The sequence below is a fragment of the Lactuca serriola genome, chromosome 8 (assembly GCF_051521515.1).
Source record: "Lactuca serriola cultivar US96UC23 chromosome 8, Lser_US96UC23_V15, whole genome shotgun sequence".
Lineage (NCBI taxonomy): Eukaryota > Viridiplantae > Streptophyta > Magnoliopsida > Asterales > Asteraceae > Lactuca > Lactuca serriola.
The window spans coordinates 272,882,849-272,954,937 of record NC_136415.1 but is presented as its reverse complement, the minus strand read 5'-3'; the positions used below and the strand labels follow the sequence as shown (position 1 = coordinate 272,954,937).

The 72,089-nt window shown below is 38.0% G+C and overlaps 2 protein-coding genes across 7 annotated transcripts; both read left to right on the top strand.

Moving 5' to 3' along the window:
* The first annotated feature begins 27,616 nt into the window (after nucleotides 1–27,616).
* Nucleotides 27,617–30,449, top strand: LOC145070829 (ELMO/CED-12 family protein). The gene is made up of 8 exons (XM_079017785.1): nucleotides 27,617–27,877; nucleotides 28,317–28,426; nucleotides 28,555–28,623; nucleotides 28,867–29,037; nucleotides 29,143–29,266; nucleotides 29,432–29,479; nucleotides 29,739–29,833; nucleotides 30,253–30,449. Exons 1-8 carry the CDS (start codon nucleotides 27,730–27,732, stop codon nucleotides 30,349–30,351), a joined length of 864 nt encoding a protein of 287 aa, XP_078873911.1. The 5' UTR covers nucleotides 27,617–27,729; the 3' UTR covers nucleotides 30,352–30,449.
* A 5,478-nt stretch (nucleotides 30,450–35,927) lies between these two features.
* LOC145068520 (uncharacterized) lies at nucleotides 35,928–46,282 on the top strand. 6 transcript variants are annotated; one of them, XM_079015495.1, is made up of 9 exons: nucleotides 35,928–36,292; nucleotides 36,380–36,510; nucleotides 37,289–37,388; nucleotides 37,476–37,544; nucleotides 38,323–38,525; nucleotides 38,614–38,717; nucleotides 38,829–38,893; nucleotides 39,955–42,263; nucleotides 46,132–46,282. In XM_079015495.1, exons 8-9 carry the CDS (start codon nucleotides 41,174–41,176, stop codon nucleotides 46,164–46,166), a joined length of 1,125 nt encoding a protein of 374 aa, XP_078871621.1. In that variant the 5' UTR covers nucleotides 35,928–36,292; nucleotides 36,380–36,510; nucleotides 37,289–37,388; nucleotides 37,476–37,544; nucleotides 38,323–38,525; nucleotides 38,614–38,717; nucleotides 38,829–38,893; nucleotides 39,955–41,173; the 3' UTR covers nucleotides 46,167–46,282. The 6 variants fall into 6 exon arrangements, with proteins under 6 accessions (XP_078871621.1, XP_078871619.1, XP_078871622.1 ...); XM_079015493.1 differs by having other exon boundaries at nucleotides 38,614–38,893; XM_079015496.1 differs by having other exon boundaries at nucleotides 36,375–36,510; nucleotides 38,614–38,893.
* Nucleotides 46,283–72,089: the final 25,807 nt, after the last annotated feature.

Here is a 72,089-nt window from a genome sequence, read left to right as displayed (position 1 = left end):
TACCCGAAGGAAACCAACGCCGATACCAGCCAAAGATACGAGGCAGACAGAGGGAGTCAGTACATGGAACCCGAGAAGTGTCTTTTCCTCGTGTTTGTCACGCTAATACACCCATAAAATAATACAATTTAGTGAGTTAGTGGCTACACTGCTCACGCTATGTGTTAGGTAAACCGTCGTTTCCCGTTGCCAGTCACACGATTAGAGCAGATCCCCGCACCTCTATTGAGAGTATTTAGCCATAAGTCTTCATGAGCCTCTCTTTCCGCGGTGTTCGTTCTGAACTGTTCTCAAATCTTTCCAAGCTGGAGAGTGAAACCTTCCCAGTATAAAGGTAACGTAGTAGGAACGACTCGCATCTTATGGCCTTTTTCCGAAACTCATACTCCTACCTTGTACACCAGGACTACATCATAGGGATGTAGGTCAACACTCAGACAACCAGTACCCGAGGCACGGGAAAAATTTATGCCTAATGCAGTCAGGACGGATATATCCAGGGTTAGCCATCGTCTCTCATTATCATGTATTACTTACGTGTAGGAAAACCATGCCTCCGAAGAAACGCAACCAATCCGCAAGCAAGAAACCTCCTCTCTTATTCGATGAAGCTACGTTCCAAGCTGCGGTCTCGGCAGCCGTAGCAGCTGTCATGGCTCACCTGAATGCTAACAACGCCGATGTTAGCAAGGGCCCTGTTGGGAATTCCGATCCTAGCAATGGATAGCAACAACCAACACCTGCATACCCAGCCACCCAAGAACCTCAACCGAATCCACTAAAGAGAAAACTCAAGATCGAGGAGGGAGGTACCTCGGCTCAAGGACCTTCCAAAGGGCAACGAGCTGAGGCAGTCAATACCCCTATCAATCCTTCCCTCCTGACTTCAAGAAGACCATACCTAGGAAACCTTCCCCATTGCAGCAAGTGCAGTTACCACCATCATGGTAGCTGTCGGGAACTCTATTGTGCAAAGTGCCACATGAAGGGGCATATTGCTCGCGTATGCAGAACCCTAGTGGAGCGTATTGCATCAATCACCAATGTGAAGACCGACCCAGTTTGTCGTCTATGTGGTGAGATTGGACACTTCAAAAGGGATTGCCCAACTGAAGGAAACAACAAAGACACAGGAGGAGCCTAACTCTACTTCTTAGGGAGAAGCATCCAGGAACCCGGAAGAATTTTAAGTACGTCTCTCAAATTAAGATAACTAATCGAGAACATAAAAAGGCTAATTCTAAGTGTAATTATTTCCTATTAAAGCGAAAGTCGCAGCATTGTTATAAAATTTAAAAATTCATCAGGTAAAACTATAATGACTAAATATATGTGTTACGGCCATGTATAATTGAGACGGATAGACCTAGAGTGAGTGAAGGCCGCCTCATTTCCTGTTCCTCGTTTGGTTGTGGATTTAGGGCGGAGTCGCTCAGTCAACAGTCCTCCCCACCTTAATTATATATGATTAGTATATGTTTGGCGATTATAGAAATGCCTCGTGAGAATCCGTTCATGAAAAGGTACTCTACTACATTCAGGACCCTCTATAGTTCCACGTTGACTCTATCAGTCCAAGTATCCGCGGCAGTGATACACGAGACGAAACTTGAGACGCCTAGAACTTGTGTGCCTGTTCGGCACATGACTCTATCGATCCTCATTCTATGAAATGTCGAAGTGTGCAAACTTCAACGACTCTATCAATCATGGTTCGACTTTGTGCAACCATGTGTAAATCCCTAGTGTTGTGTAAAAAGAACTTTCTCCGTAGCCATCTCGGCAAATAAAGGTTCTTCCGAACCTAAACATAATAAAGATAATGAACCCTAATGCGATCTGCCAGTCGTCCCTCTTACCTCGAACCTTCTGAAGTACCCAGGAGAAGGGTACCGTGCGCCGTTAACTAACCTTCTTAGACAGAAAGAAACCGAAGCAAAGACACTGCAGGTATTCCAGAAGACGATGACCAACCGAAGCATACTCCGTAGATTCCCCAGAAAGACCCTTCGCACCTCGCAAATCAGGTTCGTGAACCCAGAGGATAGGACTCCTGGGACTAACCACTATAACCAGGTATATGCATAAAGGTGGTATATAATTGAGATCAAAAAGATTTAATATCTGTGCTTCCTCCCTACTCCCTGTTCCTTGTTGGGTTGTGGGTCTGGGGTGGAGTCGCACAACTGAACATCCTGCCTCAATTATATAACGCTTGCATACACCAAGTATTAGTGGTTAAGCCAAGTATGAGCTCTACCACGAACCTCTTAGTAAAACCCTTCATTATATTCCATAAAGTAGGAGTTGGAGTCAAGAGAACCACTGCGGGTTGAGCTACTATAATGACCACAAATCCGAAATTTCTTGTCATACCGGTTAAGCCCACATGGTAGCTAACACCCTCGGTTAGTAAAGAGATTAAAGTTCCGAGTGATGGGAACCTATATTCACTAGATTTGACCTAGATCGAGAAAACTCAGAACCTTCGGAAGAGTAGTTGCAGTAGATGCTCGCACTACTCAGGCACTTCGTCCACCTGTTACCGACGAGTAGTGCCTAGGACCTCCACCCTCTTGCAGGGAGGAAATCATCGTCGCCTTGTAGACGATAGACTTCATTCTCCGAAGTGAACACTAGAATACCGAGAACCCCAGGATAACCTTCGTAGCCAAGAATACTTGATCAAAGTGCGAAAGTAGTTGCATTAAGCCTCATGACCCAGGTCCCGAAGAGATTATAGACTTGACACCAGCCTTGGTGTTAGTCGAGGGGTTATGCAGGAGCATGCGCTTTCCGCACTAGAATAAGCCAAAGTCTTAGAGATTCATTGGACTATTAGGTGTTCCACGAATACTATCTCACGCAGAAATAGTAGAACCACCTCCCGAGATAGTCCAACACTCGTCTAGTGAAACCCTATCTCCCCGACCCTGAGGGTTTCCGTTAGGAATATCTCAAGATTCATTTGTGCAGGTTCATTTTGCACAAGATTGAGATAGCCACTCTACAAAAAAAAGATACCATAGACACACAACCCATCCGATGATCTAGAAAGTCTCTAAAAACCAAATGATAGGAAATGCGAAATCAAGGACAACCCGAGCTTCCTAGGAACCAACCTGAAGGAATACATTTCCAGTATGAGAGAGAACGTTAGGAACTTCGGAATGGCGATCACGCCAGTGATGATCTTGCCATAGAAGTACACTATGTTCTAAGTACTGAAAAGCTCTACCCTTCCGAGAGCTTAGGACCATCTGAGAATCCTCACAGATATTTGGTCCAACCCTCGTCAGACCACTACTACTTTCGGATATTCCACAAGCTTCACACCAGATCGATCCATTTCTTAGACTTGATATGTGTTTACCCGACGTCACTCTTCGTATCCCACTCATCTTGATAGTAAACGTTGAGAACCCTAACCTCGTAGATACTCCAGTCGGAACTCGCTAGCTACACGAGACGGAATCCGCATCCCGTAGGTGAAGGTTGTTGGAATGACAAACACATACTAGAGTTCACTTGGGAATGCGAGGACAAACCGAATAGGAAGTACCCTCCAGCCTCTATCCTTCATACCTACTTCCTTGCCTACACCTGAATTTCGGGACGAAATTCCCTCTAACGGGGGGATGATGTGACAACCCAAAGACTTCCGTTAGTTTTAACGTCGCAGTTAACGTCAAAAAAATTAACGTCGAAATTTGTTACGTCAAAAATTAGCCAAATTTATCCCAAAAATATTTTTGACCGGAATTAAACCCGTTGGAATATTTTAAATAATATTCGTTAAGCGAACAAAAATTAAGGCGGTATAATTTTAAAAATATGTCGTGATTAAGGAAGTGGTGAAAAACTCGTTCGCGGTTGGTGTCAGGAGAACCCCAGCCAGGCCATAAGCCCCATCCTATATAAGGGAGGAGTGGGATTCACTCCCACCTTTTTACCACCTTAGACACTCTCTCTCTCTCTCTCTCTCTCTCTACTTTCTCTCTCTACAAACGGGTTTTGGTCAAGAATCGCCCATCCAAGCTCCAAATCGGTAAGTAAACTTTCCTAGTTTGTTATCTAACTTACCTAGCTTGCAAATTCGAGACTTAGTCATCCGGAAAACCCAAGAACATGAGTTTACGGCCCATGAACACCTTCATTGACCGTAAACACTAATAAAAGGGTTTTTATGCTCAAAAACCCTTCCAAACCACTTCTCCTGCTTAGCAATGGCTTAGATGCTTACCCGAAAGGACTTAGAACACCAAAATCGGACCAAATGGGGAGTAAACATGATTTTACGGTCTAAGAATGTTCTTGGACCATAAACCCATGTGCATGGACCATAAACACTTGTTTAAGTGTCAAACTACCCCTCAAACACCTCCAAGGGCTTCCATGAACTTCCTAGGGTGCATAGAACCTTATTTGCCTTCATTTTATGCACCAAAGTATGCAATATCATGTCACATATGAGTTTACGGCACAAGAAGGTTCTTGGACCGTAAACACACATCCTTAGACCATAAACACCCCCAAAGGGTGTTAAAGTGCCCTAAACACCTTCTGATGCCTCTAAAAGCCACTAGAACTTTGTATACATGAGTTAGAACCAGCAAACAACCAAAGTAATGGGCCAACATGAGTTTACTACCGTAAACTCATGTGTTTACGGCCGTAAACTCTTCAAGGAGTAAACTCTGGACCGTAAACTCCATTTTGTGCCCATTTTGAGTCCCAGTCACTTCCTTAGCCCTTGATTCAACTCTAGCATGACTCCATGAGTGAGTTAAGACCTTTAAGCATCCCATGACACTACTACCATGATTTTATGGCCGTAAACTCATGGGGGAAAGGGTCTTGAAACCGTAAACACCCATAAGGGCCTTTATTTGAGGAGTAAACTCCAAAGTGAGCTCATACACACCTTCTATGCAACCCTTGACACTTCTAGCACTTGTAGCAAAGTGTTTTGATGTCATATGACATCCTTACTTGCTTAATTAGTTATTAAATGACTAATTGGATACTTAAATGTATCATTACATGTTAAATAGGATTCGTGTGTGTGGTCAAGTCCTCACTTGACACTTAACATCCTATACCGGCACCTTCGTCGGATCCACTTACATCAGGTGAGTTCATACCCCTGAATGAACCTTTTAAATGTTTTTACATGTTTTATAGGGGGTAATACAAGTGAAACATGCCAGTTGTCATATCAATCACATGTGATTGATAACCCGCATGCACAAGGATTTACCACACTGTAAACTGAAACATGCCAGTTGTCATATCAATCACACTATACGTTTATACATCACGATTCGGTTATTCCACATTGTACGTTTATACATCACGATTCGGTTATTCCACACTGTACGTTTATACATCACGATTCGGTTACTCCATACTCCATACTGTTCGGTTATACCTCACGATTCGCTTATACATCACGATTCGGTTATACTTCACGATACGTTTCCACTTGTTACACACTCAGAAGTAGTTAGATGTATGCCCATGCTTGTATAGATGCATATAAATAATGATTGAAGGACTTAGGAAGGCTTGTCCGCCCTATTTCCTTTTCTTCGTTGAGATATGGTCTGGTGGGATCGGATGGCCGTCCGAAGGTCGTTTGATTTATTAGTTATATATTATGTATACAAGCATAGACATATATGTTCACACTAGTCAGTCCAGTTATGAGTCTCTACCACTAGTTCAGCACTTATATTGGAAACCCACTACCCACTATTTGGGATGCATCTTCGGGACACGGCCTTCTCCATCGTCTAGTTGGTAACCAGAGTCTCCTGTAAGGAGAGCGGACATTGTGTGTATAGATCTATACGGGATTGACACCCCCGCACCCAGACTGCTAGCTACAGCCCACGGCCTACCAAGCCAAGGGGTGACAAATGTCATATTTTATATTGACGCTTGTAGGGCGTCAGGTACTCTAGTGTCGGTTAGTATGGTTACGAGTATCCCAGGTTACCTTATAATTCATGGCCTTAAGGTAACAATATTTCACACTGTATTTTACACTGTACTTTACACTGTATGTTGAAAACCCACTCTCAGAGTCACGTTGTTTTTAGACCTTGCTAGATGTATCTTTCATTTGATACTGTCTGGGGTCTGTATTCCTTGTTTTAGACCTTAATAGTTGTGTCTTTCATTTGATACCGTCTGGGGTCTGTAGTCTCTGTTTTTAGACCATGCTAGTCGTACCTTTCATTTGGTACCGTCTGGGGTCTGTGTCTCTCTTTGTTAGACTGAGCCAGGCGTGTCGTTTGTTCGATACTCTCCTGGAGTCTATGATTCCTTTGCCTTAGTCAGCAGTCTTCACTGCTGAGGCATATGTTATTTTCCCTAATTTCTCTTGCTTTCTTTAATAATCAAATTTTGTATTTTGATAATGATAGCGATTAAGGGAAACTACTTTTTACCACATAACTCCGTCCAGTCTTGGTAGAAGACTGCTTTTATTAAAGAAAATATAAGATTTTCTGGAAAGGACACTAATTTAATGGATACTCTAAAATTACCACTTTTATTAAAGTTATTTGAATACAATGACACTAAATACCTATAAACTCACCAGCATTTGTAAAAATGCTGATACTCGCTTTTCAAATAACTTTTATTCTCAGGTCAGCATTAGGCAGGTACATTTCGGGAGCATTTGATGAAGATAGTTTAATGCCAAGCTACTCACATATTATTACTTGTATTAGTTTGATGTATTATAATGTAAACCATTTAAAACTATTACTATTAATGCAATGGTTATTTTACTTTGATTACTATAATGCATGTGTTGTGATACTTGACATGACGTCATCCACCCCAGAACGTTTCCGCCGTTCCGGTTTTAGGGTGTGACACAGTGAGAGAGTGTTGTGAGACTACGGGGAGCCGTAGCAATCACTAGTCAGTAAGAGGGTGTTGTAAGACTGTAGGGAGCTATAGCACTTACTAGTCAGTAAGAGAGTGTTGTGAGACTGCGAGGATCCGTAGAATTCGTGAGTCAGTGAGAGAGTGTTGTAAGGCTGCGGGGAGTCGTAGCATTCACTAGTCAATGTGTGACATAGAGGGGGTTCTTAGGTTTGGGTATCCTTGCCAAATGTGTCTTTGGGAACCTGGTGGACGGACCAGGGGCGAGAATGGGGTCTCAATGATGGTCGCGAACCGTTATATCTCAATTTAGGGAGGGGTTGTCGTTAATCGGAAGGATTGGAGAACAATGCACGCGTAGATTCATGGATCTCGGGAAAAGAGTTGAGAATCAAATTGGATACGAGTGGTTCCAGTTTTGTTGCAGTACCATGTGACAACCCGAAATTTCCATTCTAAAAAAACCATATCAAGCCAATAGAAGTTAGAACAATTACGGTGGAATTCCAGACTTCGGGTATAAGTTTGGCAGCTTTTCAGGATTTACACTTAAGGAGATATCAGGAGAGTGGATGCACTAGGGTTTTGTGCAACACTATTATTCCAATACTCTAGGATATTAGAGTTCATTCCGGGAATAAAAATATTTTCTGCCAAAAACCCCAGGACTATATATAGAAATCTGAACCAAAATAATTATTTAGTTACATTTCCAATTAGAGAAAAGCCAAAATTTTCTCTCACGGATCTTCGGGTTTTTATCCCAAATTGTGAGTACTTCGATCTAGTTGTATTATATAGCTTAGATTATGTTTTATAACCTCAAAATCGAATCAAAACCCCATGATTTGGGAGTTTACTGCCCAAGAACACTTGGGGAGTAAACTCCATTTTAAGGACCAAAAGTGTCCCAATGTCCCTCAAAGCCTTGGAACTCAAACTAGAAGCCACCATTGCATGTTTAGGACACCAAATCAATTAGAAACAATGTCTAGAAGTGAGTTCACGGCCAAGGAAGTTCTTGGGCCGTGAACTCCATGTTTAGGTGCCAAAATGCCCTAAAAACACCCCCTTAAGCCAAGAGACTAATTTGGGCATGTACCTAAATGAGTTTAGGACTAGAAAACACACTTAGAACACCAAGAGTAAGGTGTTCACGGCCCAAAAGGTTCTATGGCCGTGAACTCCATAAAATGGTGCCAAATGGTGCCATAAACTCTTCTAAAGCCAAGTACAAAAGCCTAGTTTAGTTCCTAGTTAATTTAGGGACTTGAAAACACCATAAACATCCTCCCAATGGAGATTACAGCCGTAATCTCCAAGGGAATATGGTCCCAGGGCCGTAAACTCCTAAAAGGAGTTATATTATGCCCTAAAGTCTTCCATAGACCAAGCCATTAAGTAGAAATGCTTATTAGGGACTTATAGAGCATCAAACATCAAATGGTAACCTAAGTATGAGCTTACGGCCTTAAAATCATGAGTTTACGACCGTAAACTCATTTGGTAGTGTCATTAGGGTCGTAAACTCCCTTATGGAGTTTTCCTTGAGCCCTACACACAATAGCTTCCCCTACAAACACTTAGATGCAATCCTAGAGGCTAATAACACTTGATAAAGGTGTTTAGCATGTCCTAGGGTGTCTTGACTTGTTTATTAGTTGTTTATAGACTAATTTTTTACATATATGTGAAATTATATGTTAACTAGGATCATAGAGTGTGTTAAAGACTTCACTTGACACCTAGCGGTCCTACCTCTTCAGTTCATCTGTATCACCCACAACAGGTGAGTTCATACCCCTTAATCAATGTTTTAACTATTTTTAAATGTTTTATGGGGGGATACAAGTAGAATCATGCTACTTATTATATCAATCGCATGTGATTAATAAGCAGCATTCAAATGATTTACTACTCATTAGCCGTTTTACCAAACAGTTTCCTTCAAATGATTTTCATAAACACTTTATATGTTTAAAACTCCTTATTACACTGTACATTTTACTCTGTATGTTTTATTTCAAACTTATTTACAATTGTGTTTCAAACAAATGTTTCTTTATACTAAACTGTTTTATCAAACCCATGCCTTCAAACCGTTTTATAGATTGACATCAAGTCGATCTTTTCTTAAATGATAATTATATTTAAAGGTTTTACAAAACTTATTTTATGCTTTTATATTATAAATTGCATGCCTTTATATGTATGGTTATATAAGAAATGTTTAAAAGACTTAGGAAGGCTATCCACCCTATTTCCTTTTCGCGCTTGAGATGTGGTCTGGTGGGATATCGGGTACCGTCCGAAGGTCGTTTAAATATTAGTTATATATCATGCGTACATATATAGTCATAAAGGTCTTTCCAGTTCATCCAATGCCCTTGGGTAGCAAGGGTATACATCCATGTTCATACGTACCAGTTATATTACTAGTAAGCTACCATATGGGTAGTTTAGGAAGATACTAGAACTATTACTAGAACTCGATATCATACAATGAGTCAGTTCATTCATGAGTCAATACTTGCTAGATAGAGAGAACATACATTACAACTAGTACACATTACATTACTATACAATTACATGATTACATTTACATAGAGATTCTGTTATAAGCATGCCTATATATGTATAATTATATAAGTAATGTTTAAAAGACTTAGGAAGGCTATCCACCTTGTTTCCTTTTCCTTGATTTGGATGTGGTCTGATAGGATATCGGGTACCCGTCCGAAGGTCATTTAAATATTAGTTATATATCATGTATACATATATGGACATAATAGTTCCTTTCAGTCAGTTCAGTACCTTTGGGTAGCAAAGGCATACGTTCATATACATTACATTACTATGAGTACATATACAATTATACTAGAGGAAGAACATATACAACTATACTAGAAAGAGAACATATACAACGATACTAGAACCAGTAACAATACATTACATATACATAAATACGTTGACAAAATTGTGATCCTGTATCGGAGCATGACTTAAATGTCATGGCCCGAGTTGTAGCCAGAGTCTCTTGGAGGGAGAGCGTGAGTTTGCATATAGATCTATACTGGATTGACTATCCTACACCTTGCTGTTAGCTACAGCCGGACCTGCAGGTCTGCGGGTGCCAAACGTCGTTTCTTTTTACGACCATACGTATGTCGTTGTTACCAGTCAATAGTATGGTGCAATTAATCACATGATACCTTAATATAAATCCGGTTTAAGGTAGTTAGTATAGTAGTAGTTCATATAATACAACACTACAGTACTACATTAATTTTCCCTTTACATATATTTAGTGATCTTTTCACTTAAACATTAAATGTAAAAACTATATTTTGTTAATGATAGTTACACTTGGAAAATTACACACTTTTCCAAGAAACAAACATTCATAGCAGTTAGGTCTTGGTAGAAGACTACATTCAGAGCAGTTAGGTATTGGTAGAAGACTACATTTAGAACAGTTAGGTCTTGGTAGAAGACACCCTTATATAATAGTAGGAATCATAGGGATTCCTAGGGTTTTTCAAACATTTACAGTTGTTTTACAAACATTTTCATAATTACATTTCACATACATTTTCAATGCTTACAGTTCATATACAAACAATTTCTTACATACAAATTAAGACACTAAAATACTTATGATCTCACCAGCTTCAAAGCTGATACTCGCTTTCAAAATTACTTGTATCCTCAGGTCATCAATAGACAGGTACAGATGCAAGGTATAAAGAAGATGGAGGTCGTTCAAGACTCATCTTTCATTTTGATTTATGCCTTAGTGTTTATCAAAATTTGACAGAACACACTTGTATAATAATTATATTATTAATGCAATGGATGATGTTGTTGCTTGTTTACTACTTTTCATTGTTATGATACTGTACATGACGTCCTCCGCCCCAGAACGTTTCCGCCGTTCTTGGTTTTGGGGTGTGACATACCAAACTCTTGAGATTGAATTTGGCTCTATCTGTGTAGAGGATAGACCAGTTGGGATTCCTGATTTTAAAATGGGTTACATTCCAAGTGGTTATTATTTCCATCTGATGTTTTAGACCTGGGTGGTGGGTTCATTTGGCTTGAGAAGGAACACGACACACATGGGATCAGCAAGCGATGGACGATGGAGGTCGAAGATGATATGAGTGAGCAGATCGGTTGCAATATTCGCTTGGGGTAAAGAGAAGTTAGTGATTACGTGTACAGTGTGATTGGTTGAGATAGCTTGGTTGTATTAAACGACAGTGGAGTCTTATTTTTGGATGTGCTTGGGTAGAATTGGCAGTCCAACTGTTGGGTCGAGAGTCAATCTTGCATTCAGATCTGGTGTTCAGCATTGGAAGGTAGCTGAAGTTATATTTCGGATATCAGGGGATAGTTTTGGTTGGGCATGGTCATTCAGTTCAAGGAAGGAGCTGAATCGTCTTGGGATTGGTAGCGGGATGGTCCAGTCTAGCGAGAGGCCAGGCCTAGTGTAAGACTTCTGTCCCATGTGGATCGACAGTTTTTCATTCAGTGTTTGAGGGCAAAGCAAGCGGCCGATTCAGACACTCAAGGACATGCTACGCGCATGTGTTATGGACTTCGGTGGGAGTTAGGATTCCTACCTGCCCTTGGCTGAGTTTTCATACAACAACAGTGTAACATCCGGAATACCAGGTATGACAAATTAAGTATTTATTTTGAGATATGAGGAGTGGCTCGACGAGTTGGCACCTCAACTCGTCGAGTAGGATCGCGACTTGGTGACGTGGAAAATGAATGGACTCGATGAGTCGGAGAGCCGACTCGAAGAGTCAGCGTTGGAGGCAGAAACCCTAATTTTCCTGGGCTTGGGCCTATTTAAAGGCACTTATGGCCTCCTTGGCCCCTTCCCATCAGTGTCTTCGTCCCTTGACAGAAACCCTAGATTCATTTGTGAGTTATAGAGGAAAGAGGCTAATTTAAGGTCATTTTTTTGAAGAAGAGGATCAAAGGTGTTGCAAGAATATCATAGGAGAGTTGGGGGATCAGTTTCATCTTCATTTAAAGCTTCAGATCGGGTATAAGCTCTTGCCTTCCTTGTGTTTGGTTAGATTTTTCCTTTGGTTGTTAAGTTAGGGCTTATATCACCATTTTGATGGGGTTTTGGGTGCATCCAAACCCTTTCTCGAGTTATTCTTTAGATATGGACATTGTGAGGTCCAGAGAACCAGAAAGTTGCTAGCCATGTATGGGTAACCTTGGGGTTTTAAAGCTATAAAGCTTTGAGAGGGCCAAAATGGTATATAGAGCAATATACACCATGCATGAACCCTAAGTTCAGACCTTTACGTAACTTTTGGGTGCTAGAAGGCCAGATATATGAGTTAGAGTTCCAGATCTGACTTCAGAAGGCCATATGAGTGATGCAATGGAGACGACTCGCCGAGTCTATGAAATGACTCGACGAGTCGGATCGGAATTACCCCGCGATTCGTGACCCAGTGATGACCCGTCGAGTTGGGAGGTTAACTCGACGAGTCGTGTGAGCCCTTAGAGGGATTCAGAGGATATGCTTGAACTCGCTGAGTCACACAAGTGCACTCGGCGAGTCTGGTCAGTATTGGACTGTTGACTGGCGTTGACTTTAGTTGACCTTAGGGTTTGGTCAAACTGATTAAGAGAGGTTAGGGAAGGGTGGAATGGTCTTCTACCCATTTTCTAGGAATGAGAATGTAAGGAGTGTATTAATTAGAAATTTTATCCTTGTAATAGACGGAGGCTAGATCGAGGAGTTCGGGCATCAGATTTTTACTAGCTATCTTACAAGGTGAGTCTTCTCACTATACTTACCTTGAGTGGTAACTTATATGTGACTAGAGAGTCTTATGTGTATGTGTTGTGTATTGAGATATCCTGCTATTTGATTTGTGATATGCTTACTATGTATTATATGGAGATGCCTAGTCGAGGGACCAGAGGGTCCATCAGCGTTGTGGGGTCGGAGGGTCCCACAGAGACACATTGACTGGAGGGTCTTATTGAGTATAGCCTCGAGTGGTTGTTGTGTTGTGTGTGCTATTTTGGAGAACCTACTAAGCTTTATGCTTACCTTGTTATGTGTTACGTGTTTCAGGTAGCTCCGAGGATCGCGGCAAGGCACCAGCATGATTGTACACACTGGCGGGAGATTGTTTTTATGATTCTAGGATTGTGTTTACTTATTGACATTTGAGACATATGTGATTTGGTGAATTATGAAATGAGTTTTAATTGTGTTAAAAATGAAAATTTTGTTTGGAAATTTACGTTGTTACAAGTTGGTATCAGACCCTTGGTTTGAGGGATTCGGATGCACCCTCGGATGTGTTTGGACTCAGACTGAGGATTTGAGAAGGATTTTTAAAAGAGATAATTTTTTTCTAAAAACGAGGAGTTTAAGAAAGATGAGTCGGAGCAGTGTGTACAATCAGCCAGAGCCGAGCGGTGATTTCCCAAAATACCCTCATTTTGTGTTATGAGATATTATAGGCTAGGTAATTCATATATTAGGACTAGGGTGACCTGATTTGTGATGCCTTAGCCTAGGGTATTATGATATCAGTAATTTGTTTTGAGTATGAGTACTTAGCAGGAGCGAGCTAATGAGAGGGCTACTGTCAGTGTAGCTTGTGAGGTATAGAGTACTTGCTATTGGGATCCGAGGAGGAGGACTTGGGGTGAACACTGATGCGGTGTGGAAGGTAGTATTGGGCCCGTACTACTGGAAACACCGAATCAGTGAGCAGCCTAAGTAAGAATCCATAGGATGCTAAGGAACAATTAGCGGCGGGCGGTCGAGTGTGAGTATGCTCGAGCGATTCTCTGGTGAGTTTGTGTTGTGTTTCAGAGACATCATGGTGGGAACGTGCCACAACCCTGGAGGTAGTGGGAGTAATGATGAGGAGATACGGAGGATGATCCACAAGGAGGTGGTTGCAGCTATCCGAGTAGAGATTCCAGAGATGTTTGGGTCTATCAAGACCACCTTGATTCAGACGTTTGATGAGGGATACGCTGCTATCACCGAGGCTTCTGCTGTCGTGGCCACTGCAGCCGTCGCCGCTGCTAGGCCTCAGGGAGGTGACGCGTTGTTGTTTTGGGAGTTCAGCAACACGAAGCCACCAGAGGACCAAGGATTGGGTCCTTACCCTCGGTGGGAGTGATGACTTAAGAGTAGTGGGGTATAGTGATGCCAGCTTCCAGACTGATAGGGATAATTTCCGCTCTCAGTCAGGCTAGGTCTTTACCTTAAATGGAAGAGCAATTACTTGGAAAAGTTCCAAGCAGGAGACAGTGGCTGATTCCACTTGCAAATCAGAGTACATAGCAGCAAGCGAGGCAGCAAAGGTGGCGATATGGCTGAAGAACTTCATTGGAGACCTTGGAATAGTACCAGCTATAAAGGAGCCTATGGAGATTTTCTGTGATAGTGAAAGTGCAGTTGCCTTAGCCAAGGAACCAAGGGATCACGGGAGATCCAGACACATCGACAGAAAATACCATTTCATTAGACATCGAATAGAAGAAGGACTCCTCGTGGCAAAGAGGGTATCATTGGATGAGAACCCAGCAGATCCCCTCACGAAGGGACTAAGTAGGGTTAAGCATCTTTAGCATGCGAGGCGCATTGGGCTAAAGGATGATATGAGTTTTAGAAATTAGATAGCTTTTGAAATGTGTAAAGTTTAATTGACATTTGATGATTAAATAAAAAATTTTATTTATTTATAAGTAAAGTGTTACTATCTTCTTTCAATCGTTTACTATCATTTCAATTTTGCATGTTTTGACTTCCAGAATAATTATTTTGTGTTATATCATATTATCCAAACCATCCACAGTCAATCATACTTTGGAAGTAGGTAATGAGGCAAGACTGTCATGAATGGTTCTGTAGTTTGTATGGGACAAAGGGACTGCAGTGTTCATGAGTACTCCTGGAATAGTGATTCGAGTATTGGATTCAACCCACGCTCACTTGTATCACTTCATGGAATTTATCTCGAGTGATCGTGAGACGGTAATATCATATAAGTTTTCAAACCTAGAGATATGAGTTGGTTATACATTGATTATACGAAAATGCATTGGTAACTAGATGTTATAAAACATGCTTTTGTGTATGATTTAACAAGTAGTTAGTACAACTATATGAGTCGAAGTTTATCTGCTCCTTCTAGTCCTTGGAGGATTAGAAGCAATATATGGGCCCCTCGATGATTTAGTTTTGACCTCTGTACCGAGCCCGGTCAGAGCCAAATTTGATGTGTGCAGTTTAGTTCTATCTCAAACAAATCGGAAATCAGGAAACAAACTGCTGGACAGTAAGTATGACATTGTTCCATGTATTTGTCCGGCTGATATCTTGAGAGCAGAGGATTATATGATCACTTATCTTAAATGGCAGGTCATCTTAGTTCCGCGAGACTTTGAAAGAGCAACGATTGTTGATCGGTTCCTGAATTCATACTTGTAGTTATAGTTATTATACTTATCCAAGTGGGAGACTGTTGGATAAGGTGTCTAAGTCCATAACTATTTCTGGTATGTACTTGACCAGGTTGGCATTGTCCATTTGGGTTACATGGCATCATGACAATTGGATAGACAAAATGAGAAGAATGACACTTATGATTTGTTAATATATTATAAGTTATAATATATTAATATGAAATCATATTATTTAATTAGTATTGATCAAGATTTAATTTTGTGATAAAAAAAGAGACTAATTAAATATATAGGGATTAATTTTGCAAATCATTCATTCTTATATAGTGGGCTAATGATCCATGGTTTATTGAGTTGGGCTAAAACACATAAGGTGCTCCATGAAGGTTAAAACCCATGGATCATGGAGGACATGAAAAGCCTTGTCAATTAGGGTTTACATGGTGTAACCCTACTTGTGACACACTATATAAAGACCCCATAGGCTAGCAAAATCGGCACATAGAAAAGAATAAGGAGGGCTAGCCGATTTTGAGTAATAGTGTGCTTCTCTCAAGTTATTCCAAGATTTGTGGTGTTGTGTGAAACATTTGAGGCATCACATTTGGGGTGCTAAGCTCACAAAGTTCTTAAGGAATTCAAGCAAAAACAAAGGTATGTTATTCTACTAGCTTTTATGTTCAAGTTCCCCATGTCATGCTAGTTAGGATAAGAACCATGGAAAAAAATCAAATTACACAGATCCAAGGTTTCTAGGGTTGCATGTACATCATTGGAGTGTTAGAATGCTCAAAACCCTTCATATGGAACTCTACTCATTTCTGCTATCTCTAGTACTCGGGCTCTGAGTCTTACTCAGTTTGGTATTACTCTTTATAGGCAATTCTCCATTCTTGAATTTTCCATACTAAAACGTTTCAGCACCTTTTCCAAGTACGTATTTTGACTACGTCCAATTAGTCTTTTACTCCTATATCTCAAAATCCTTATCCCTAGAATATAAGCAGCCTCTCCCAGATCCTTCATAGTGAAACACTTTCCAAGCCAAGACTTAACCTCTTGCAAAGTTAAAATATTGTTTACTATAATAAGTATGTCATCAACATACAATACCAGGAAGGTTATTATACTCCCACTAGCTTTTACATGTACACAAGATTCATCTTCATTCTACAGAAGCCAAACTCTTTGACCTTCACGTCAAAGAAAAGATTCCATCTACGAGAAGCTTGTTTCAATCTAATGATTAATATCTCAAGCTTACACACTTTATTTGGATAGTTTGCATCTACAAAACCCTTCGGTTGACTCATGTAAACATCCTTAGCCAACTTCCCAATAAGGAAAGCGGTTTTGACATCCATCTGTCAAATTTGATAGTCATGAAACGCGGGTATGGCGAGCATTATCCTAATAAATTTAATATTAGCTAATGGTGAGAAGGTCTCATCATATTCAACCCCTGGGGTTTGAATAAAGATCTTCGCAACCATTCGAGCCTTGAAAGTGTGTACCTTTCCATCCATGTTGGTCTTCTTCTTGAAGATCCATTGGCACCCAACTATCTTATGACCTGGTACATTATCAACCAAATCCCAAACTTGGTTGTCATACATCGACTTAATCTCGTTTTCCATTGCCTCTTCCCATTTGGCGGCCTCAGGGCCTGCCATTGCTTACTTGTAGTTAGTCAGCTCATACAAATTTACCAGTGTATTATCACTGATAAACGTATCACCTGCTATAGTAATATGGAAACTATATAACTCATGTTGCATTCTAAATTTGGTGGAACACCTAAGAGGTAATGATTCGTCAACTGGTTCAGTTGGAATTTCTTCCTCTGCTTGAACCCTAGCGTCTTCATATGTTCCTTTATCGTTTGATTCCTAAATTTCTTCAAGATCAATTGTACTCCCACTGCCCTCTTTGCATATGAGCTCTCTCTCTCTCTCGTGAAAGACTCCTCTTCTGCTACAAAGATCACATTATCACTAGGTCTATAGAAAAAATATGCAAAAGACTTTTATGGATAGCTTATGAAAATACATCTCTGAATTCGAGGTTCAAGCTTGTCGTGAATCTCTCGTCTGACGAAATATTCACAACCCCAAACCTTGATATGTGCTAACGACAAAACCTTCCCTGTCCACATCTCTTGAGGTGTTTTGGCAACCTTCTTAGTTGGGACAAGATTAAGAATATTGGTGGCAATCTCTATGGCATACCCCTAGAAGGAGATTGGAAGAGAAGCTCGAATCATCATGGAACGAACCATGTCTAACAGGGTTCGATTGCGCCTCTCAAACACACCATTAAGTTTTGGTGTCCTAGGAGCTGTCAATTGTGAAACTATTCCACACTCCTTGAGGTAGTCGTGGAACTCGATACTATGATACTCACCACCTCTATCAGATCTAAGCATCTTTATCTTCCTTCCCAATTGATTCTCAACTTCATGTTTAAACTCTTAGAACTTTTCAAAGGTTTTTGACTTATGCTTGATTAAGTAGATATAGTCATATCTGCTATAATCATCAGTAAAATTCATATAGAATCGATTAGCATCCCATGTGGTGGATCCGAAGGGCCCACACACATATGTGTGTATAAGATCCAACAAACCTTCACCTCTTTCATAAGAACCAATGAAAGGTGATTTGGTCATCTTACCCAAAAGACAAGATTCGCATTCATCATCTGACCTTAGGTCAAATCAATCCAACACTCCATCCTTTTGGAGTTGGGCGATGCATTTCTTCTTAATGTGTCCAAGACGACAATTTCACATGCACGCTTTGTCTATACCATTAGACGAATCAATATGAAATACAATATTTCCTAAATTGTCTACACACATCACAGTTTCATACACACCATCACAAGGTAAAGCTTCAAAATAAAAAATACCATTTTTATAAGCATAAATAGAGCCATTCTCATCATTAAAATAATATCTAAAACCTTATTTAAATAATGCATGGAAAGAAATAATGTTTCATGTCATTTCTGACGAGTAGCAACAATTCAGTAAATCTAAACTAACTCCATCACTAAGCACAAGACTATAAACTCCAATCTTGGTGACAGGTGAAGATCATCTATTCCCCATGATCAAGTTTATTCTTCAGTGCTCCACATCCTCACTTCTTCTTAGCCCCTACAAATCAGAACAAATGTGAAATCCACATCCTGTATCAAGGACCCAAGAAAGAGAACAATATGAGTTTTTAGATAAGATAGTGTATATACCTGCAAAAGTCGGCTTCACCTTGCCATCTTTGATGTCTTGCAGATACTTTGGGCAGCATCATTTCTAATGCCCTTTGTTGTTGCAGTAGAAGCAAGTGACCATTTTGGGATCAGAGACAAGGGGAGCATCAGAACTGGACTTTCCTTTGGGTCCACTACTTGACGACCCAACTTGAGACTTTCCCTTCCAGTTTTTCTTAGGAGGACCTTTCCTCTTTTTCCTTTTCCCTAAACGATAGCCAGAACGGGAGCACTAGCAGTAGTGGAGGCAACACTTTTTCCCTTCATCACTATTTCAGTTGTTCACAGGAGGTTGTGCAATTGAGATAAAGTAGCTTCATTGTTGTTCAAATGCTAAGTCAATATGAACTGATGATCATAACAACTTTGCAAGGAGTTCAACACTATGCCGATTTCCAACTCTTCATCAAAATTCACATTAATCTTGATAAGCATGTCTACGTATCGTTGCATTCTTTGAATGTGGCTGCTAATAGATTCTCCCTCTTTCATCTTGCTAGCTATGAGGGACTTTACCACCTCGTAATTTTCCTGACGAGCTCGCTTATGGTACTTTTTCATAAGGTCCTTGTTCATCTCGTACGGCCAATAATCCTCATAATATCTCTCCAATTTAGGAGTCATTGTGGCCATCATGATGAAAGAAACTTTTGTCGCCTCATTATAGTGCTTTTTGTAGGCGACCATTTCTTTAGGGGTGGCCTTTTTTTCGTCGATCTCATCTAATGGTCTCTCAAGGATATACTCCTTGTCCTCGAAACGAAGGGCCATTTTTATGTTGCACATCTAGTCATTGTAGTTGGTGCCATCCAATTGCTCCTTGGAGCAGATGTTCGGCAAGGAAAAGTTATGGGAAGAGGAGGAAGAGGAACCAGAAGCATCATTTGGAGTAGACATCTGTAAATAAAGATAGTTTTTAGTTAGATAAGAATAATCCTCAATATAACACCCAAAATGAAATATCAAGGCTAGGATCCAACTAAATAATTCACAACTTAGAAAAGGGATGTCGTAATCTAATTGTAATTATATAAAGGTAGGTAAGTGACGACTTACCAATTCCACAATCAAAAAACGAAATTTGAGGAAAATTAAGTTAAGTTAAATTCCTACATCATTTGAGACTCATTGAAACAATTCAATGACATGTTTAATCTCAGATTATGTTCTTCTATTTGTGACTGAGATACCGAGGATCACAAACAAGATGTGAATAACCATGCAAATTAGTTTGGCACTCTCGATATCATTTAGCATCTCATTTTAATGTGTCGGTTAGCCACACGTGCTCCATTAATCAACGATAATTTTCAAGATGCCTATTATCACTCTTTATAGTCACTATTAGTGTGCCAGTTAACCACATGCATTCCACTAACTACGATAAAGTATAATGTGTAATTTCATGAGTTAGCATACAAATTCACATTTTCCTAAAGTAACTAAGATTGGGATTTAAGTTAAATGTTTAGTTACTTTTAATCGCATTATACTTATTAATGAGAATTAATTGTCCTATCAAACCTGTTCGCTAACGACCCTCCACCAATCAAGGAAACGGTAAGTGAGAGTGGACACCCATTCAACTACCATTTTATAGGCAGTTTCCTTATCCCCTCCCCCTCTTAAAGATCGGCTTCGTGATTGAGTCGTACTAGCGGTTCGACTGACTTAGTCTTTTACATATATTAATAATTAGACAAAACTGCAAGATTGGTCCCTATGGTATTCAAAAAACTTTGGATAGGGTCCACAAAGTTTCCAACTTGCATGGAAGTTCCAAAATCAATATTTTTTCGAGTTTTTGGTTCCTGATACACTTGAAAAGTCGATTTTACCCTTTTCATTTCCTTTTTCAATTTTTTTATTTATTTTGGTATTTAAATAATTAAAACTAGAAAATAAAAAAATAAAAAATAAAAAATAAAATCTCACCCAACCCCCTATCTCTCCTCTCTCTCTCTCTCATCTTTAGGAACACAAAAACACATAGTCAAGATCATAAAAATTTTCATAAACACATACACACACATCACATTTTCTGATTTTATTCTCCAAAATAGACAGATATATGCATATTGATACACATGAAAATACAAACGTACACAAACACTCAAGTATAAACCTTCAACAGTGGAAAGTAAAACCAGCCACCATCACCACCGTCTTCCATTATTACCACCGACTGCCATCACTGTCTGCCACCCACCACTACCTTCAACCAACTCCGTCTTCACCTATATTACTTCTGCCACTTTCATCTCCACACAAACACTCTTTCCAAAAACGATTATATTACACAGATCTATTACACATTTCAACATCTCAATGCATCTTCTTCAAATAAAACAACACAAAACCATCAGCTTTGATATTTCATCTTCGTTCACCATCAAACCCATTTTGAAAATCAAAATAAAAACATTAAGAACACTTGGAAATATCAAACCCTAAACCGTTAGTTACCCTAATGATTGCTTCTGAAAACGCTAAATTCATTTATCTTCGATCTCAAAATCGAACCACAAACCCTCTCTTACCCGATTAATCGCTTCTGAAACCCCTAGGGCTCTCTGTTGACAATCAGGGTAATAATGGTCGGAGAACAAAAGCCTCTTGCCACAATCGTGATCCCCGAGGTGATTTGCGTTCAATCCCAAGGCCTCTAATAATAATCAGAAAAGTATCCCTCCTAATTTCATCACTTGATTTGATTACTCGATTTGAATGTCTCTGCAAACCTCCAAAAATTTCATCACTTGATTTTGTGGGATGTTTTTGGTGATTGGATGAATATGGGATGGATTTGGTGGATTCCAACATCTACGAGGCCCTTCACACCAGTTTTTGTTTGGTCAAAAACTTTAAGCTTCTATGGACGATATAGCTTGAGACTATCGAAGTAATGGTGGCAGCCATTTTTATTAAGATGATTTTGTACATCTATGTGTGTATGTGAGAGAGAGAGAGAGAGAGAGAGAGGGGGAGGCAGGGAGGGGTTGTGAGGTTTATTTTATTTTCTATTTTTCTGTAATTATTTAAATACTAAAACAAATAAAAAATGTAAAAAGAATTAATAAGGGCAAAGTAGTCCTTTCAATTTTTTTAGGAACAAAAACCCAGAAAACCCTTGATTTTGGACCTTCCATGCAAGTTGGAAACTTTTTGTACCCTATCCAAAGTTTTTTGAATACTACAGGGACCAATTTTGCAGTTTTGTCTAATAATTAAACATTTAATTCTACATATAGTATAAGGTGTAACTTTTAAAACTTCTTCAAAAAATACTAGTTTATATTTTAAATTTCGAAAATTAAACAATTAATTTAAATTTAAAAACAAACCATGTAATATTTGATATTAATTATTAAATTCGATTAATATCCAAATTAATTATTTATACACTTAAAAATCAATCATATTAATCAACAAAATAATTAATCAAGTAAAAGATTTATCCCCTAACTTCTAGGATGTTATTTTATCATGATATATTCAGTAAAATCGGATTTGGAAAATAAATATAGCAAATAATTATCACATATAACCCGATTAGGCAGATAAGCATCAAAAAAATGGATGTGGATTGAGCTCATATCGTGAGCATCTATGCTCACGTCGTGAGCTGCGATAAATCGGAAAAACTAGTTTCTATTCTTTTGATCGATTCATCACTATGCAAATACATGAAAGATAGTCGTAGGCTTTGATACCACTGATGGAAAACTTAGGTTACAAAAATTCTATGCACTAAGCCGAAAAACATTTAACAATTAAATTATTATGGCACATGCAACCTGTGAAGGATCTATGTCTTTCAAGTGTGAACTATCATCCTATAAAACTTTTATATATGAAACCTAATTCATAAGTATGAAAAGTTACCTTGATGATTGTTGTAGAAAACAATCATGAATTCCTTCTTCAAAGCTTTTGGTAGCAAGCACCACAAACATCGTGCCTCTGATGGTTCACACCCAACACAAGCAAGAAGGATATTGAGGATATATGGGGAGGAGATCAGGATTTCGGCCTAACTCTTATAAGTATGAATGGCCAAAAATCATAGTCCTAGGGGCCTTTATATAATGCAGTCAGGAAACCCTAGATAAGCCCAAACCCAATATAATAATATTATCTTGAACTGGGTAATTATCCAGCTTCCAAATTAAACACCAAGGATAATTCTAGAAACCCTAAAGGCTCCTTAAAACCGTCCATAGCCTCAAGGAGGGTTCTAGAATGCCTCTTGCTCCACTATTGAGCAATTGCACTTAAGTCCATACACTTTCAATTAATTTTTTTAATCACCAAATTAATTCCAATTAATTTCTGATTAAATATTAATTAAATATTACTATTTCTAATTAATATATTATTTCCATAACATATTACAAATTATTTATTTCAATTAATTAGGCAAATAATAAATCATTTTATCTCTCCAAAAATATCTTGTCCATTGCTAGGTTTGAGGGCAACCCAAAAGGACTATGCTACTATCAATTCAAGTTCATACCAATTATAGTTATGGGCTTAGACACCTAATCCAACAGGATTTTAGTATGATCCCAAGGTCGATTCCTCTTTGTTTGGATACTCCGTCCGTGAAGAGCATCCATTTCCCCATCTTTTCTTCTTCTAGGAGTTGTCTTGTCTATATATCCACTTCAGATTATAGATCATCACTAAAGTTAGCCAGAAATTCTCTAATGCTTGTCACTTTATCTCGGATCTTGGTTCATACTTTATATCGAAAATGTTGAGCTTTACCAACCACTTGGCCATTCTTCCTGACATCTCTGGCTTTCTCATAACATTCTTAATTAGGTAATTAGTTTTTATTTGTATGGTATGAGTTTTGAAATAGTGTCTTAACTTAGTAGAAGTCGTTACTAGTGCTAGTATTAGTTTTTCGAGATGAGAATACCTAGTTTCAGCATCCAGTAGACTTTTACTTACATAATATATGGGATGTTAGTCCCCTTCAAGATCCTTGTCCAGGAGTGTACTTACAACGTTCGAGGATACTGAAAGGTAAAGGAGTGGCTCTCCATCTAATGGTTTCACTAGTAGGGGTGTTGTACTTAAATACTTTTTGAGTTCTTGGAAGTCTTTTTCATGCTCCTCGTTCCATTCAAACTTCTTATTTGTCTTCAAGATGTCATAGAAAGGTTTATACCTCTTTGAGGATATTTAAATGAACCTGTTAAGAGGCGTTACTATTCCAGTTAGTGTTTGGATATTTTTGGTTATTGTTAGGGATATTAGATCGATTATGTCTTTAATCTGTTCAGAGTTGGCTTCTATCCCTCTTTTGGTGACCATATATCTAATAAACTTTCCTTCCTTCATACCAAAGTGTCATTTGGAAGGGTTCAACTTCATGTTGTATTCTTCTAAAATGTTGAAGGCTCCTTGAAGATCCTTGAGGTGATCTTTAGTTTTCTTATATTTGACCACCATGTCATCAATGTATACTTCCATGGTGTTCCCCAATTTATCCTTGAACATTCAATTCACTAGCCTCTGGTATGTTGCTTTTACATTTTTAATACCAAAAGGCATGACAATACAACAATATATACCTGTAATAGTTATGAAGGCAGTATCATCTTGGTCGGATGGTTCCATCTGTATTTTTTGGAATCCTTCTAAAGCATCCATGAATGTTAGTAGGTCATGTCCTGATTTGGCATCTATCATCGAGTTTATGTGCGATAAAGGGGAAGGGTCCTTAGGGCATGCCTTATATTCACGGCTTAATAACTTACCAAATTTCATTGAGACATTTCATAAAACACCTTGTGTACATCTTTTTATCATAACTTCCTTTTATAAACACCATCATTGGAGACCCTATCTGATGCAGTGGTGGAACCATCACCAACCACCATGAAATACACCATACACACAAAACATATTTAACTTGAAAATGCACAAACACATAATATCTAATGTTGATTTGGTGGTGTTTCGGTCAGAGATAAGAGAGAAAGAGATAGCAACAAGTTAGAGAAGAGGAGGTGGCAACGCATAACAAATATGGTACAAATCCAAAAAAAATCATTGGTGAAGGAACGGATCAGAAAGAAATATGATGTTGATCCAACGAAGGAATAATGAAACAGAAAGAAAAACCTTTGTAAAATAACTACATCACCAACAGAAACCAATTCATCTATTCGGAAAAGTTATGAGCTAATGGTAGAACTGAAATAGAAATTGAAAGAGCAAATATTCGCCCGTGAACACTTTATTTTCTTGGATTGCTAAATTTGGGTCAATCCAATACGATAAAGAGTAAAACAAAAGAAAGATTCGTTTTAACAGTCTAAAATAGATAAATATAAGAAAAAAATAGTTATTTTATTTAATATATTTAGTTATCTATACAAACAAGATATACAAATTCATAATAGATTTGATCTAGATTAAATGAAATCCATGATTCATTATATTACTTATTAAATACATGTATATTTTCATTCAAATTATATTCTATCTTAATTGAATTCAAAATGTTTAATTTTTACATCATATCAGACCAAATGTGGTGTGAATGAAGATAGAGGCGGTCTCTAGTGGTCATCTGAAGAAATAAGTAAATCTGGAGGTGGTCGGACATCTGGAGGAGACAAAGAGCTTCATGCTCCATCAGATATGTTATCATGGTGAAGTGGATCAGAGATTTTTTTCTCGTGATTCATTTCTTATTGAGCATACCAAAAGCCCATTCAACATCCTTCATTGTTGATCCTTATGCGAACTTGAACAATTTTCTTTTTTTCGTCTTGTGGATATGTGTATGATTTGACAAATGTAACATACTCCGGATATATTCCATCTCCAAGGTAATAACCAAACTTGTATTCATTGTCATTCACAACATATGAAAAATCGGATGTTTTACCCTGCAAAATGTCATTGAATATCGACGATGCACCTAGTACATTTACGTAATTGTTTAACCTTGACATGCTAAATAAATCATGCCAAAACCATAGATTGTTTGACAATACTGCTTCTAGTATTATAGTCGGCCCTCCATGATCACCCTTGTGAATTGACATCGTCATGCATTTTGACAGTTTTCCCACTCCAAATATGTACAATAAATGCTACCGAACATTCTCCGAAAACCGTGTGTACTTTCATATGCAGAGTACAACTGTTCAACATTACTTCTCATAAGCTTTCGCAAATATATTTTATTTTATAACTCTATAACATACTCACAAAAGTTGTATACACATTATCGGACAGTTCTTTCAGACATCTTCAAATAATCATCCTGTGCATCGGTGACGTTGTAGTATGCCAAAATTTTAATTTTCGTAGCACACTTTTGTATAGGAATAAAACCTAGTTTACTCTACCATTATATCTATATTGAAGTTATTCGTAATTAGCTTATAAATCAATTATTATACGCATGAACAAATGTTTATTGATATGGAAACGACTTTTAAATTGAACATTGTTATATATGCAATCATCGACAAAGTAATCACGTACTAAAAGTGTGTGTAGCCTCATGATTCATGTTGGTTGAATTTCTAGTCCTCTTGATGGTGTTTGGACGTTCGTATTCTTGACCCATCAACGCAATTATCACTTCCATCAATGAGTGGAAATACGTCATCAGATGAAGATGACGAATTATTCATCATTTTTGGATGATTGGCGAACGAATAATTTTATATAGGGAGATAGAATGAGTGTTTTCATGTGTATAATTTGAATCGCATATATAGAGAGATAAGGGGTAGTTATTTATTTATTTATTTTGAAAAATTGCCAAAAATGTCATATTACCGTTTTTATTTCTCTCTCCCTTGTAATGAAGCATAGCAACACTCATGATGCATGGGGCGGTGTTGGTTAACTTCTTATGTGTGTCACCTTACGCATGAAAATGCTGTACACTCCATATAGCCTAACCAAATCTATTAGGAGCCAAACTATTTAATATCAAATATAGTTAGATAACATGTTTTCTCAATTATTATACGATATTGATATGACTTATAGATTTGTATATCAATAATAGCGGGTAGTTCAGTAGTCGGTTGGTACAATATTTAGGCTACATTTGGCATACTAGCTGAAAAGCTAGTTGTTAAATAAAAAGTTAGTTGTTAAATAAAAAGCCAGTTGCTGCTGAAAAACTAGCTGATAAAAAATAATGTTTTGTAAAACTAACTGAAAGATATAATATGACATAAAATGACATTTAAAAATATGTGTTTTTATAATTAATTAAGGGGTATATTTGAAAAAGTTTAAAAAAACTCCTAAAAAGCTAGCCTAAGGCTATCTTTTGTATACTAGCTGAAAATCTAGTTGTTAAATGAAAATATAGTTGATAGCTGAAAAGCTAGCTGATTAAAAATATCATTTGGTAAAGTTGCTAAAAAAATATAAAAGGATATAAAAGGATATTTAAAAGAATGTGTTTCTGTAATTAATTAAGAGGTATATCTGCAAAATATAAAATAAATAAATAAATAAAATAAAAAATAAAAAATAAAAAAAACTCTGAAAAAGCTAGTCTAAGTAGCTTTTTAAAATGCTAGCTAATAAACTACATTTTCTCTTGTCAAACATGACAACTTAAAATACTCGAAAAAATAAGTTAGCTTTATAGCTTATCAGTTAGTTGTGACGCATCAAACACAGCCTAAGTAGCTTTTTAAAAAACTAACTTATAAATTAATTTTTTACTTACCAAACATAACATCTTTAAATAATTTGATAAATAAACTGGTTACCGAACACAACCTTATTTTGAATAAAAAAACATGGTAACTTTTACCATGTTCTCGCTCACAAATAGGCATATATGACATTCAACAAACAATACTATTTTAATTGGGTGGAATTGCGTAGGCTTTACAAGGAGAGGTACTAACCTTGTCAACATCAGTAAATTCGAGGGGTATAAACGGCTTGGCCGGAAACAACACGATTAACCCAATTCACCACACCGAGTTTGCGAAGAGCCACGGAGCACGAAGACGGACCCCTCTCCATCTCTCTCTTTCTCCCTTCTGTCCGTCGCCCTTCGTTCATGGATGAATGTTGGTGACCCTGAGCCTGTTAAATCTATCAAATTGGGAGCAGAAGGAAATGAATCGAAGATTTGGAGGAGGAAGCTGCATTGCTATCCGTACAGGTCATTCGATTTCTTCTAGATTCCACCACGCTTCTGCTGCTTCTTTTTCGGGTACTTTTCGATTTTCAAACGCAACCATTCCTTTATTGTTATCATTTTCTCGGTTCTAGACAATTGTGGAATGTAGACTATGCTTGTACGCTTTAAAAATCGATTTTTTTTGTGTGATCTACGTGTTTGTTTTGCTTTTAAGTTGTTGAAATGCTGAAAGTAAAATTAGTTTCTTTGGTTAACAGGATTCGTGAGGTTATATATATTCGATCGCATATTAGCTTGTAGTTCCTTTTGGAGATGATGTTCATTAAGTTGTTTCTTTTTATGGAATCTTATCATTTACATTACATAATTCAACAATAAACATCAATTGGTGAAACCCTTAAGCATAGTGTTTGGATGTGTTTATGCTGTTTGAAGTTGTAATAATCAAACAATCAATTGTTTTGAGTGTTCAATTTCATTAACTAAATGTTCACTGTATATGTTGTTATAGATCCTGCAATTTGCGGAGCTTCTACGTGGATAAGGAAGGGCCTTCCTTGTGTGTGTTTTAATAAAAAAGCAAGTTATGCAAGAATCTTCATGAACGTGACTCCTCTTCAGGCAAGTTTTCAGTTAATATGATTAAATAATAAAGTGAAGTGAGTAAAACTGTAAAAGTATCGATATTTTATTCAATGATAACAATAATAATATGTTCTTGTTTAAACCCTATTTGATCGATCTTGCAGGAAGAGAGACTAAAAAGGCTAAAAAACAGAGCAAAGGTTTATTACGATGCTACGAGGCAAGAACATCAGGTAGTTTAATTTTAATTACAAGAATGAATCTTTCAGTAGATTTACCTTTTAATTATTAATGAAGTTTGAATAAGAGTAAATGACCATTTTAACCCTTAGTGTAAGTGGAAAAGAAACAACACGCTCACACACGTATATGTATGTTGGAGGAATGAAATGACAGAAAGTTTTGATATGAGATGGAGAATTAATTAGAGAGTTAAAAAAATTAAAATGATAACATTTATTTTTGTAAGAGAACAGGAGGCTCTGAGGGCATTATGGTCATCTGCATTCCCAGGACAAGAATTACATGGGCTGATATCAGATGAATGGAAAAAAATGGGATGGCAGGGAAAAGATCCATCAACAGATTTCAGGGGAGCTGGATTCATCTCCTTGGAGAATTTGCTATTTTTTGCAAAGACATTCTCTGTAAGATTTTTTTTACATTAATTCAAACTCTATTATTCTATAACTTATTTTTTTAGTGCTTTATTTTAGTTGAGACAATTAATTATATTCTTAAAAAAAATGCAGATATCTTTTCAGCATCTGTTGAGAAAACAAGGCGCTAGGGGAGTTGCATGGGAATATCCGTTTGCAGCCGCTGGTGTAAATATTACATTTATGCTCATGAAAATGCTTGATCTACATACTACTAGTAAGCATTTATTTATTTATTTATTTATTTTGGAATATATTTCATTTCTAGGGTTATTTTTCGTAATATGGGAATTTACTGTCTTTTAAGGTTGTACAAAGAAGTACAACTTTTGTCCCATGTATTGATGATTTTGGCTAACCAATTAGCGCGTTAATGTTTCAGCAAAACCCAGGACACATGTGAGTGCTGTTTTTGTACATATTTTGTCAGGTAAAAAAGACTCATCTACCCTAAAAAAATTTCAAAAGGGCGAAATACACACTTTCACCATTCTAACTTATTTTCCGTAGTGAAAAATGTTTTTTCTTATATGGTAAAAAAAGTAAAATGGTTTAGATACTAAAAAAATGTAGTTACGTGGCTAAAATGGTGAAAATATGATATATGTTTTTCAGTATTTTGCCCGTTTTAAAATAAATAATGTGATTTCATGTACTAACTAGGTATAGGATTTTTGATGAATTTTCAGAAAACGAGTGGGCTTTTGATCTCCTTTATTGTATTGCATTTGTTGTTATGGACAAAAAATGGATGGAGAAAAATGCAACCTACATGGAGTTTAATGTAAGCTATCTATAAATTTTTGTCCACAGATGTTATCTCTATTAGGGGTATTTTAGGTATTTGACTAGTAAGTAATATTATCTACGAAACTTTAGGGTGTGTGTTTTTTTTTTTTTTAATTTATGCTTATGATTGGATCAAATGATCAGTTGGGGCAACAGAATTGATTATCAAATGGGAAAGTAAAATTACTTATTTACCCTTTTGTTTTTATCTATTTAATTAAATAATCAGAAGAGTAAATTACATAATTTTGCAATTTTGGTTCCAAAAATATAATCATTTGTTTGTAACAGGGACTAAAAACGTTATAACCACGTCAAATAAGCAAGAGAAAACTTTTTGGGATTTATTACAAATTTAATAACTTTGTACTGATTATCTAAATAAATAATTATTTATTATTTATTTATTTATAGGAGGTATTGAAATCAACTCGGGCACAATTGGAGAAAGAGCTACTTTTGGATGATGTTCTAAGGATTGAAGATATGCCATCTTTTCGTCTTCTTCATTAACTATTAAAAATAACAGTGGCCAATAGCCATGTAATTAATTATATAACCATGTTCGATGATTGATCACATGTGTTGATTCCTGGTATCCATTTTTTTAATATCAGGATCATATTAAAATTTTAAAAACAAGAAACACACACACACACAGTTTTAGTTTTGGAGTTGGGACTGGTTTCAGGTCTTCGGTCTGGAATTGAGACCGGTCCAACCCTGGCGGTCTAATGTGGATGTCTAGCGTGAAATGTGAGGCCGTTACAAATTGCATCTATTGTAGTTTAAGGCCCTTTCCTTCTATCTGTCCAAATATTATAAAATTTGAAAAACAAGTAATTTTCAAATTGTTTAGGATTCCGTTTGGTTTTGGAATAATCTTTACTTTTTTTTTCAGAATTTTTCTAATAAAAATAAAGTTACAAAACATTTTCGGTTTGATATATTTTCCAAAAGCTCTCAAAAAAATGAATATTTCAATTTTCAAAATTGCATATATTTTGAAAATATAATAATAGTTGTTTCTCATATTTTTTTCATTCTAAAAAGGATCATGTACACACAAAGTTACACACCTTCATACACCATTAATCTTGCTTTTTAGATTATTATTATTATCATATAATTATAATGTCTTCATTTATTTATACCTATTTCTTGTGTATCCATACCCTCTAATCATTGTTTTTAATGATTAGTTTATGATTGCATAGGATCTTTTAACCTTTTACTTATAATTATTAGTATGTAATGATTAATATTTTTTTAATTTTTAAATCTAATTACTAAAATATTTTTTATATTTTAAACTATTATACATAAAATAAATTTTATATTTTATTTAGTTTATTTACCAATAATACATAATTTATATTGATTTGGTATTATAAAATTTAGTTCAAAATTTATAATAAAGAATTAAAATAAATGTTAAAAATATATCACATGATATCGTATTTATAAACTCATAAATATTAATAATAATCTTGATTTATGTGATTTATTTTATGTTTGTGTATTAAAAATCTCCCAATATGAATGTATATATGAATTAAAAGAAATATAATGTTAGAAGGTTTATCAATATTGATAGGCTGTAATGTTAAAATATGAGGATATGAAATTGACTATGTTATAAACGCTAGCTGTTATGTATGAATAGAGAGAAAAGGAGTGATACAGAAGTCGATGAGCTATCGGTGGTTTTTCCGGCATCGTTCTCGTTCCTTCTTATTTACGGCGTTTGTCGGTGGCTGTTGGTAGCAGACGATAGCCGCCACTCCCTCTCTTCACTTATCCTCCAATCCCTCTTTTCTCTTATCCTTAAACTGGTGTGTGGTGCACGCCGATGATGGCGGGGAAAACCAGCAACAGCCGACGTTGTTGTTTGTCGTGTGCGGCGAACGTCGGTTGTGAAGTCCGATGGGTGATTTAGAGTGGTGCACCAACAGATCTGGTAGTGATTCACGATATTCAGAGTGGTGAAGTCTGATGGTCGATCTGAATGTCGACTGGTGGCCGCCGGCCGTTGGTAGCCGGATATACCTCTTATTTTGTCTCTTTCTCAATATTAACGGCGATAACCGGATTGTTAACGGCGTTGGTTAGTGGCGGGTGAAGGTTTCCGACGTTAGTTTATTGTTTAAAAACTTATTTTGTATATTGTTAACTGATTATTATTTTGAATTAAATGACGGTTTATGTCTAAATTAAGCGACACACACTTTTCAATATATTATGTACGGAGAGAATTTGATGACATGTATATTTTCAGTAGCTTGGAAGTAGCAACTTACATTTATTGGTCAAAAATAATAAAAGGCTACGGTTAATAAATAATTAGAATATTTCTTACCAGAAAAATAATAATGAGGGGTAGGTTTAAAAATTAAGGGGTATAAATAACAGTGTTGAATCACAACTTATCTTACTTTTTAGGTCATCATTATCATATAATTAATTATCATTTGTCTTACTTTTAAGTCATCATTGTTATATAATTATCATTTAACTAATTTTTATCATTACTTCCTTATAACATTTGGTAAAAATGTAAAGGTTTATTATTTAATAATTACATTTTTACTACTATTTTATTAATATTAATAATTTTAAATTTATTTTTTATTAAGATAAAAAAACAACAATAATAATGTTTTTACAATACAATAATATAAATAGTATTATAAAAAAAATTCAAATAAATTTTCATTAACCTAATATCATTGATAGTAGAAAAAAAAATACAAGTAATATTATAAGAGAAAGTAAATTTTGAACAAATCTTCATCATTTTTTCTTTTATTTTAAATATTACATAACAAAATTTTGAGACAAAAATAAGCAACAACTAATCAACTATAGTCATAAAAGATATTTTCATAGGTTTGAGTCGCTTATAAAATTATATACGTGACTTATATATAGCTTGTCATTCGGGTGCAGACGCGACTTATACATGGATTTTCCTTCAACAATGAACTATGTTCCATCGGTGCTTCCCCGTTCAAGTCAAACTGGTACAACCATTATTGGCCTATTGATTTCTCATTCGTGCCAATGAAGAATAAACTATGCCTAGTCGGTTCATCGCTTGAGTCAAAGAATGATGAAATATGCCTAGGCGGTTCCTGATCCAAGTCTGAACAAATGTATCAGTGAGGAGATTGACTTTGATGGTGATCACACTTCCTTTTGGGCATCCAAAGTTATTTTTCTTAACCAAAAGTTCATTTATCACAATTTTTAATGGATCGGTTATCTCTTCCATCCTCCACATGTCTTACTCTTTTTATATTTTATGTAAATAATTAACTTTCACAACTATAATGGAATTTATATCAGGCTACGTACATGAGAATTGGTCCAACATTTATCAACACTATAAAAAGGTTAACCTCGTTTTTAGGATCCATGGAAATTTTATTTGCATATGTATATAAAGCATTTATCAAAACAAACCAAAAAAATTGAAGAAAGATGATTATGATATATATATATATATATATATATATATATATATATATATATATATATATATATATATGAAGATTGAACTAAAATAATAGTTTTGTTCTCTTGGGAGATCCATTTAAACCACCGTCCTCCCTACCCCTCTTATTGCCCCAAAATTCCAACGGCAATATATATATATATATATATATATATATATATATATATATATATATATATGAAGATTGAACTAAAATAATAGCTCTTGGGAGATCCATTTAAACCACCGTCCTCCCTACCCCTCTTATTGCCCCAGAATTCCAACGGCAATACAAGAACGGAAATATGAAGATGAACTGACGGAGTGGTTGAAGGCGATACACAGGCGACAAGTGGTTGAAATTGATGGTTGATTGAGATGAAAGAGATATTAGGTGTAGGAACATGGAATATAGAAATAGAGATGATATCATAGCAGCGTCGATGAAACGAGAGACATATTTCAAGCAACAAATTGGTAATTCCTATTCAGAAATGGGTGTAATCGGCAGAAGTATATAAATATGTTGCAGACATTTGAATTTTAATTAATGGTTAATAACTCCAACGATTTAAAAACAATATAAAGGTATTATCGAAATTTAATTTTCAAAAATTGTAGACGGAGGACATGCTAGGTGGCCATTTGGCACTCTTTTATTAAAAGTAAGAGTATTGGGTATGATTCGGTGTTATAATGTCATATTAGATGTCACGTCTACCTTAACACCACCATAACACCATGTAGGAAATAGTGTTATAATGTTATAACTTGTTAAAAGGTAGAGAGAGAAAGAGAGAAGGAGGAAGAAAAATGATTTTGATTGGTTGTTACTCCCATTTCAATAAGTGGTGACGAGCACGAGAAGTGTCATGACAAGAAGAAACGAGAAGGGGGGGGGGGGGGCGGTGTTCCCCCGTTATAACGCCATTTTTGGCTTCCACATCAGCCACAACGAGCACGAGATATGCCCACACCGTATCCTCTAAGGATGTAATATGTTAAATATTGTATTACTAGGTTAAAACCCGTGGAACCCACGGGTGTTGATTTTTAATTGAATTTAAAAATAAATTATTTAATAAAATAATATTTCTTTAATTTAGAAAACTTATGAATTTTAATATTGTATTTTTAAATAACATTTTGATTCGTAAGTATTTAATTACAAAGTAAATGGTAAGTATTTAATTAGAAATGTAGATTTTTGAAACCCTTAGGTTACAGACGATAGTTATTTCCTGTGATTCCAATAAATATCAATTGACAAATTAAATAATAATCAGTTACTAAATAAATGGTAATTTTAAATTATACCAATTAATAACTTACATAGGTGGAATTAGGTGTTAGTTTAGGAGTAGATTAGTATATTTGTATTTGGCGGTACAAAAAAAATAAAAAATAAATAAATAAATAAATAAATAAAAATAAATAAATAAAAAAACACATATTTATGTTATTTGTCTTTAAGTTTATAACTTAATTCTATAATGTAATCAATTTTTAATATGTTTTGATGATATTTATGACGAGTCATTTAGAAAAAAAAAGAGTGATTAAAAATGTTGATATTGTGTACTGATATATAAATTATATTTACTTATAATTGTAGTGAAATACATAAAACATTATCACTAACTGTACAGTAACAACTTTAAAACACGTAAGTTAGCATAAAAAGTACCCAATTTATTGCACTAAGAAGATACCTCCAAATGTATATGGAAGCCTAATGCAAAATCAATTATAAGAATCAGATAAATCATGAGATTCTAGTTCAAACAAATTAGGTTAAAAACCTTTTGCTAGCGTCGATTTCCAAATCAAGACAAAGGTTGTGAAATTGGAAGTGTTAATAAAATTCAACACATCCTTCCATCTACTGTTCATATTTCTTGATTACAAAACCAGGTAATGGAAATAAATTAGGATTTATAAATGTAAATATTTTAAAATTGAAGGTGTTACCTACGTAATTGTGGAGTAGTTCTTATTGGGATCGATACCTTCAGATTTGGGGGTAATGTGTTAGTCGTTTCCATCTCCTCGAAATCCCATTGATCTCTGAGCAAGACAAACAACACAAATGAAAGATTAATAAAACCAAGATCTAATTGAGATGAGTATTTAGAAGATGCGATGGTTTACAAAAAACTGTGACCTATTCGGAGGCGACTTGTTCAGCAAGATAACACGATACAGATAACATAGAGAAGAAGAGGAATTCAGGATTAAGCTCGTATATATATATATATATATATGTATTTTAATCAAGTCTTATACTCTGATTTTTTTTAGGATTTCCGTTTCAAATCTTGCGAGATTTTTCGTAAATTTGATTGATTTGCTGTTTGAGTTTCCTAAATAATAATCATTTCAGTAAAAGACATTAATCTGGATACATTATATTTTAATATTTTAATTTTGAAGTCTCTTAATGAACAGTTTTTTTTCTTCTATTTTTTTTAATAATTTGGCTCTATTTCTATTTTTAATTAGTTTTTTAATAATCTGTTTGTTTTGTATCATTGAGTTGTGAGTCTTTTTGTATACGTGTACATCCACCGTTCCAAAAATCTATTCGTGTCACCACATGCTCTTCCAAACTATCCATCATTACTTTCTATGTTGTCTCCCACTTTTCCTCTTTTCTTCGTCCTTCGTCCCCCCAGTGGAACCACCGACTTCAGTTCTTGCCACAAGATTTCCCCATGGGTTCACTCAATTCCTTTGGTTGTTGGAGCTGATATTGGCTGTTCTGTTTTAGGAATTCCTAATCTGTTGGATTTCTATGCTCTATCTCTTCCACTGTTCCTCTTTTCTTCATCCTTCGCCCCCCCCCCCCCCCCCCCCCTAAGTAAAACCACCAATCGGCTCCATCGTGATACCAGTAGTGAACAGGCTTCATGAACTTCTTCAAGCCACCAACTTCAGTTCTTGCCACCTGCTTTCCCGGTGGGTTCTCTCAATTCCTTTGGTTGTTAGACGTGATATTGGCTGTTAGATTTTGGGAATTGCTAATCTGTTGGATTTTTAGTGCAGTTGCTTGGGAAAATCGGTACTTGACGACCACCGCTTTTTACACCGACCACTGCATCGCAGTTCCTGTCTTCCAATCAGCTATTCACATTTATAGAGACAAAAGTGGGAACCTCCTTCAAAAGATAGTCAGGGTTAGTAGCGATTCTTTATTCATCTATTTTTAGGGCTTTTTGCCTGCTTATTAAAATCAAATTCGGAGACTTCGTTGTGTGATTTGCATGCGCTCTATAAATGGTTCCCTGTCGATGGTCTAGCCATACATTCACCTACATCTCCATTGTATTCGATGAAATATATGTTCTTCATTTTCCTGATGAGAAAACTGTGCCGATGGTGATAGCAATTGGATTCAGTTCTTGTGATTACATATATGATTCTTCATTGGATCATGGAAACCTAAGAGTTGAAACATTGTTACAAAAATTAGAAGAGTTTGTGATTAAAGATGAAGAGCTTAATAAGCAAGAATGAATTGGATCTACTTTGCTTTCAGGATATCTTTCGATTGCACTTTGTTGTATCTTTTTTCATAATTTCCACCATTTTGGGTTTATCTTATGTTTTTTTAGCATGCATCCTACTTTCATTTCTTTTTATCACAAACATTTTATTATTTTTAATATATAAAAAGATTGTTTAAAATAACAACAATGATTAGACATACAAAGAGTATTTCGTTCTGGATCAATTCATCCACAATCTCGGGTAATTCATAATTCTTCTGCATTCATCAATTAGTTTATAAATTATAATATAAAAATTACCTATTAATTTAATTACTCTGATAAGTAATGACAGATTTTGTGTTTACATGGATCACAAGATAGACCTCGACAGCATGTCTCTCAACTTACTTTTTTTTAATTTCTTTTTCCTTTTATTCTAACAAAAAGATTTTATATTTTTCAGATATGTTGCCATTATGAATTCAATTTTTTCTACTCAAAGATCAATGGTGCATATACATTCATGTGTTATTGGGTCACAACATTCTGCATTCCTGCAACAGGTGAGTAAATTACAAATTTGTTCTAAATTTATGAAAATGACCATTGTGCCCTTACTTGAATATATATTGTTGTTATATGATTTGCAGGCTTTTTATATAATTGGAGCTGTATATCTGAAGCCACAACAGATAGATGGATTGTTCCAGTATCTAACAGTATGTTGAAATATTCCACCTTGACATTTCTTTTAAAAAAACTAAATTAAATTTAGACTATAATTTTTTATGCATATAGTATTTGCATTAAGGAAACTTCTAACAACTCCCAAAACCTGTTGGTGTAGATTTTTGTGCTTCATAAGTTATTTATTTATTTTTTATTTTTTTATATATATTATTATTTATATGATATAAAGTAAATTTTATTTAATTATTCGAAAAACGGACAAGTGTTTTTGACTGGTTTTCTGAAATTTGAAAAAAAATCATACATGTTGAAAAAATAATGATATGAAGTGTCTGATGTTAAAAAAATGTTTAAAATGTCCAAAAGTGGCAGAAAATTAAAGTTGGATGCTAAAAGAGTTTGATGTTGAACATAAACACACACGCAGTAAAACACATAAGAGCTAACTGTTAAACTACATTGCTATAAATTAGATATGTTTAATATTAAGACATTATAAAATGCGATTTTCATTTTTTTTCGAAATAAAAGCAACACACACAAATATAAACAATTAATAACAAATATAATAAATTATGAGGAAATATATTACACACATAGAAAGAGAAGATCAAAAAACCACACATAGTAAAACGCACAAAAATCAAACATTGTAAAACGAACAACATAATATGAAAACACACACACAGAAAGAGAAGAACACAAAAGGAAACAAAAAGAAAAAAGAAAGAATTTAAAGTAGTTTTTAATATACTTACCTGATAGATTGAACTCTTGTGAATGAACGAACATGTGTATTTTCCCCAGGTGCAGACTTGATCGGAATAAAAAGACAAAGAAGACAAAGGAATTTGAAATTTCAAACATAAAAATCTTTATTTGGTGTTCGGGTTTTATAACCGAAATAAAAAAAAAGAAGATTTTAGTCAACAAAATTCATTAATTGTGGTGGAATTCAAACGCAATCCAGGGTTGCATTCCTTTTATGTTAGATGCATATTTGGTATAAGGTAAGAGGAATAAATTCAAAAAATAATTGCAGATTTTAAGGGATATAATATATTAAATGTGTTTGAAACTAAAAATGCTGATATATAGGATACTATGATTATGGATGGGATGAATGACTACATGATGAATGAATTGAGAGGATGCAGGAAGAATTCAGATGATGCAGAAGGATGCATGATTTCAATGAGGATGTAGGATTTCAATGCGTGATGAAGAAATTGAGATGATTATATTACTTTACTATCAAATTATATTAGTATTAAATATTAAATCTGGTATCTTATGAGTTTCTTTTTTTGTAGGGATTCGAATGGAATGATGTATACAAAGTATCTTACAACTTACAATCTTATAAATCGGGAAGGAGGTATATCAACCCAATGCTTGTTCCAATTAGAATAACCAAACTTCCATATTTTATTGGATATGATGAATTTGAAATTTGAATTTACAATTTCTGCATATTATTTTGAATTATTATTTGGAAATCTTTCATCTACATTAACAAATCTATTTTCGGTATATTTTTAATTGGTGCATATTTTTCGGATTTATTGATTGATTGTATATGAACTAGGTGTGAGACCCATGTATTACATGGGTTTATTTAAAAAAAAAATGAAATTTTAACAATTTGAGAAGTTTGAATTTATAAGAAAAATAAGAAAAAATTTAAATTATTAAAATTAATGAGACTTTAATACATTGAATACATTACATATATAAATCATTTCTAATAAATACCTTACTTTATGTCGGCCCATGTAGTGATGAGTAGAAGACCTGGGGGTTAGCCCTAGGCACAGTATGCTAGTATGATATTCGGACGAGGTCCAAAGATAGAGGGCGGGTGCCCAAGAGATGGTTTATGTGATAGTTTATACTTGTTGTCTGTGTGATGCTTGTACGTGCCTGGTAGGGTGGTGAGTGTGGGCGAGGTCCCGTATCTCACGAATAGCAGAGTGTGGATGGTGTTCCACATCTCAGTAGCAGCAGCCCAGGGGCGAGGCCCAAGTTAGGAAAGGAGTGAGAGTGGGTTGGGCCCGTATCTCACTAACAGCAGGAGTATGGACGAGGTTCCATGACTCATCAGTAGCAGGACACGGGCGGGGCCCAGAGATAGGCGAGGCCTTAGAGCAAGAGCTGTTAGCATACGTTTAGCTTATGTGATGATTGTGTGATATGTGTATGTGCTGTTATATGTTAGTGGGCGGGGCCCTGTGACAGGTGAGGCCTAAGTGAAACAGATCTGTATCCGAGCGGGGCTCGAAGCCAGGCGGGGCCTGGAGCGGCGGGGCCGTTGTAGCGGGCGAGGCCCGAAGTAGGGGGCGAGGCCCCGGATAGCGGGTGTGGCCTAGTATGTGCAGTATGTGGTAAGGTGGGGAACTCACTAAGCTTCGTGCTTACGGTTTTCAGTTTTGTTTTCAGGTACTTCCGGTAGCGGAGGGAGGAGCTCGGGGTGATCGCATGGCACACACACCATAGATTAGTCAACTTGGAAATGTTTACTCTGATAATGAACATGTGTTTTGAAAACTTATACTCAGATTATGTTTTGGAATGATGTCTTTGCTTAAAGTAATGCTTTATTAAAAAGAAATTTCCGGTCTTGAATTTTTGGGACGTTACAAGTTGGTATCAGAGCCTTGGTTTGAGGGATTCGGGCATGCTCTCGGGTGTGCCTGAACTCAAACTAAGGGGTCGGATGAAAAGTTTTCAAAAATGAAAAGACAGTTTCGTAAAAGGATTTTTGAGAACTAAAAACAGTTTTAGAAAAGCAAAAGGAATTCAGAAAGAAAAGAACTTTGAAAAGAGAAAAGAGGTGTGGTGCATGCAATCAACCGAGCTCAAGTAAGTGCCCCAAAATACCCATACAAGTTTATGTTATGATTATCAGTTGATAGAACAGCATGCTAGAATAGGACTAAGGATCTAGGGATGATGCCTTATGTGCCTGTTATTTGTGCTTTTGAGCTGCATGATAGTGTTGTTTATACAGTAGTAGGATAGCCTGTTTAGGTTATGCCTGAGTTTATGAGTTGTGTTGCATGCTAGTTCAGATTCTTGCTATGTGAATATGATTGCTTGAGTATGTTATGGTTAGATTTTCCCTTGTCAGAATGCTGCTTGCTTTGTGCATTGTGGGACTCTGAGCGGTGGGAGTTAGCCATTAGGTGGATACGACACGCCACATGTGATCAGGGTTGAATAATCTCAGAGTGTTGGATTTGGTCCTATTGCACAGCTCTTGTCTGAGTCCAACCGTTGTAGGAACGAGTCTTTTACTTGAAGGATTATCTGAGCCTCGTCACATGTGACGGTATCCAGGTGATGGCTAATTGGCATCCCAAGGAGGCCTTCAGCAGCTGAGGACTGGTTTGAGTTGAGTCAGAGGTTTCCCTAGGGTAAGCCTAGGATGAGGTAGTGCTGGGAGTAGTAGAAGTGGTTAAGGGACCTGGTGGAGTCGAAGCAATTCCTGAGGAAAGTACGGATAGATGTGGAAGGTAGTATGGGCCCGTACTACTGAAAGCAGAGGATCCGTACTCGATTCGGGAAAGGCCGAGACAAGACCGGGAACCTGGTAGGGTATGGGTGGTCTCGCATCAGTGATGAGTATTCTGATAGTGGTTGTGTTATATGTTTCAGCATGGTGACATTGCGAGAGAGACCAGCGGGCGGATCAGGCGCCGGAGAGGGATCAGGCTCGGGTTCAGGGGCCGAGCAGCTCGAGGAGCGAATGAGGGAGTTGATATCCGCCGAGGTTGCGCGCAGTATGCTAGACCAGACTCCTGTGATCTTTGGCACAGTCAAGGAGGGTATACTGGAGATTTTGGATGAGAGGCTAGGAGCCTTCCGTACCGAGATGATGGCTTTGCTGGGAGCGCGTACCTTGACATTTCGAGAGTTCAGGGCCTGCGGGGCGCCAGATTATCATGGGGCTAGGGATCCCATTGCTAGCAGCAGATGGTTGGCTGATGTTGCCAATGCTTTTCGTACGAGCAAGTGTCCCGAGGGGGACAAGGTTAGACTCGCCTCCTGTCTTCTGAAGGATAGAGCGAGGGATTGGTGGGAGGAGATTGGTCATGCTTTGGGGGATACTGAGACTGTGGCGGAGATCACCGCCAAGTTCAGGGAGAGGGCTCTTCTTGTACCACAGTATGTCGCGGATGAGGAGATGAAGAAGGCTCGGTACCATGAGATGTTGAGGGATGACATCAGGGAGTTCGTGAGCAGATCTAGCTGTAAGACGCTGGAAGATATGATTTCTCGGGCTAGAGAAAGGGAAATTGATTTGGAGCAAATCCGGAAGAGGAAGTCGGATGAGGTTCAGGTAGCTGCGGGTTCGGGCAAAAGGCCCAAGGGATCGGATTCGAGATCGAGGGGTCATCAGGACCGCAGTCAGTGCGGAAAGTGTGGCAGGGCGCATGGGGGCGCGTGCAGGAGTAGTAGCGGTGGTGAGTCTGGCTGTTTCAAGTGCGGTCGGACTGGTCATTTCAGCAGGGATTGTACTGCTACCGCCGCACAGAGATCAGACTTGATATGTTTTCATTGCAACCAGCGGGGCCATAAGAAGGCCCAGTGCCCCAGTTTGTCTTCGGCAGGACGGGTGATGGCACCTGCCCCTGCAACCTTGAGGATCACGGATGGCCGTCAGGGCCAGGTAGAGGCACCTGCAGCAGGGAGCAGGGCTTTTCAGATGACGACCTTGGAGACGCGAGCATCGCCGGACGTTGCAGGTATGCAATTTCCATTTTCAGTTCTTTTATTTGTGCATGATTATATTGTTATGGTTCTGCATCATTATCGGTATGAGTATTTTTTTTTTTGTGTGGTTGATTATGGTTGAGTTATATGCCATTTGCATACCTTGGATATTGGATTGGTAGTTAAGGGATGGGTTCTATTGAAGAAGGTTTCGAAGGGTGCAGTAACTGTAGCATGCTTGAGAGGGACTTGGTATGTCTCACTAGATCGGGGTTGTGTAGTGTCAGAGGTGGATTGGTCAGATCCCTAGCTATGGTAGGCCTGGGTTCCTTAGCAGATTGATTATGGGATGGTAGCAAGGACTGGGATTTCTTTGAGTATTGAGTAGCAAGGGGTAAGCAGGATCGAAGTGGGGAACAATCCTCCGAGTGTGCCCAGAGAGGAGCACGCAGACCCAGAATGAGTGCGCGACCTCCGAGGAGGAAAGGAAATAGTTCAGCATTTGATGGATTGAGGATTTCAGGGTTGGGAGTTTGAGAAACTCCCCATCAGCTAGTGCGTGTGATGGTAATGGTTAGTTCGTGGTTGGGGATTTAGATTGTGAATCGCCCGTAGGACTCGAGGGAGTCGGAATGAGGATCTGGAGAGCTAATGGCACATGGGTGCCTTCGTATTAGCAGTCAGTGGTGGAAGTGTTGTAAGACTACGGGGCAGCCGTAGCATTCACTAGCAGACAACAATGGATGGTAATGTAAGGCTATGGGTAAGCCGTAGCATTCCTTAGTCGCTTCGTTAGCAGAGTTGGGGCGAGGCCCTTATTTTCTAGTGATCAGATAGGGATCAGGATGGGTAGTGGATGAGAATGATAGGGAGTGGCTTGTATAGCCCTAGCAAGGTGAGACCTTGGGAGAGGCCGCTCCAGAATATAGTTGGGTGAGACCCATGGGCGAGGCCCGTATGAGATTAGCAGTGTAGACGAGACCTGGGAGCAGGGTTGCTCAGTAGTATGGTTGGCTGAGACCCTTGGGCGAGGCCCGAGCGTGAGTGAATAGACTAGTGGGACTAGAAGGATAGGGGAGGGTGGGACCCGTGGGCGAGGCCCGTGAGTTTTAGCAGCGCAGGTGGGACCTGGTAGGGACCTTAGTGTCAAGTTAGGGGATCGGGGATCCCAGGTTTGTAGTGCCTGAATGGTAGAATTGATTGAGCAGTTATAGGTGGTCGAGGTTTCTTTGGGAGTCGCTGAGAGCGACCAGGGATGGTGTTGGGTCTAGCTACCGGTGGGAGCCGGTAATCCAGATATTGATGGGTTGGTAGGGACCAGAGTGGTCTCAGTTCATCCGGAAGGCAGATAAGGAATGGCAGAAATATACAGTCAGTAGTAGTGCGGGAAGGCGGGTTATGGTGGAATTCAGTTAGTTGATTCGAGGGGTGCTCGACACCAAGTTATGACAAGAGAGGTGTGTCAGTGGTTACTGGCAGTAATGACCCGTATTGGTAAAAGCGGGGGTGATGGAGTTGGTGGAGGATAGGGCCTTCACAATGTCAGAAGGAATAGTTGGTTATGGGGTTTTGCCTTGGGAAGGCAAGGAATTGTGCATGAAAAGGAAGGGGTGAATCCCTATGGATTCAGTGCAGTATTCAGAGGGTACCAGAAGGATTGTCGGTTGAGTAAGTTGTGCTTCCAGAAGGTTCAGGGTCAGGGTAGACCCAGGATTATTATCTGCAAGGAGTAATGTTAGTCGGAACGACCTAGCTAAAGGCCATCAAAGGTGGGCAGCGGGTGTTGGAATAATTGGCGGGATATTGAAAGTAGACCGCGGGCGGTGGGCCATAGCAAACTTCGAGGACGAAGTTTAGTTTAAGTGGGGGAGAGTTGTAACACCCAAAGTCTTGAAAGTCCAGAAAGTAAAGGAAACCCAAGATTTAAGGGGGACTCGGCGAGTCCAAGGAGGAACTCGGCAAGTCCGAGCGGGATCCGAGTCGAGGAGTAAGTGACCGACTCGGCGAGTCGGCCAAGGTGACTCGGCGAGTCTGGTCTGTGCGAGGAAAACCCTAACTCCGGGGCTTGGAGCCTATTTAATCGCCTCATTCTTCTTCCTAGGGCTCCTTTATTGTCTCTCACACCCAGAACGCCGCAAACTAAGCCTCCATTGTGTTCATTCAAGCTTTTAGCCATTTTTGAGTGGTTTTAAGGAAGAAGAAGAAGGGGGGAATCTTTGTAGCATCAAGGAGTGGCCTTGGATCTGAAGTTTGGGGATCATTTCAGAGCATTTGAAGGTATTAAGTCATTTCTCTCCTCCAGATTTTCCTTGGTTATGAGTTTTGGGGCTTTTAGGCCATGTTTAAGATCAATCTCGAGCTTGAAGTCCAGATCTGATGTTGCTACCTCAGATCCATGCTTGTTTTGGTTTAGAATCCCGTAAAGTATCAGCCATTGAGTGGATTTTGGAGCATCTTGGTCTTAAACTCTAGTTTAAGGTGCATTTTGCCTAGATCTCCCTCTCTACACGTAAAGTTTGCAACTTTACGTGAGGAGTAGGCTTGGGAAAAGTAGATCTACGGTTTGGAGTCCCTGCATGACTCGGAAGTCCTCTGCATGTTGTGGAACCGAATGGACTCGGCGAGTCCTTCGAGTGGACTCGGCGAGTAGCTTGAAGATGAGGAAGAACTCGACGAGTGGGATGAACAGCTCGTCGAGTCGGATGAAGATGGGCATGAACTCGACGAGTTGGATGAACAACTCGGCGAGTTGGATGAAGATTGCCTTGTGCTCGGCGATTCTGTTCTTAGACTCGGCGAGTCAGGTCGCGTAGTCCCAAACCCTTCGAGTTAAGACTCGAGTCAGCGAGTCGAGCAAGGACTCAGTGAGTTGGTTAGGACAGGATTCGGGAATCTGTAGACTCGGTGAGTCAAGTCGCGATTGGAAGGACTTTGAGCATAAGAACTCGGCGAGTCAGTAAGTGGACTCGGCGAGTAGGGTTGACCTGGAAGGTTGACTTTGACCAGGACTTTGACTTTGGCGAGGGTTGACTTGGTTGACCTTTGAAGGTCAGTTAGACTAAGTGATGTGTTGATATTGGTAGCTCGGGGAGCTAGTGGAGCAGCAGTTCGGAGTCAGTGGTCGGGTAGCGGTCAAAGGGATTAGCAGCAGCAGTTCAGCAGTATCAGGTGAGTTTCCCTTTTGTATGAATGGGTCTACGGCCACAATGCCGGCCCATGTAGTTATGAGTAAAAGACCTGGGGGGTTAGCCCTAGGTACAGTATGCTAGTATGATATTCGGACGAGGTCCAAAGATAGAGGGCGGGTGCCCAAGAGATGGTTTATGTGATAGTTTATACTTGTTTTCTGTGTGATGCTTGTACGTGCCTGGTAGGGTGGTGAGTGTGGGCGAGGTCCCGTATCTCACGAATAGCAGAGTGTGGATGGTGTTCCACATCTCAGTAGCAGCAGCCCAGGGGCGAGGCCCAAGTTAGGAAAGGAGTGAGAGTGGGTTGGGCCCGTATCTCACTAACAGCAGGAGTATGGACGTGGTTCCATGACTCATCAGTAGCAGGACACGGGCGGGGCCCAGAGATAGGCGAGGCCTTAGAGCAAGAGCTGTTAGCATACGTTTAGCTTATGTGATGATTGTGTGATATGTGTATGTGATGTTATATGTTAGTGGGCGGGGCCCTGTGACAGGCAAGGCCTAAGTGAAACAGATCTGTATCCGAGCGGGGCTCGAAGCCAGGCGGGGCCTGGAGCGGCGGGGCCGTTGTAGCGGGCGAGGCCCGAAGTAGGGGGCGAGGCCCCGGATAGCGGGCGTGGCCTAGTATGTGCAGTATGTGGTTATGCATGGTATGTGGTAAGGTGGGGAACTCACTAAGCTTCGTGCTTACGGTTTTCAGTTTTGTTTTCAGGTACTTCCGGTAGCGGAGGGAGGAGCTCGGGGTGATCGCATGGCACACACAGCATAGATTAGTCAGCCTGGGAATGTTTACTCTGATAATGAACATGTGTTTTGAAAACTTATACTCAGATTATGTTTTGGAATGATGTCTTTGCTTAAAGTAATGCTTTATTAAAAAGAAATTTTCGGTCTTGAATTTTTGGGACGTTACATTATGTATGTATGGTATGTGCTATTTGGAAATGTATGGAAAGGAAGACGATGACGCGGTTTTATAAAAATTCGACACAAAAATTGGAATCGTTTAAACTCGGGTCCAAATCGGAGAAAATTGATCCAACTCAAAGAAAATCGGTCCAACTTAGAGAAACTCGGTCCAACTCTGAAAAACTAAGTCAAATTAGTCAAACTCGACAATTGTGATAATTTGTTAATAGAAACTATAATTGTTATTGATATTCATCTATTTTGTTATAAAATTTAATAAACTGTAATGTCCCAAAATTCAAGACTAAAAATTTCTTTTAATAAAACATTATTTAAAGTAAGATCATCAATTCCAAACATAATCAGGGTATTAATTTCCAAAATACATATACGTTATCAGAGTAAAACATTCCCAGGCTGACTAATATATGGTGTGTGCCATGCGATCATTCCGAGCTCCTTCATCCGCTACCGGAAGTACCTGAAACCAAAACTGAAAACCGTAAGCACGAAGCTTAGTGAGTTCCCCCATCATACCATACAATCATATATCATACATACTACCGGGCAATTCTGGGGTGCCCGACCTACCCGGTACGGCCATTCTGGGGTGCCGACCTACCCGTGTCAACCCATTCTGGGGTGCTGACTACCCATGTCAAGCCATTCTGGGGTGCTGACTACCCTTTGGTTCTAACGACCGAACCTCGGGGACTATTTCACCCCATACTACTACTACTATCACATATTATAACGTAACAGAGTATCAGACATATCTGGGGTGTCTGAACTACCCTTCGACCCTAACAACCGAACTTGGGGACTGCTCCCCTCCTACTACCTCTAACTCATATAACAGATCATGCTATCATGTAAACATATCATCACATACTGTAAGACGTAACTGGGGTGTCTGACTACCCTCCGGTCCTAACAACCGAACTCTACTGATGAGTCATGGAACCCCGTCCATGCTCCTACTGATAGTGAGATACGGGCCCAGCCCACACTCACTCTTTCCCTAACTTGGGCCTCGCCCCTGATCTGCTGCTAATGAGATATGGAACACCATCCACACTTTGCTATTCGTGAGATACGGGACCTCGCCCCCACACACCTCCCTACCCGACACATACAAGTATCACACAAATAATAAGTATAAACTTTCACATAAACCAATCCTTGGGCACCCGCCCGCTATCATTGGACCTTGTCCCGAATATCATACTAGCATACTGTGCCTAGGGCTAACCCCCGAGTCTTCTACTCATAACTACATGGTTTGGCATTGTGGTCGTAGACCCATTCACACAAAAGGGAAACTCACCTGCACTGGCTGAACTCGCTGATGATCTCACTAGCTGCTGTCCGACAACTCTCTGAACTCCTGCTCCACTAGCTCCCCGAGCTACCAATATCAATGCAACACTTAGTCTAACTGACCCCCGACAGTCAACCAAGTCAACTCTGGTCAAAGTCAAAGTCCTGGTCCAAGTCAACCTTCTAGGTCAACCCTACTCGCCTAGTCACCCTATTGACTCGCCGAGTTCATATGTTTAGAGTCCTATTCGCGACTCGACTCGACTCGCCGAGTCAGTCCATGACTCGCCGAGTCTTCCGATTTCCGATTCCTGACCTGTCTAACTCACCGAGTGTCCATCCGACTCACTGATTCGAGTCTTAACTCGAAGGGTTTGGGGGGTTTCGCGACCTGACTCATCGAGTCCAAGAACAGACTCGCCGAGTCCAAGACAACCTTCAACAGACTCGCCGAGTTGTTCATCCAACTCCCCGAGTTCCTGCTCAACTTCATCTGACTCGACGATCTATTCGTCCCACTCATCGAGTTCCTCCTAATCTTCATGCTACTCGCCGAGTCCACTCAAAGGACTCACCGAGTCCATTGATATCTACATACATGCAGAGGACATTTGAGTCATGCATGGACTCCAAACTGTAGATCTACCCTTCCCAAGCCTATTCCTCATGTAAAGTTGCAAACTTTACGTGTAGAGAAGGAGATCTAGGAAAAATACACCATAAACTAGGGTTTAAGGCAAAGAGGCTCCATAATCAACTCAAGGGCATATACTTTATGCTTCTCAAAACCATAATATGCTTAGATCTGGAGTAGCAACTCCAGATCCGGCTTCCAACTCAAATGGGTGACTAACCATGGCTTAAAAAGTCCCAAATCTCGCAACCATAGAAGATCGAAAGGAAGGAAACGACTCAATACCTTCAATATCTCAGAAAGGTTCCACAACTCCAAATCTAAAGCCAATCCTTGAAGCTTCAATGATTCCCCTCTTTCTTCTTCCTTCAAATCACCCAAAAAAATGGCTTAGAAGCTTGAATGCACAACAATGGAGGCTTAGGGTTCGGTTCCTGGGAGAGAGAGGCAGCAAAAGAGCCCTAGGGAAGAGAATGAGACGCTTAAATAGGCTCCAAGTCCCGGATTTAGGGTTTTCCTCATACAGACCAGACTCGCCGAGTCTCCTTGGCCGACTCGCCGAGTCGGCCACTACTCCTCGACCCGGATCCCGCTTGGACTCGCCGAGTTCATCCTTGGACTCGCCGAGTCGTCCCCTAAACTTAGGGTTTCCTTTCCTTTCTTGGCCTTCAAAACTTTGGGTGTTACAACTCTCCCGCACTTAAACTAAACTTCGTCCTCGAAGTTTGCTATGGCCCACCGCCTGCGATCTGCCTCCAATATCCCACCAATTATTCCAACACCTGCTGCCTACCTTCGCTGGCCTTCCGCTCGGTCATTCCGACTAACACTAATCCTTGCGAATAATAGACTCGGGTCACCATGACCCTGAACATCCTTGAAACACAACTTACTCACCGACAATCCTTCTGGTACTCACCGAGTACTGCACTGAACCTATAAGGGCTCACCCCTTCTTTCCTTGCGCGATTTCCTTTCCTTCCCAAGGCAAATCTCCATAACCAACTATTTCCTCTGTCACTGTGAAGGTCCTATCCTTCACCAACTCCATCACCCCCGCTATTTCCAGCACGGGTCATCGCCGTCAGTAACCACTGATACTCCTCTCTGTCAAAATTTGGTGCCGAGCACCCCTCGATTCAACTAACTGAATTCCACCATACACTGCTTACTCGCGGTACTACTGACCGAAAATTCTGCTATTCCTTGTCTGCCTTCCGGATGAACTGAGACCACCCTGGTCCCTACCAACCTATCAATGTCTGGATTACCGGCTCCCACCGGTAGCTAGTCCCATCACCACCACTAGTTGCTCCCAGCGGCTTCCGAAGAAACTTCGACCACCTATAACTGCTCAATTTATTCTGACATTCAGGCACTACAAACCTGGGATCCCCAATCCCCTAACTTGACACTAAGGTCCCCACCAAGTCCCACCTGCACTGCTAAAACTCACGTGCCTCGCCCACGGGTCCCACCCGCCTCTATCCTGGAGCGGCCTCTCCCAAGGTCTCACCTCTCTAGGGCTATACAGGCAACTCCCTATCATTCTCATCCACTACCCATCCCTGATCCCTGACTGATCACTAGGAGACAAGGGCCTCGCCCCAACTCCGCTAACGATGCTACTAAGGAATGCTACGGCTTACCCGTAGCCTCACATCACCATCCATTACTGACTGCTAGTGAATGCTACGGCTGCCCCGTAGTCTTACATCACTTTCCACCACTGACTGCTAGTGAAGGCTACGGCTTCCCCATAGTCTTACATCACTTTCTACCACATACTGCTAATACGGAGGCACCCATGTGTCATTAGCTCTCAAGATCCTCATTCCGAGTCCCTCGAGTCCTACAGGCGATCCATCAATTTGAATTCCCAACCACATACTAACCATTACCATCACACGCACTAGCTGATGGGGGAGTTTCTCAAACTCCCAACCCTGAAATCCTCGATCCATCAAACGCTAAACCATTTCTTTTCCTTCTCGGAGGTTGCGCGCTCATTATGGGTCTGCATGCTCCTACCTTTGCACACTTGGAGGGTTCTCCCCCACTTCGATCCTGCCTACCCCTTGTTGCTCAAAACTCAAAAGAAATCCCAATCCTTGCTACCATTCCATAATCAATCTGCTGAAGGACCCAAGCTTACCATAGCTAGGGATCTAACCAATCCATCTCTAACACTATACAACTCCGATCTAGCGAGACATACCAAATCCCTCCCAAGCATGCTACAGTTACTGCATCCTATGAAACTTTCTCCAATAAGGCACATCCCCTCACTACCATTCGAATATCCAAGGTATGCAGATGGCATATAACTCGATCACACTCAACCGCTCAAAATAAAATACTCATATCGATACTGATGCAGAACCATAACAATATAATCATGCACGAATAAAAGGACTGAAAACGGAGATCGCATACCTGCAACGTTTGGTGCTGCTTGTGTCTCCAAGGTAGTCATCTGAAAAGCCCTGTCTCCTACCGTAGGCGCCTCTGCACGGCCCTGCCGACCGTCCGTGGTCCTTAAGGTTGCAGGGGCAGGTGCCATCACCCATCCTGCTGAAAACAAACTGGGGCATTGGGCCTTCTTGTGGCCCCACTGATTGCAGTGAAAACATAACAAGTCTGATCCCTGTGAGGTGGTAACAGTACAATCCCTGCTGAAATGACCAGTCTGACCGCACTTGAAACAACCAGACTCACCACCGCTACCACTCATGCACGCGCTCCCGTGCGCCCTGCCACACTTCCCGCACCGACTGCGGTCCTGATAATCCCTCGACCTCGAATCCGATCCCTTGGGCCTTTTGCCCGAACCTGCCGCTACCTGAACCTCATCCGGCTTCCTCTTCCGGATCTGCTCCAAATCAATTTCCCTCTCTCTAGCCCGAGAAATCATATCTTCCAGTGTCTTACAGCTGGATCTGCTCACGAACTCCCTGATGTCATCCCTCAACATCTCATGGTATCGGGCCTTCTTCATCTCCTCATCTGCGACATACTGTGGTGCAAGAAGAGCCCTCTCCCTGAACATGGCGGTAATCTCCGCCACAGTCTCAGTGGTCTGCGTCAAATCCTGAAACTCCTGTGCCAACTGCTGCACCTCAATAATCGGCAAAAACTCCGCCCTGAACCTGGCCGAGAAATTGCTCCAAGTCATCGCGTCCAACGCGACACCATTCCCCTAAAGCATGACCAATCTCCTCCCACCGACCCTCGCTCTGTCCTTCAGAAGATAGGAAATGAGTCTGACCTTGTCCCCCTTAGGACACCGGCTCATACGGAATGCGTTGGCAACATCAGCCAACCATCTGCTGCTAGCGATGGGTTCCCTAGCCCCATGATAATCTGGTGCCCCGCAAGCCCTGAACTCTCGAAATGTCAAGGTACGCGCTCCCATCAATGACATCATCTCGGTACGGAAGGCTCCCAGCCACTCATCCAAAATCTCCAATATACCCTCCTTGACCGTGCCAAAGATCACAGGAGTCTGATCTAGAATACTACGTGTAACCTCAGCTGATATCAACTCCCCCATTCGCTCCTCGAGCTACTTGGTCCCTGAACCCGAGCCTGATCCCTCTCCGGCGCCTGATCCGCCCGCTGGTCTCTCTCGCAATGTTACCATACTGGAAATATAATGCATCCACTATCAGAATACTCATCACTGCTGCGGGACCAAACACACACTCTACTAGGTTCCCGGTCTTGTCTCGGCCTTTCCCGAATCGAGTACGGATCCTCTGCTTTCAGTAGTACGGGCCCATACTACCTTCCACATCTATCCGTACTCTCCTCAGGAATTGCTTTGACTCCACGAGGTCCCTTATCCACTACTACTGTTCCCAGCACTATCTCATCCTAGGCTTACCCTAGGGAAACCTCTGACTCAACTCAAACCAGTCCTCGGCTGCTGAAGGCCTCCTTGTAATGCCAATTAGCCATCAACTGAATACCATCACATGTGACGAGGCTCAAATAATCCTTCGAGTAAAAGACTCGTCCCTACAACGGTTAGACTCAAACAAGAGCTGCGAAATAGGGCCAAACCCAGCACTCTGAGATTATCCAACCCTGATCACATATGGTGTGACGTATCCACCTAAGGGCTAACTCTCATCACTCGGAATCCCATAATGCACAAAGCAAACAACATTCAGACAAAGGGAAAATCTAACCATAACATACACAAGCGATCATGATCTCATAGCAAGAATCTGCACTAGCATGCAACACAAACTCATAAACCCAGGCATAACCTAAACAGGCTATCCCACTACTGTCTAATCAGCACTATCATGCAGCTCAAAGCACATATAACAGGCACATAAGGCATCCTCCCTAGATCCTTAGTCCTAATCTAGCATGTTGTTCTACTAACTGATAAACATATCATAAACTTGTATGGGTATTTTGGGGTACTTACTTGAGCTCGGCTGATTGCATGCACCACACCCTTTTCCTCTTTTCAAAATTCTTTCCCATATGAATTCTTTTTGCTTTTCTAAAACCGTTTTCTTTCTCAAAACTCTCTTTTTACAAAGTTGTCTTTTTTTTTTTGAAAACTTCTATACCGATTCCTCAGTTTGAGTTCAGACATACCCGAGAGCATGTCCGAATCCCTCAAACCAAGGCTCTGATACCAACTTGTAACGTCCCAAAATTCAAGACTAAAAATTTCTTTTAATAAAACATTACTTAAAGTAAGATCATCAATTCCAAACATAATCAGGGTATTAATTTCCAAAATACATATACGTTATCAGAGTAAAACATTCCCAGGCTGACTAATATATGGTGTGTGCCATGCGATCATCCTGAGCTCCTTCATCCGCTACCGGAAGTACCTGAAACCAAAACTGAAAACCGTAAGCACGAAGCTTAGTGAGTTCCCCCATCATACCATACAATCATATATCATACATACTGCCAGGCAATTCTGGGGTGCCCGACCTACCCGGTACGGCCATTCTGGGGTGCCGACCTACCCGTGTCAACCCATTCTGGGGTGCTGACTACCCATGTCAAGCCATTCTGGGGTGCTGACTACCCTTCAGTCCTAACGACCGAACCTCAGGGACTATTTCACCCCATACTACTACTATTATCACATATTATAACGTAACAGAGTATCAGACATATCCGGGGTGTCTGAACTACCCTTCGCCCTAACAACCGAACTTGGGGACTGCTCCCCTCCTACTACCTCTAACTCATATAACAGATCATGCTATCATGTAAACATATCATCACATACTGTCAGACGTAACTAGGGTGTCTGACTACCCTCCGGTCCTAACAACCGAACTCTATTGATGAGTCATGGAACCCCGTCCATGCTCCTACTGATAGTGAGATACGGGCCCAACCCACACTCACTCTTTCCCTAACTTGGGCCTTGCCCTTGATCTGCTGCTAATGAGATGTGGAACACCATCCACACTCTGCTATTCGTGAGATACGGGACCTCGCCCCCACACACTTCCCTACCCGACACATACAAGTATCACACAGATAACAAGTATAAACTTTCACATAAACCAATCCTTGGGCACCCGCCCGCTATCATTGGACCTTGTCCCGAATATCATACTAGCATACTGTGCCTAGGGCTAACCCCCGGGTCTTCTACTCATAACTACATGGGTTGGCATTGTGGCCGTAGACCCATTAACACAAAAGGGAAACTCACTTGCACTGGCTGAACTCGCTGATGATCCCACTAGCTGCTGTCCGAAAACTCTCTGAACTCCTGCTCCACTAGCTCCCCGAGCTACCAATATCAATGCAACACTTAGTCTAACTGACCCCCGACAGTCAACCAAGTCAACTCTGGTCAAAGTCAAAGTCCTGGTCCAAGTCAACCTTCCAGGTCAACCCTACTCGCCGAGTCACCCTATTGACTCGCCGAGTTCATATGTTTAGAGTCCTATTCGCGACTCGACTCGACTCGCCGAGTCAGTCCATGACTCGCCGAGTCTTCCGATTTCCGAGTCCTGACCTGTCCAACTCACCGAGTCTCCATCCGACTCACTGATTCGAGTCTTAACTCGAAGGGTTTGGGGGGTTTCGCGACCTGACTCGCCGAGTCCAAGAATAGACTCACCGAGTCCAAGACAACTTTCAACAGACTCGCCGAGTTGTTCATCTAACTCGCCGAGTTCCTGCCCAACTTCATCTAACTCGACGAGCTGTTCATCCCACTCGTCGAGTTCCTCCTAATCTTCATGCTACTCGCCGAGTCCACTCAAAGGACTCACAGAGTCCATTCATATCTACATACATGCAGAGGACGTTTGGGTCATGCATGGACTCCAAACTGTAGATCTACCCTTCCCAAGCCTATTCCTCACGTAAAGTTGCAAACTTTACGTGTAGAGAAGGAGATCTAGGCAAAATACACCATAAACTAGGGTTTAAGGCAAAGAGGCTCCATAATCAACTCAAGGGCATATACTTTATGCTTCTCAAGACCATAATATGCTTAGATATGGAGTAGCAACTCCAAATCCGACTTCCAACTCAAATGGGTGACTAACCATGGCTTAAAAAGTCCCAAATCTCGCAACCATAGAAGATCCAAAGGAAGGAAACGACTCAATACCTTCAATATCTCAGAAAGGTTCCACAACTCCAAATCTAAAGTCAATCCTTGAAGCTTCAATGATTCCCCTCTTTCTTCTTCCTTCAAATCACCCAAAAAATGGCTTAGAAGCTTGAATGCACAATAATGGAGGCTTAGGGTTCGGTTCCTGGGAGAGAGAGGCAACCAAGGAGCCCTAGGGAAGAGAATGAGACGCTTAAATAGGCTCCATGTCCCGAATTTAGGGTTTTCCTCGTACAGACCAGACTCGCCGAGTCGACCACTTACTCCTCGACCCGGATCCCGCTTGGACTCGCCGAGTTCATCCTTGGACTCGCCGAGTCGTCCCCTAAACTTAGGGTTTCCTTTCCTTTCTTGGCCTTCAAAACTTTGGGTGTTACATAAACATCTGATATTTGTTATATATAATTTCTTAAAATTTATTTTTTATAATTTACTCAATCAGAATACTCCCTTAGTACTCTCCACCTAGATCGATGACTCTTTACTCGTTATTCCACCAAACTGGAAACACCTTACGACTTCTGCAACATATATATATATATATATATATATATATATATATATATATATATATATATATATATATAGAGAGAGAAAGAGAGAGAGAGAGAGGGAGGGAGAGAGAGAGAGAGAGAGAGAGACTAAATATCCTCTGACATTTCCTACCTATTTAAGATGATGACATATATATATATATATATATATATATATATATATATATATATAATATCTCAATCAAATTTAAATTAAAGTGAATGACAATTGTCACCATCCTCCTTCAATTAGAACTTTTTTGCCACATGGCATGCTCTCCTTCAATTTGATAAATGTCAATTTTTGGTAATTTTGAATTATTATTTTTTTTCACAAGTCATTTTATGTGTTTTCCTATTTTATTAAATTTCATATAATATTTTAATATAATAATTGCAATAAATATAATAATAAATGGATGTCAATTTCATTAATTAGTTTACCTTCTAATTTCAAAAAAATTAAATTAAAGTTTATTAGTTTCTTTTGTTTATTTATTTAAATGAATTGTTTAAATATAAAAGATAAAAAAATTTCAATTTTAATGATTCATTATTTTTTTTATTTTTTTTTATAAATTTAAAGTTGTCAATTATTTAAAAAATCATATTTAACTTTTTTTAAATTAACCAATGTGATACATGGATATCACAACTAGTTTAAAATAAAAATGAAGATATTATGAATAAAAAAGTAAGGATATTTAAATTTTCATATATAATAATAATAATAATAATAATAATAATAATAACATTTTTTTAAATTAAAGGGATGAAAACAAAAAATAATATATACGTAAATGACCATAAATGTGATGTTAATGGTATATGATGGTTTATTAACTTATTCATCAATTTGAACTTTTGTAAATTGAAAGGGAGGAAAACAAAAATGAAAATATAAGTAAAGGACTAATAATGTATTTTACGGTTATAATGTTTCTTTGTATGTAATAATTATGTCAGTAAATTGACTTTAGTTTTATAGAGGTGTCATTAGCAACACCCTTATTTCACTTATTTATTTAAGCTGAAATGCTAGCTGTTAACAGGAAAGTTAGCTGATAGTTGAAAAGTTAGCTGTTAAATAAAAAGTTAACTGATAAAAAATAACGTTTGGTAAAACTAGTTGAAAAACTAGCTGAAATATATAAAATTACATAAAATGACACTTAAAAGTAGGGGTGAGCAAAAACCGCACCGCAACTAAAATTAACCGCAAAAACCGCAACCGATAAACCGCAACCGCAATAAAAACCGATGGTGAGGTTTTTTGTTTTTCAAAAACCGCAAATTTGCGGTGCGGTGCGGTTATTAGTTTTCAAAAACCGCAAAAAAACCGCACCGCACCGCATATATTATATACAACTTTTTTTATTAATTATTAATATATTAAATATTAAAAATAAGACAAGTTTCATGAATGGAAGATGAATAAAATACTAGAAGACAAAATTGTTGGTTTTTTGTTATTTTTAACTTTGAATATTAGTGAAATTAGACAAATTTAAGAAATTTATTGTTAATTACTATTGATTTGACGTTTTTAAGATATTAATTGTTTGTGATTTAAGTTAATTGTGTTATGCCTTATAGTTTTTTTATCATTACAAATAATATGTTTGAACTCTTAAAACGATTTGAGCTCTAAACTATGGTTAAAAACCACACAAAATAACCGCACTAAATCCATGCGGTTAATAACCGCAACACAAAAAAAACAAAACCGCACCATAAAAATAACCGCCTAACCGCACCGAAAGAATAACCGCACCAAGCGGTTTTGAAAATGAATTAACCGCATTTACGGTTAGTGATGAGGTTTTAGCTAATAACCGCACCGCACTCACCCCTACTTAAAAGTATGTGTTTCTATAATTAATAAAGATGTATATTTGGAAAAATTTTAAAAATCTTTTAAAAAGTTAGTCTAAGTACCTTTTTAAAAAGCTAGCTTATAAGTTAGCTTATAAGCTATTTTTTGGTTTGTCAAACACGACAATATAAAAAAACTCAAAAAATAAACTAATTTATCAGCTAGCTGTGATATGAATTTCATAACCAAATGCACTCTTAGTAAATAAACTTATGTTGTGCATATCCGATTAATACAGCCTTAAAGTAGCGAATAATTAATTAAAAAAAAAAAAAATCATGCAAATGAGGACTCTTCTTTCATTGTATAGGACTCGTGTTTGCGTTATAGCTTTATAGAGACCTGTCTAAATACTCTAAAGATGTTGATCACAAACAGAAAAATCGACAAAATTTAATTTACTCGTTTTTATCACGAATTTGATTTGGTATGTTACCCAGCTAGCTTGTGCCAATCTCATAAATCGTGTAAGAGTCCACTTTGGCACTTTTAATTTTGAATATTTTTCTTTTGAAATTTCTAAACTTGTTTTGTTGTTTTCTCTTTTATGAACTCAAAAGTGTTAAGTTAATAATTTATTAAAAAGAAATTGTTGACAACAATAATTATCAGTATATAATCATGTCAGAATAACATAACAAATTAATTTAGGGAAAATGACTCTTGAAGGTAATTAACTTTTGCGTTTGTACTTATTTGGTCATTTTTTTTTTTTTGTATTCAATATACCATCGAACTTGTTGTTGGTGTTTACCATAGCCCTTTTGACCGGCTTTTGACCTGTGATAGCCGGTCAAAGGGTTATGGTGAACACAAACAACAGGTTCGATGGTATATTGAGTACAAAAAAAGGAAAGGGACCAAATGAGAACAAATGCAACAGTTGGTTACCCTCCTGATTCATTTTCTCTTTACTCATTTACAACAAATCCCACGTCATCTCCTAATGAAATTAATGACTATGAGATTCATTATTGATTCTCTTCAAAACATAACTCACGAAATGACATTATTCATGCATGTACAACATTGTAATGCACTTGAATATTTATTAGGGGAATCTTGACTAAGCAGGCACATTTCATGACTACATTTACATTTGCAATCAAATGCTTTATCGTATCATGGATTCTAGACAAGTCTACAAACGAGTGGAATCACAAGTGTTCTGATTTTTGAGTTTACTTAGCTTTAAGATCGAACTCATGGGATAAGATACAACATCAATATGTACAATATCATGCTGCTTTTGTAGATACATCACCATAATATTGTACATATTGATGTTGTATCTTATCCCATGAGTTCGATCTTAAAGCTAAGTAAACTCAAAAATCACACTCGTTTGTAGACTTGTCTAGAATCCATGATACGATAAAGCATTTGATTGGAAATGTAAATGTAGTCATGAAATACACCTGCTTAGTCAAGATTCCCCTAATAAATATTCAAGTGCATTACAAAGTTGTACATGTATGAATAATGTCCTTTTCGTAGGCTATGTTTTGAAGATAAGCAAGAATGAATCTCATAAAGTCATTAATATCAGTAGGAGATGATGTGGGATTTGTTGTAAATGAGTAAAGGGAAAATGAATTAGGAGGGTAACCAACTCTTGCGTTTGTTCTCATTTGGTCCCTTTTTTTTGTACTCAATATACCATCGAACTTGTTGTTTGTGTTCACCATAACCCTTTGACCGGCTATCACAGGTCAAAAGCCGGTGAAAAGGGCTATGGTAAACACCAACAACAAGTTCGATGGTATATTAAATACAAAAAAAGGGACCAAATGAGTACAAACGCAAAAGTTAATTACCCTCAAGAGTCATTTTCCCATTAATTTACTCATTTTTATCACGAACTTGTTTTAATATGTTATCCAACTAGTCAACTTGGTCATACATACGTTCAACAATCCCGCAGATTGTGTATGAGAGCTCACTTTTGATTTTGATTTCTCTTATCTAAATAACATTTTATTTCAAAAGCTAGATTAATACCTGTGAAAACCATGGTTACCAAAGAAAAAACATTATCATTTAAATAAAAAATTATTGATAATTCAAATCGTAATGACTAATCAAAGATTTGCAAAACAATTATTAATTTACAAAGATATAAGTTTTGCCTGTAAGTTCATAATGATTAGTAAAAATTAATATATACATTGTTATGAATATCCGATCTACGTTTTGTATGAACAAACTTAAAAACCAGGATAACACAATTTTTACTTTTTGATTTATTTTATCCCATTATAAATTAAATACACACACAAACTCTATTTTAATCACTTGGCCAATGGGTCATATGGGATGGTATCATTTTAATAATGTTCTACTTAAATATTTGGGAAAATGACTCTTGAGGGTAATTAACTTTTGCGTTTGTACTCATTTGGTCCCTTTTTTTGTATTCAATATACCATCGAACTTGTTGTTGGTGTTTACCATAGCCCTTTTGACCGGCTTTTGACCTATGATAGCCGGTCAAAGGGTTATGGTGAACACCAACAACAAGTTCGATGGTATATTGAGTACAAAAAAAGGAAAGGGACCAAATGAGAACAAACGCAACAGTTGGTTACCCTTCTGATTCATTTTCCATTTACTCATTTACAACAAATCCCACATCATCTCCTACTGATATTAATGACTTTATGAGATTCATTATTGCATATATTCAAAACATAACATTCGAAAGGACATTATTCATACATGTACAACTTTGTAATGCACTTGAATATTTAGTAGGGGAATCTTGACTAAGCAGGCGCATTCATGACTACATTTACATTTGCAATCAAATGATTTATTGTATCATGGATTCTAGACAAGTCTACAAACGAGTGGATTCACAAGTGTTCTGATTTTTGAGTTTACTTAGCTTTAAGTCCGAACTCATGGGATAAGATACAACATCAATATGTACAATATTATGGTGATGTATCTACAAAAGCAGCGTGATATTGTACATATTGATGTTGTATCTTATCCCATGAGCTCGATCTTAAAGCTAAGTAAACTCAAAAATCACAAAACTTGTGATTCCACTCGTTTGTAGACTTGTCTAGAATCCATGATACGATAAATCATTTGATTGCAAATGTAAATGTAGTCATGAAATGCGTCTGCTTAGTCAAGATTCCCCTAATAAATATTCAACTGCATTACAAAGTTGTACATGCATGAATAATGTCCTTTCGTGAGTTATGTTTTGAAGAGAAGCAATAATGAATCTCATAGTCATTAATTTCAGTAGGAGATGACATGGGATTTGCTGTAAATGAGTAAAGAGAAAATGAATCAGGAGAGTAACCAATTGTTGCGTTTGTTCTCATTTGGTCCCTTTCCTTTTTTTTGTACTCAATATACCATCGAACTTGTTGTTTCTGTTCACCATAACCCTTTGACCGGCTATCACAAGTCAAAAGCCAGTCAAAAGGGCTATGGTAAACACCAACAAAAGTTCGATGGTATATTGAATACAAAAAAAAATGACCAAATGAGTACAAACGCAAAAGTTAATTACCCTCCAAAGTCATTTTCCCAATTGTTTATGGATAATTATTAGTATGAAGTGGAGATAGTTGATGGCATTTTTTGTTAAGCATTTAAAGTAATTTTAGGAGCTTCATCATTTTAAAAAATGGCTGCAAATGTTTATTTTTCGGGTTAAGAATATGAGAATTCGGATCGACAACTTTTAAACCAAAGTATAAATCGGGGCGCGTTTCCTACTTTCTTTGTTTTCGTTTTCTTTTGGGAAAATGACTCTGGAGGGTAATTAACTTTTGTGTTTGTACTCATTTGGTCCTTTTTCTTTTTTTTGTATTCAATATACCATCGAACTTGTTGTTGGTGTTTACCATAGCCCTTTTGACTGGCTTTTGACCTGTGATAGCCGGTCAAAGGGTTATGGTGAACACAAACAACAAGTTCGATGGTATATTGAGTACAAAAAAAGGAAAGGGACCAAATGAGAACAAACGCAACAGTTGGTTACCCTCCTGATTCATTTTCTCTTTACTCATTTACAGCAAATCTCACGTCATCTCCTACTGAAATTAATGACTATGAGATTCATTATTGCTTCTCTTCAAAACATAACTCACGAAATGACATTATTCATGCATGTACAACTTTGTAATGCAGTTGAATATTTATTAGGGGAATCTTGAATAAGCAGGCGCATTTCATGACTACATTTACATTTGCAATCAAATGATTTATCGTATCATCGATTCTAGACAAGTCTACAAACGAGTGGAATCACAAGTGTTGTGATTTTTGAGTTTACTTAGCTTTAAGATCGAGCTCATAGGATAAGATACAACATCAATATTGTCACACCCCCAAACCAGAACGGCGGAAACGTTCGGGGGCGGAGGACGTCATATTCAGTATCATAACAGTTCATAGAAAGGAAAGTACACACCACCATACATATTAAGGTTTCCAAAATGTTTACATAATTGTATTCGTTACATGTTCAAAAGATAAATACATAAACATCTTTCAAAAGAAGTAATTAATGTCAGCACGTTAATCCTCAAAAGTTGATTTCCAAACCTGCTTAGCGGTTCCCTGAGAATACAAGTTATTTCAAAGAAAAAGTGTCAACAATTAAGTTGGTGAGTTCATAAGTAGTGTTTTGAGAAAATGTACGTCATTCGAAAGTTCATGTATGTTTTCCAGAAAACGCGGTATTTTCAAATGAAAAGAGTTATGATTCGTTGGGTTGAAAATGAATGTATTAGATCCAGAAAATCTCATATTTTCCCTAATAGTTGAGATATGATTTGTGTGCTTTCCAAGAAAAACCCTTATTTTCTTATAAAAGTATGAAATGCATATGAATGTTCGTGTTATAAGTTGTAAATAGTTGCACCAAGAAAATCCCTTATTTTCCTATTAGTTGTTTGTTTTAGATGCAGGAAAAACCCTTATTTTCCTAACATAACTGGCAGTCTCTAAGATCGAAAATCGCAAGCAACCGACGTGCTTAAAAGTTGTGGCATAGTTTTATATAATAAAGCTATACGAAGATCGCACTTGTTAGATGAAGAATAGTTTTAATAGCTACTCGTTCATAAAAGCATAATACCATAAATATCCGATGAGTTTTATAACCATACTAAACATAATATGCCTGTAGCGACGTTCTTCAGGCGTCGTAGCGTTATGACAACTGTCACCCCAAAAGACGGACTGTAGCTAACAGTCAGGGCGCGGGATCATGACTTCCTGTATAGATCTATACACATTTGACACGTTCTCCGTACGGGAGACTCTGGTTATAGACAGGACTTGTAGCGATACCTTTTATCAAAAAGGCAGTGTTTGAAGATGTACACGTCTCATGGATTCTCAACTAAGTCTGTATTAAAGTAGTAGTTTTGTATGCAAAGTTTATCCTTTTTCACAGTGTTTGACAAAGCATAAATCATAAGTTTTTAGAATGTATAAAACGGTTTAGCAACGAAGAATACTTTGGAATTTCTAAATACTTTGTATGAACCTAGTGCATGCGAAGTATGACAAGAGTTTTCACATAGTAGTACTAAATCACAAGTGATTCATTTGATAAAAACGAGTAAAGTGAAATTCCATGAAATACACAATAATAACCGTATGTTTACTTGTATCCCCCCCCCCCTTAAAGAGTATAGAAAGCATTTAAAAATGTATTTAAAGAGTGTTTGTAGGGGTATGAACTCACTTGGAAGTTTGAAGATAGCGAGATGGAAAACCGGGCAGAGTTTCGTCTCGGGAAGCGGATTTTTCTCGGGATTCTCGGGAATCTCGGGAGTAAAATCGACCTTCGGGACTTGAGCAAAAATGACCAGGGCTTCGGGTTTGAACGGGCACGGAAAACGAGGCAAAACGCAAGAGAAGTGAGAAGAAATGAGCAATTTTTCCGGAGACCCTCGCATCCCTTTTATAGGGGCTGAGAGGCCTCGGTACGCGGGGCGTACGCTCGTACGCAGCGCGTACTCGTACGTCATGCATGTCCGAGTCCTCGACTGCCTCGGCTTCGGATGGGACGGCGGGTCGGATGGGGCGGCGGGTCGGATGGGACGGCAGGTCGGATAGCTTCTCATAGGGGCGATGTGGACGGACCGAGACCTAGGCCCTCGGGTACGCTGGGCGTACGGGGTTACGCGGCGCGTACCTCGGATGAGGGCGCTGACTCCTCTTCGGATATTACTAGCATTTTGATTTAAATATAATTATAATTTATTTAATAAACTTCAAAAATTCATATCTTCCTCATACGAACTCCGTTTTCGATGGTCTGTATATCCACGTGTAGGTGAGACTATGCTCTACAACTTTCGTTTAGACTCCGTTGGCAAATTCCGAAATTATTTTTATTATTTATTTTATAAATCGTCGTGTTTAAGGAATTTCTTTAAAAATTCATAACTTCTTTATCTGACGTCGGTTTTTGCCAGACTTTTTACCGCTGAAATACCATTGTCGAGACCTTCGATTCTCGTTTAGGTCATTCCGGCCAAAAGTCGTTCGATCTCCGATTCGAGATTTTAGCTGTCTGTTGCTAAGCCGGACTTGGAAAAATCTTAACTTCAACATACGAAGCCGGGTTTGGGCATTCTTTTTAAGTATGATCCCGGTTTAATGATATTAAACATAATAGGAATTTAAATAGATACCTTTTGGGCAATTTATTATCAAAGTAAATTTTATTACCCCAAGGTGGTTACAATACTTGACTCTTTAGGTCATTACAAAGAGTTGAAATATCGGGTTGTTACCAATATGTACAATATCATGCTGCTTTTGTAGATACATCACCATAATATTGTACATATTGATGTTGTATCTTATCCCATGAGTTCGAACTTAAAGCTAAGTAAACTCAAAAATCACAGCACTTGTGAATCCACTCGTTTGTAGACTTGTCTAGAATCCATGATACAATAAATCATTTGATTGGAAATGTAAATGTAGTCATGAAATGCGCCTGCTTAGTCAAGATTCCCCTAATAAATATTCAAGTGCATTACAAAGTTGTACATGTATGAATAATGTCCTTTCGAATGTTATGTTTTGAAGATAAGCAAGAATGAATCTCATAAAGTCATTAATATCAGTAGGAGATGATGTGGGATTTGTTGTAAATGAGTAAAGGGAAAATGAATTAGGAGGGTAACCAACTCTTGCGTTTGTTCTCATTTGGTCCCTTTTTTTTTTTTTTTGTACTCAATATACCATCGAACTTGTTGTTTGTGTTCACCATAACCCTTTGACCGGCTATCACATGTCAAAAGCCGGTCAAAAGGGCTATGGTAAACACCAACAACAAGTTCGATGGTATATTGAATAGAAAAAAAAGGACCAAATGAGTACAAACGCAAAAGTTAATTACCCTCAAGAGTTATTTTCCCTAAATATTTCTTTGCACACTTGTCACTAATGCCATCAAAAAATCAATCATAACTCACAAAATGGAAACTTTAGTGCAGTTTTGTCCCAACTCTTATTTGCTACCAAGTCAGTGCATAAACCCAAAAAATAAAAAAATAAAAGAAAACTTATGGTCTTAACTTTATACCAGATTACACACAAAACAAAAACAAAAACTTATAAGATATAGCAACATACTTTGTTATAAACAATAAAAATAAAAATTATTGTTGTATTTTAAGACCAAATCTCGCACAAACCAAAAAATAAAGAGAAAATTACAAATATAACCAAAATCGTTAATTATTTTGTAGAAAATAACCAAAAAAAAACCTCAATTACAAAAATAGCATGTAAAATCGCAGATGGATTAAGTCCATCTGTGATTTGACAAAGCCATCTGTGAACATACAAGTCGCTAAAGCACATCCGTGTTTTAGCGACTTATACGTTCGCAAATGATTTTTTTGTATAATTAGGGGGTCTAAGTGACTAAAATCCCAGATGAACTAAGTTCATCTACGATTTCCTCTCAGTTCATCTGCGATTTCATGTTTTTTATTTTATTTTTTATTTTTAACTACGAAATTAATAGAGTTTGACTAGGAAACAACCATACTATACATAGATTCTTGCAAAAAATTATCACTTTTGTTGTTATTTCTTTGGAAGATTTGTTTAAAGTCTTTTTAATAAAATGAATGAATATTTGATTTGTCAAATCGTCCATAGTGCTTCCACAGAGAGAGAGCTCTCCAACGAAAAGTATGAAAAATGAAACAAACAAAAAAATTATGTTTTTATAACTGTGAAACATATGAGATCACAGATGGAATGTGAAATAACAGATGGACTAGTCCATATGCGAACGTGCAAGTCGCTAAAGCAAGGATGTGCTTTAGCGACTTGTACGTTCACAAATGGCTTTGTCAAATTGCAGATGGACTTAATCCATCTGCGATTTTACAGACTATTTTTGTAATTGAGGTTTTTTTTTTTTGATATTTTCTACAAAATAATTAACGGTTTTTGTTATATTTGTAATTTTCTCAAAAATAAAGCTTTCTTGTTTCATAAAGACATACACAAATAGTAAGGTACTTTGCTATAAATATTAAAAAAAAAAATGAACTTTTCTAGTTATGCTTTGCTACCAAAAAAAACTACTCGTAAAACATATAATGTCATCGTAAAATATAAATCAATGTTGATTGACATGAGTCACAAAACTAATTATAATCACAAAGCTAACAATAATTAGAAAACTATTCATGTCTAGTATTTTACACATATGACCAATGTTTAAATTTTTTTATTTTTTTTTTTCTTTAAGCATTGTATTTTTAAAGTACAATGTTAGAGTATGCAATTGTGTGTTTTCAGTACAAAATGGTGCTACAATGTGATAGTCCTTGTAAGAGAAAAATGGAAAAGTGATAACTTTTTTTTTTTACAGAATAGCTCCTATATAAACAAAATTATCATAAGAGTGATCCCGTTTTATTTTATATATGATTTTTTTTTTATCAAAATGGGAATCTAATAAAAAAAATTATAATGATATTGTGTGTGTGTGTTTACTATACAAAAATGTTTGAAACGAATATTAACATATTGCATACAATTAAAAGAGAATTGACCAAAATTCTTTATATCATTGTATTTTTAATGTACAATGCTATAATATGAGAATGTGTATACACATAGTATCCACTACTAACTTAGCAAGCATTTTTATTTTGAATTTGGAAATTGATACATCTCGCACAAAACAATCATGGTGGAACACGAGAACTCTAGATCATAGTCAAAATTTATCTTCCATGTACACAAATAAACAATCCAAATACCGATTGAACTAATCCAGGTTTTCTAAACAATTTATAAGTAACAAAAAACTGACACAAGCAAAAGAAACGTAACAAATTCAGAGTGTAAAGTGTTTTCTTCTATGAGTCACTAAGGTTAATCTAGTTGCTAATTGTTTTTAGATGCTTAAAATTAGTACCAATTTGATTTTGGTAAAAGTGCAATATGCACTATTATTGAGCTAGCATCATGATTTGAAATCAAACCATCATCCATTCAATATGTCAAAAGCAAAACTGATTAAGAAAAAATCACTAACTTATAAAAAAGTCCATAACCATAAGCATTGATGAATTTTTTTTTAGATCCATTTAATAGTTTTTCTTAACTCCTAAGCACAAATGAAAAATGATTTTAGAAGTTGACTAAAAAACAAACATACAAAACCAAGAAAACTCGGTACATTCTTGCATTATAAACATGAGAAATATCCTCAATTAAGTTAGCACTTAGAAAAGTTAGAAGATGGTGATGTCAACCTTCATTTCAAGAACATAAATCAACAAAAAAAAATAAAGAGAAAAAGAATTTGATATGATGGAGATCGACCTGGATGAGATGAAGATCCGGATTGAATTAATAAACAACATTAATCCATAGTGAACTGATAGATATCGTTTGAGAAGCGGAGAACCATTGGATTCGTTGGACTATCGATTGTCGCCGCCACCTTCAAGAATGTAGCAAAGAATCATAGTAGCAGAGCAGTATAGAAAACAAAGAGTGTGAGTTTTTTTTAGGATTCGATGTTGTAAATATAAATTGTGCGATGCAATTTTGAATATTCTATACGATTCAATTTTAATTAGATTTCGTCCTGATGTTTTGCGATTGCCTATTAGATTGAAGATTCGTTGAAGCATGGAATGGAAAAAATGAGGAACAAAATCATGAGTGTTGAAAAATCTAGATTGAGAGCTGATTTGTACACAATAATTTTTTTCTATACACAACAATTGGTACTTTAAAATGTTGTATTGTACAACTCAATAATGCATAAATTGTTGTGTATAGCAAAAAACTGTTGTGTACGAATCACTCCCCATCTGGATTTCACTGGAAGTTTAAAGGAGGGATAAAATTGGCATTTTATTTTCATTGGGTGGGACTTAGCAATTGCCAAGTGGCAATTAAGTACTCATTTATTAGAAAGAAGATGATTGGCAACAACAATTATCGGTATATAATCATGTTAAGATGTCATAACAAATTAATTTACTAGTTTTTATCACGAATTTGTTTTAATATTTAACCCAACTAGCCCACTTTGGCACATACCTTCAACAATCCCATGGGTAGTGTACATCAAACAAAACAAATATTGGACGAAACTAAATTTCAAATTTATATCCGTATTCAAAATTTGACATATGTGTTTGTCATGGTTATTGTATTTGTTGTGTTCTATATGATTAATTATAAAATAATTAACTAAAATTTTAATTTATTTTATCATCCGGTGTCTATTTTGTTAATCGTTTCATCGGGTTTTAATTATGTTGTTTTCGTATTAGATAAGAAAACCATAACATTGTGTCGTGTTATGTAAAAAATTGTCATATTTTGTTAGTTATAAACACGACACGTTTGTTTGATTTGTTACCCCTAATCAAAATCACGCTTTTGATTTTGATTTTTTTTATTTTGAAATTTTTAAACTTTGTTTTGTTGTTTTCTCTTTTCTGAGTCAACAAATTTAAGTTAATATTTTATTAGAAAAATAGTTAGCAACAATAATTATTGGTATATAAACATGTTACATAACAAATTTATTTACTCGTTTTTATCACGAACTTGTTTTAATATGTTACTCAACTAGCCAACTAAAATATTTATTCCACGAACTTGTTTTAATAAAACCCATTTAATATTTTGATTTATTTTATTTTATTTTGAAATTTCTAAACTTTTCTTTTTGTTGTTTTCATTTTTTAAGCTCAACAGTTTTATTAAAAAATGGTTAGCAATAATAATTATTTAGAATAACATATTAAATCTTTCATCTATTCTAATAAAACAAACCTAAAATACCATGTGTTTGATTTTCTAAAAAAATTATTCCACGATGACATTTTTCTAGAGCATTTGCAAATTGTTTTCTCGCTCATTGTATCTATCAATCTACCGGCGCATTTCTTGTACAACCATATGTCTTGATCCCCAAAATGATCGTGATTTTAAATCTAAAAAATTTGTGAAATGACCAAGAAAATGAGGTTATTTGAAAAAAATGACCAAAAAAATTGAAGTTTCGGAAAATAACATATGGAATCTTTCTATTTTAATAAAACAAACCTAAAATGTCATATGTCTGTATTTCTAAGAAATTACATTAGCGGGTTAGGCCCATTGTATGACGGGCTAGACCTAATTATATATTGGGTTGGGCCCAATGGTTAGGAAGAGTTGGGCCCTTTATTATGGGATGGGCCTAATGTTCAGAATAGGTCTAATGATATGTATTATATGTGGTATTTTGAGAGAATTCGTTAAGTTTTGTACTTACGGTTATGTTTTTATGGTTTCAGTTACTTCCGGTTGCAAAGGGAAGGGTTAGGTGTGACTGAACATCATCCCCCAACGTTTTCCGCATTGGCTATTTATGATTTTTACTCTGATGTTAAAATGATTTAATCATTGTAACTGGTTTTGGAACAACTCAGTTGTATGTTTTAAGTGTTTTTCAAATGAAAATTTTTTTTTCCTGAACTTTTGGGATGCTTCATAATAATCACATAAACTGTTTTCTTACTTTTCTTTGATAACTAAAGACGTTTTGTTTACAATATTACACTAATTTTTTAGATGAAAATGATTTAGTTAACAACAAATCTATTTTATTCTACTTGAGGAATAAAATGTAATGGATACATATCGATATGTATAAATTGTCAAAATTAATTAGCAACGAAGCATGTTTATATTGGTAAATATATGCACCACTTTTTTATATTTATTTACACAAAAAAATATTTATTAGTCTTAAAACTATTCATTAAGTTGGTCGTATTTACCTAATAAATTATTATGCTTAAAATTAAGGGTAATCTCCTTTAAAGTTATAAAGTCGAATATGTTGTGATATATTAAAGTCTTAGGTAGTTGTCTTAGTAGGGAAGTATTTGTCAATATCGAAGGTCTTCATGACTTCGATATTGTATGTATTTTATCATGCACATTTGTTGTTTTTCTGTTAAGTTCTAAGTCTTGATATAATTTTTGTGTCCGTCGAGTTCACTATGAATAGTGTAGATAAATAAGTTATTTGTAACTTTTCGCATCCAATGCACTGTGCTTTTCTCTCTCAACAAATGTACTTGTATTTCTCTGGATTAATCTGAGTGGCATCAAGATCTTATTTACATATTGTGTTCGTTTTTACTCTGATCTCATTTTATAATTGATTAAACATCCTTTTAATTGGTATCAAAGCAAAGATTTCTCATTTACATTTTATTGAGTCATTTGTCCCGATTCAATTTTTCTGCAAGTGAAAATGTAGTTCTTCGATTGATCTCTGTAATTTAGTGATTCTGCAATTGTTTGCATCTGATTTCATTCTTTTCTAGTTTTTTCATCTTTTCAAATTGATTCAATGACAAATCTAAATGTGAACACCATGATGAATTACGCTAATCTGCTTATTTCGTCCATAAAGATTCCAATGTTGCTTCCTAAATACTATGATCAGTGGGTTGGTCATATGGAGGATTACCTCGATGGAATCGATAAGGATTTGTGTAGATCAACTGACAAAGGTCCATTTCGTGCTGACTGTGTCAAGTTGTAGGAATAAAAGGTGAAACTGAAGATATGATTGCTTTGGGGAATAAGCAGAAAGCGAATGACAAAAGATGCATTCGTGAGTTACGTGGAGCCTTACCACTAGTAGTGTATAAGTGCATTCGTGAGTTACGATGCCTGTCCGCATAACTTTTCTGGCGACTCTGCGCGGTCAACAATCTCTTCCTGACCTGTTGTATCTGCTCGGTCGTCTGGAGTACAATCTCTGTACTACCCATTACCCGTTGCCCCACCTCTCCCCAGCAGATGGGGGTGCGACACCTCCTCCCATACAACAGCTCAAAAGGTGGCATACCAATGCTCGAATGATGGTTGTTGTTGTACGAAAACTCTGCCAAGGGTAGATAGGTGTCCCAACTCCCTCCAAAATCCAAAACACATGCTCGGAGCATATCCTCAAGCGTCTGAATCGTCCGCTCGCTCTGTCCGTCCGTCTGCGGGTGGTATGCGGTACTGAAATGCAGCCTCGTACCTAACTCCTCGTGGAAATTCTTCCAAAATCTGGAAGTAAATCGCACATCTCGATCTGAAACAATCGACAACGGAACCCCATACCGCGATACCACCTCCCTCACATACAACTCTGCTAACCTCTCAACAGAAGAGCTCTCACTGATAGCAAGAAAATGAGCGCTCTTCGTCAACCTGTCCACAATCACCCAAATTGCATCGACTCCTCTCGCAGTCCTTGGCAATTTGGTGATAAAATCTATGGTAACCTGTTCCCACTTCCACTCAGGAATCTCCAACGGTTGCAGCTTACCATGCGGACGCTGGTGCTCGGCCTTAACTTGGCGACAAGTTAGGCACCTCTCGACGAACCAAGCAACATCCCTCTTCATACAGGGCCACCAATACTCCTTCTTTAGGTCCAAATACATCTTGGTAGCCCCGGGATGGATCGAGAACTTCGATCGATGAGCCTCCTCCATCAAAATGGTACGCGTCCCGCCCACAAACAGTACCCAAATCCGACCCTGAAACGTCATAAGCCCCCGACTATCGGTAACGAACTCCGACACCTGCCCAACAACCCGCTCCCGCTTTCGGTTCTCTGGTCTCGCAGCCTCAGCCTGGGCCCCTCGGATGGTGTCCAATACCGGAGTCATCACCGTCAACCTCATACAAATGCCTCGGATCGGGGCATGATCTCACAATCATAATCCTTCACTACATCCAACCATCTCCCCTGGCGCATATTCAAGTTTGGCTGATCCATCAAGTACTTTAAGCTCTTATGGTCAGTGTATAGTGTACACCGAACCCCATACAAATAGTGACGCCAGATCTTGAGGGCAAACACTACAGCCCCCAACTCCAAATCGTGGGTGGGATATCTCGTCTCATGAGGCTTCAACTGCCTCGATGCATACGCGATCACATGCCCTCTCTACATCAACACCGCTCCCATCCCCAATATCGAAGCATCACAATACACCACGAAATCCTCCATCCCTTCCGGTAGTGCGAGTACAGGAGCTTAGCACAATCTCTGACGAAGGGTCTCAAACGAGGTTTGCTGCTTCGGACCCCATGAGAAAGTAACACCCTTCCGGGTCAACTTGGTAAGTGGCACGGCGATCTTGGAGAAATCTCTAATAAATCTCTTATAGTAGCCTGCCAGCCCCAAGAAGCTTCTGATCTCCGTAGGTGACCTCGGCACCTCCCAACT

Bases quoted from the DNA above. Each gene is read 5' to 3' on its own strand.
- LOC145070829 (XM_079017785.1), top strand. From the start codon at position 27,730: ATGTTGGTGACCCTGAGCCTGTTAAATCTATCAAATTGGGAGCAGAAG. The intron at 27,878-28,316 runs GTACTTTTCGAT...ATGTTGTTATAG, and splicing joins TTCTGCTGCTTCTTTTTCGG to ATCCTGCAATTTGCGGAGCT. The intron at 29,267-29,431 runs GTAAGCATTTAT...TTAATGTTTCAG, and splicing joins GCTTGATCTACATACTACTA to CAAAACCCAGGACACATGTG.
- LOC145068520 (XM_079015495.1), top strand. From the start codon at position 41,174: ATGGTGACATTGCGAGAGAGACCAGCGGGCGGATCAGGCGCCGGAGAG. The intron at 42,264-46,131 runs GTATGCAATTTC...TTTTGTTTTCAG, and splicing joins AGCATCGCCGGACGTTGCAG to GTACTTCCGGTAGCGGAGGG.